Raw genomic sequence first — 64,079 nt, forward strand, 5'->3', positions numbered from 1 at the left:
GTTAGCATCACTTCTGACCGATGTCTTCATGATAACATTTTATGATTAAGTGCAAAATTAATTCTTCAAAAGTATGTAAAACAACCTTATGTAACGTGTGTATATTTTACACATAAACTGTAAAATATATAACAGCGATAAAATCATACCGTTTGTTCAGTCATTCACCAGAGAGTCCGCGGCCAGAACTTTCAAAATAAAATGAGTGTTTTTTTCTACACCCGTTAAAAATGAATAAAATATCTATGGCCACACGACCAGAATTATTTATTAACTATTCTTTATCCATGCGTTGCACAAGCGGTTATTGGTTATTAAGAGTAATAATATTCTGTTGTTTTACATAGAAGTAGTTGTAGCAGCCAGTACTAACCTGAGCTGCTTCTGTTGCCGACGGACATGTTAGCTGACGCGCTAGCTCACTGAATTCTTGGTCTCAATCAGTCTCGGAGGCTTGATTGTCGTTAAAAGCATTCCTTTATTACCATAATAGTCTAAAATCAGTTCATGCAGTGCAATTCGATTCATGTTCAAAAATAAAACATCTTTACCTCATATTTCAGTACCGCAAAGCGGTCAACAAACGTGTGACCCGTCCGCCTAGCAACTCTATACAGGTAGCAAAGGTCACCGCCTATATCCTGTGTGCCCTTGTCCTGCAGTGACCCCTAGCGGACGTTTACTAGGAGACTACTGGCTCCTACACGCCCTCCCCATAATTGTTCATACACTTTGTGGAACAATTTTCTTCGCTATCTTAGGGGAGCCATGCACTAATCAGTCCAATTAGCAGGCAAATCTTTGTTATTGGTCTCTCAACTATGCTCGTCTTGGTCTGTAGTTGGACAGATCGAACCAATCCTTTCCTATCGGGGAAGACTTCCAACACTCGTCATCATCACTTCCCTTCTCAGCCGTGTCTTCGCCTTCAGCTCCTTCTTTCTCCTCATCACCGTCCGTTTCTTCAGCCTCTTCCTCTCCCTCCATTTCCTCATAGCATATTCTTCATCACCATCTTCAGCTTCCTCTGTTTCCATCTTGGTTGCCTCCTGGTCAGTCTCCATCTCTGCTGCTACACTTTCCGTTTTTTCTTCACCCTCACCAAGATGTTCAGCACTAGGCCTGCCTTCACCTGTAGTTTCTTTGCTTGGGGCTTCCTTTTCTGAAACCGCATTCTGAGCTTCAGTTTCTTCTTTGGTCTGCTCTTCTTCGCTTGGTTTAACATCTTCAGAAATCTCCTCTCCTGGTTTCTCGCCTTGCTTTTCTGTAGCGCCATCCTTGTTCATTACTGAAGCGCCGTCGGTCTTTACTTTGGCATCCATTTTTTCTGTGGTAGACTCATCCTTTTTCACATCTGCAACATCCTCTTCTGCAGAGTCTTCGTAGACTTGAACACGCAACTCATCTCTGGTCCTTTCATGAAGATTATCTGCACCTTCCATTTCCACGTTGGAGTCTTTGGGTTTTTCTTCCTCCTCCTGCACTGCTATCTGTTCTGCGTAGCCTTCGTTGATCATTTCTTCCATCTTAGCTGTGTACTCCTTAAAGAACCGTTTGCTTCGAAGGAACTTTCTCTTGAGATTGAATACTCTTTGTTTTGCCACAGACAGATTATTTGGTAAAGATAAGCATTCATTTCTTAGAGGCAACTTCAAGCTGTAATGGCCGTCCTCCACTGCTGCAGACTCCTCCATGATCTCCATAAACCTTAGATCTTCTCTTGATAGCCCTTTCTCTTCTGTGGCGCTTTCGTCGAAATCATGCTCGAATTGTTTATGCAGCAGTTCTTCAAGTTTACAGACTGAAATCTGATTAACCACAGTTGCTGAGATCTCTTCGTCTGGACAAGTATTGCTGTGGAGGGGGCCATTAATTACCCAGCCCAATGCAGTTCTTATAGCATAAGGTCCATTATCTCGACTATTGATCACCTCCCAAGGTTCCAATACCCTTGGAGCATTGCTTCCAATCAACAGGTCCACATTAGCCTGTATGTTAGGGATATTGACATTTGCCAGGTACGGCCATCTTGCCAGCTCCTTTTCTGACGCAATACAATCCTTATTCGCAGGCATTTTCTTCTGTGTTAGAACCTCTGGCAGTTGGTGAAAGCAGCTCTTGTCTAATGCAGACACTTCCAAACCCTTTAAAGCGTAAGCTGGTACCACTTTCTCTTGTCCCATGGTCTGAAGGAGGAACTGTGTTTTCTTTCCTGTAATCTTGAGTCTCTGCATAAGCTCTTCGGAACAGAAACTTGCAGTGCTTCCGGGGTCCAGCAGGGCATATGTGTTTATTATTTCAGAGCCCTTTTCAGCTTTAATTTGAACGGGCAAAATGGACAGATAACATCGCTCCTTCCCTGCTCCTGTATGTCCGCAGGTTTGTATATTATCTACCTCTTCCTGTAGCTCTGAACTTCTGTTTTTTCTGTCGATGTGCAACAAAGTATGATGCAGCAACCCGCATAATTTGCAGCTGGAGCGATTTTCACAATTGCGCCTTATATGCCCAGCCTCTAAGCAACCAAAGCAGAGACCCCTTTCTTGCAGCATTTGAACCTTTTCTGCATAACTTTTTCCATGAACGTTTGGGCATTCCTCCACCAAATGACACTGAGAACATAGCGTGCATGCAGCACTTATGGTAACATCGAGAGTAGAACAATTGTCGTTTTGCAGTGGAGCAACAGCGGTGACAAAGGTATTGTTTCTTACAGTATTTCCAATCTGCTGCCTAGGCCTAAGGTTGCTCCTGGTTCCTGATGTTATTGCTTGTGTCTCTTGAATATCTCCGAATAGTGGGTCCGATAAGATTTTAACATGCCGCTCCAAAAATTGTACCAAATCTGTAAAGGACGCTCTTTGGTTGGTGTTTTCCAATATATCAAACGCAGTTGATCTCCAACTTTCCCGAAGCTTATAAGGTATTTTTGACAGTATCGTTCTCATATTGCTTGACATATTCATCTCTATCATGTAGTGCAGCTCGACCATTACGTTGCAACAACCGCGAAGAAAAAGGGTGTATGACTGCAGAGCCTTTACATCTTCTGATCTGATTGAGGGCCAAGCCAATGCCTTTTCCATGTATGCAGTAGCAATTTTGTATTCATTCCCAAAATGTTCTTGCAACAGTTGCATTGCCTTGTAATAGCCACGTTCAGGCTCCATATGTTGACAGCTGCGTACCAACTCTCTGGGCTGACCCACTGTAAACTGTTCCAAATAATATAGACAGTCGCTCTTGCAGGCCTTAGCCTCTACTCCTCGTTCAAAGGCTCTTATGAATGATATAAATTGCAAGGGATCCCCATTAAATGCTGTTATCTCTCTGTGGGGCAGGGACATTAGACGTTGTTGCTGCACAAGAGCTGCTGTTATTTCGTTTTGTTTTTCCAAAATAGAGCAAATATCTCCTTGATTTTGATCCACTTGTTGTATATATCTTACACCATGATCGGGTTGAGTTGTGTTTCGTTGTATTATGCTTTCCGTTGACTTCATGTAGGTTCTCGCGGCGGCTGCTTCCAGTTGCAGTGGCCATTTTGAAGTTGGACGCCCTGTATCCTTTAATGGTCTGTATTCCTTTGCTTTAGGATCAAGTGTTATTTTGTTCTTGTCTTGCACCAAGGATTTTTTCATTGCACCTGAGACGGTTGAGCCTTTCTCTGAGGCTTGAAAAACAGCTAATTTGGCTTCTGATGCTGCAAGCTTTCCTTCCAGTTCCAGTTGTTCCTTCCTTTGTTTTATTTTTTGTTCTTGTTCTTCAAGTGCATGTTTTTCCTTTAACACTCGTGCTTCTGCCAACAAAGCAGCTCTGTTGGCTTCAGTTATTATTCTTTCAGATGTAGAGCTACATGAGCTCCCTTTGCTTTGCCTGCTAGATACATTTGATATACTGTCCCCTGGACGAATGGGGTCTTCTGGACCAATGGGGTTCTGTGTACCAATACCCCATTTGGCCTCATTAACGTCAATTGTGGGTAATCTTTCAGTTTCACTTAGCCACCCTCTTATTTCCGATATTGATTCATTGTTAAACATCATTTTTGCTTTGAACCACACCTCATGTTTTTCTCGTTCCTCATCAGGCAACATTTCAATCAATATATTGTGGCAACCCTTTGCTTCATCACAAACGTAAATAAATTCATCGAACATCTTGTGAACAACAGAAACATTCTCTTTTTTATTTACAAGCTCTTGAATATTTTTTCTCAACTTAGCTGCTTTATTTAGCTGATACTTCCTCTCACTTTGCAGCCTTTCGAGCTTATCTGCAAATGCTTTATGAGTCATTTTTACGACGCGCTTTGCTTTGACGACCTGTTCATTAGCCGTATTCTCATCAGTCCCAAAATTTGACTCAGCCCCCCTCTGCATGTCCTCCTCGCGCGATCCCATTGTAAACTCCGATATGACTTGTACTTAATCACCCGGTCGCTTCAGCAAGTCACCACCAATGCATTGGAATTTTAACGTGTGCACACAAACAAATGGCCATATAAACATGTAGCGCTACAGTAGGCCTACTTCGTTGGGCGCCGTGAATACCTGGGGAGCATGAAGATCCGCGTATATCCAGGATGCGCGAAGAGGGATCCGCAGGTGTAGGATAGGTCCGCTGCTCCAGCGAGAGGGCCGAAGACGTCCGCGTCCTCCGTCTCACGCTAAACTGGTGAAGAGTAGGTCCGCTGATCCAGAGAGGGCCGAAGGGGTCCGTGTCCTCCCTCTCGCGATGAACTGCATTAAGCCAGCACTGTTGCTCGTAGCTCCAAGCCACTGTACCCGCACCGTCTTCTCCTTTCCAATGCAGTGCTTCTGAGCGAGCCACAGTTCAAACGAATTAATAGCGTAAAATCCAAAGTCATAGGTTTGTTGACTTATGTAGCAGCCAGTACTAACCTGAGCTGCTTCTGTTGCCGACGGACATGTTAGCTGACGCGCTAGCTCACTGAATTCTTGGTCTCAATCAGTCTCGGAGGCTTGATTGTCGTTAAAAGCATTCCTTTATTACCATAATAGTCTAAAATCAGTTCATGCAGTGCAATTCGATTCATGTTCAAAAATAAAACATCTTTACCTCATATTTCAGTACCGCAAAGCGGTCAACAAACGTGTGACCCGTCCGCCTAGCAACTCTATACAGGTAGCAAAGGTCACCGCCTATATCCTGTGTGCCCTTGTCCTGCAGTGACCCCTAGCGGACGTTTACTAGGAGACTACTGGCTCCTACAGTAGTAATGATTTTTTGCCAGTGTTTTGAGCTCAGTCGACTTTGGATCTTAGGGTGATCTCTTGAAAGCCCTGTTACCTTTCCCTTTACTGTTGTGTGTGAAAGAACCACACAGGCAAAACCACATGACTTTCATAATTTCTATATCAGTCAACTTACCATGTTATGTATATGCAAGTCTCAAAAATATGTGAGACATTCAGTTTAAATAAAGATTATTGTTTTGTGTATAAGTTCGGGAAAGTCCACAGTTACCATGGAGATCCGCCATCTTTGCAGCTGTTAGCATACATTTCCATAGACTAACATTAGCTAAAAACTGTATAAAAAGAGGAGAAAAAAGCCGTGGAACAACTCCGTTAGCTGCAGAGTTACTGCTGGTAAATACATCTAACACACTGTGGTGTCCAAGTGTTTTAATGTGAACAATAACTCCAGTATTTTAACTTTTAAAATCTCCATTAATTAACAATTGCTGCTAATCCCATAATGCTTAGCGATATGACGTCACATTCCCGAACTCTGTAGGCCTACTTCTATTCAAATACCACAAACACTCAATAGTAAGATCGGGACAAGGACACAAAACACTGCAAACCAGATAGAAACAATTCTCTTTATTGTCCTCCCGCAGTCTCAGCCCATATAATTAAATCTCTTATAACTTAGTATTTACATCATTCAAGGCCCTTTGCAAAGCACATCATGATTATTTTTTTTTATATATAAAGAAACCTATTTACATTTGTAGAAAACATCACATACATTATTCATCATGGCATCATCCATTCACCAGCAAACCCACTGAACAAAAATATCTTCATCTCCCCCCCCCCCCCAAGAAAAACAATTATTTCTGAAAAACTCTCTCATATCTTGCCTTCTCTTGTTCACGTTCTCCAAGTCAGGCAGTTTGAAGTCACAGTTTGATTGGTCAGCCACTGAACTACGGCAGATAGTTGGAGTTGTCCGTAATTTTAGGCAATGGAAAAATAAAACAATTTAAATCATTAGAATAGAGTTACTAGGAAATGTGCCTGTACAAAGCCATGGGATTAGATAGTATTTGTTAAAGCTGGAATTTACAGATTTAAAGTTTATTCAGTTGACGGGTGTTACAATAGGCTATTTTGTGGAATGTCCTGGACGTCATGTGGTCTGTTATAATTTGTAATTTAAGACATGCATAAAACTACTAGGGCTGGATGATATGACAATAAAAAGAAGATCTCCCAATTTAGTGAGATTGTCATCATCTTGTGATTCTTTTCTTTTAATTACTGGAGGTTGATGCTTAGACTCACATTCTCCCCCACACTCTACTTCTAATGGTCAGTCTCGGCATGCACTGATGGAATAATGGGACGTTAACAGATTAAAAGAAAGAAAGAACCCTTAAGTAAATGGATTTGGTTCTTTCTTTCAGGTAATACACATTGACAAAAAGTGAGAGGAATTCATGATGAAACTGAAATAGTGATCTAGACTAGTTTTTTTTGCATATTGTCCGTTCAGATGTTTTCCCTGTGCCTGAGAGGAGTTTCTTTGGGCACAAAATCAAACATGGGAAAATTATAGGTCAATAGTCAATACTCCAGCTTGGTGTCCTGACCGCGAACCTGTAGCTCAAGATCTGGAGAAGAGTCCCAGGACGCTGCACTGCAGACGCCCACGGCTCCTGACAGGTTGCTCCAGCAGCCATGAAGGATAACACAGTATTAAATGATTTCTGGGTACATTTTCTCACTGAACAAATTTGTCCAGCCAGACTTTTACATCTATTGTACCTCATTGCAAATCTATTAAACCAAATTTCAATGTTTTCTCTTCTGGTTAAATACAAATTCTAATAACAAGGACAGTGACAGATATAACAAGTCGCCCATTCCAAAAACTTGCTGAACCATGGCTTTGTAGGGCACTTTGTTGTTTGACATGGCACCTTTTACAAGAGTAGGGTTTAAGTTAATTTATCATATCATATTGTGAGGTTAACATGCTTGATAATCCAGATTATTTGGTCCTCAAGCCTTATGGTTTATAGAAAGACCATGATGAAGTTAGTTGGTGTGAAAGGATGCAGAGGAGAGGGTCAGATGGAGCTCACACCTTTGAGGGGCCCAAATGTATAAATTACAAACTAAATTGTAATAGCAAATTATTAGCAAATAATTAGCAATAGCAAACATTTCTCGATCAAAGTGGCATTTTTTTTGTCATTATGTGCCAGAAACTTTGTTAAAGGAGGACAATGAGTTATGGAGTGAGAAAAAAATAAATAATCAACTATAGTTGATAAGAGGCAGTGTCCACATTTGAAGAAAGGGGCTGAAATTAGCACATTAATCATTATAACAACAATGTCTTAATCTTAAACTGAAGGAAGTGTGGCTGCCAATAAGTGCCAACAACTCTTCCAATTGCTACTGACAACACACATTTTGAGAGGGTGATTGAACTGTGTCTGGCAAGAAAGATATTAAAAGCCACGTTAGTTAGTTAGTAACTAAGTGACGCACTGTCACCGCAATACAGCCAATTCCAGAGTGAAAAGTTGAGACACTTTCAGTGTTTTAATCTGGAGTGGACATAGCCTACAATAATAATCCAATTACTAATATTGTTTGACATAAGATATTGCAGCGCCAACTTGTTCCCCAAGGAATGGCAATGATAGACATTTAAAGTTGCCTAAAAAAGGTCAGAATCAATAATAGTCAAAGAAAGCAAAAAAAAATCAAATATTGAGCGTATAAATAATATTTTAACGTGGACCCGGCTTATTAAAGTATTTTTGGGAAGCAATTTATAATTTCAGTGCCATCTTTTTCATCCAGACAGAAGTGCTGCCTTGCATTCTGTTGATCGTTGATGAAAAGGCCTTTTCATACGAGCAATAACCAGGTTAATTTAAGATATAAACTGTTTTCAAAGCTAGTATGGACCTAGCCTATTAAAATCATGTAGTACTTTGTTGTTCTGATTCATTATAATCATTTCAGTGCCATCTTGTTCATGCAGATGCCGTTGCCATGAAGCTGTCCACTTGAACTTCATCCGGCGGCGTTTCAAAATGTCTTCCCTCCAGAGGACAGTGTGAGCCTTTGTAAACATGATGTGGTGCTGTATCCGCATAGAAATCCACTGCGTCGCTCCATAACGAGCAATCAGTGGTTTGTCGATTTTTAGTGCAAGTTCTTTACTTTGCCTTTGCGTCCTCATACGGCCTCGATGGGGTTCATCTCCCACTTCTGAGTGGTTTTGCTGTTGTCACAATCGGAAATGAAGACTTTGTGGAGGATGTCCGAGCGATCCAAGCATTTCCCTGTGGAGAGGAGAGTAAATAACGATTCATAATGTTTTTGCAATGCATTAAACGGGGGGCAACAGGAGGAAACGGCCATTAAATATAAGAATTCATAATGAAGTTGTACTGAAATGTTTATTTACCTGTTGGCATATGAGTGAAGCGGTGCAGATCCTGAGAAAACAGCCAAGAAAAGCAAATTAGTGACTTTTAATCATGGTGTGTTATGATGGATTTCTTCTTCCCTGATGGCACAGGCTTATTCCAAGATGACAATGCGAGGATTCATCGGGCTCACATTGTGAAAGAGTGGTTCAGGGAGCATGAGACATCCTTTTCACACATGGATACACAACAGTCCAGATCTTAATCCCATTGTATCTTTGGGATGTGCAGTGGACACACTCTCAAAACTCATACTCACAAAATGACTGATATGATGAAATCCTGACCAAATGTATTAATTTAGTTTGTTGGGACAAGAAAATGTGCATCCTTCCAAGCACAGAACCGGGATGTTTAGAATTTCATCTCAACATTTAACAAGCCCAAACCTACTTCCAATACTTGAGTTTGCATTTATGTTTTATCTCTTGATCAGAAAGGTAGAAACCGATTTAAAATATTCCCCGTAAACTGCAGTACATAATCCCTTTAACCCCATCATTCCTATTCCAAACCTCTACATTAACCAGTACAATAATCAAACTCATATTTACAATTGTAACCAGAATTTCAATATTAAACAAATCCACAAGGCTCACCAACAAATCCAAGCCAACCCCCTTCAACAATACAAGTCTAACATACAGTACATGGAGTTGCTTTGACTCACCTTGAAGTACTTCCACTCTGTGTACTGCTTCTGGTCACAGTGGGTGATGACGACGGCCGAGTTATCACTCCCTCGGGTCAGACACTGGTCGTACTGCATCAGCTGGTTCGCCTCATTGATGCGGAACAGCTGAAAACAAATACGGATGAGGAAATGAATATACTATTAACTGTACTTGGTGTACTCTGACTAAGAAGCTACTCAGGTAACCTCAAACCTAAATGGCATTCCCCGCCGTTATAGTTTTGAACTTCACCTGGTTTCCTCCCATTCTGTGACACGGCCCGATCTCCACATTCCCTCCGTTGGTGTGTCCCATACTGTCAATGCAGTAACTCGTCTCAAAGCCGCGAATCTGGAACAAGAAGCGCAACAATGAAGCGAAGACAGTTCATAAAGGGGCTGCATGTATTTTGCTGTGTCCGTACCTCTCCCCACTCCACGTTCTTTGGAGGCAGAGGGTAGTGCAGAGGGATGTCGTAGGCAATTTCCTCCATGAACCACTTGAAGCTCTTGCATCTGTGCTCCTCCCTGAAAGAAACTCCAAATTACCAATAAACAATACAAAAAAAATACACTTGGGGGCGCACCGCCAGTAGTCTATTGGTCAACACAGTTCTTTCCTCAGCGTTGTTGCTTTGCTGGTTCAAGTCCTGACTCTTCATACTCTGTGTTGTCCTACAAAATCACGCCTATGGGCCAAAACACGTTAAATATCTAGTTATGCTTGGTGGTAAAGTAAGGGGTTTATTAAAGCCACCCATGAGAAAATTCCAATCAAAGCTAAAACCTAACGTGGCCAAATGTGCTCTTAATGTTCATCTAGATACCCAGAAGGCCTTATCTATAATGGATTATCAAAAATATATAGCTCCAAACGGGGTGGAGTTAGAAGCGACCAAGCTCTTCCACGGGCACAAAGACAGATACGTATCAACTCGTCTAAGCTCAGGTAAGAACATATCTCAGTATGGAAAAACGGTGGCCTGTTCCTTAAAGACTTGCCTTAAAGTGGACATATCATGCACATGGGGCTTCAAAAATAGACTTGAAAACACTGATAGTTTATGTTATATAATTTCAAATTATGTCTGAAATAATTCAATAGTAACAATGAAATACAGATGAAGACTTTGACACTGGCTCCTCCTGCTGGCAGCTGTGAAGAAGAGCTTTATTTGACTAATTTTCTTTCTTTCTCAGAACCTAAATAATGTTGGATGATGGGCGGATAGGGCTGGGCTATATGACCTCAAATCTATATCACGATATAAAAAAGAAATATCACGATAATGATATATTTGACGATATAATTGACAATGGACAAACTACTTAAAAATCCAACAAATAACAACAGCTCCATGCTTTAAAGCTCATATGCTATATCCACTTTAATAATGTGTCTAAAGGCTAAACTAAGACAGCACAGCCGATTGCATGAGAAAAACCCTTTCATAAGTGCAGTTGTTTTTCTTATTGTCATATTCAATTTAAGACTTTTTTTACCGGAATCGTCTGAGGTCGCTGATGTCTCCATAGGCCAGAGTGAGAGTCTCAGGGCGACTGGCGTAAAAGTAGTCCTTATAGTCGTCCCACCAAACCTCCACCACACGCACGTAGTTCTGAAACACACACAGGATGACACCTCTCCCTTTGTTATTATGCTGCAGAGGGCCTATAGGAGGCAACACTGTATTGAAGTTCACAACAGCATTCGTTATTTTTACTAATACTTGAGGAAGAAGATACATTTTTAAAAAAGAAAAATGAATAGAGAGAAGAACGCAACAGAGGAATCTTTCATGATAGTCATAACAAAACCTGACATTGTGTTATCTGTAGTTCAGTGTCTGGTGTCTAACCTTGAGCGTTGGCGAGGATCCCACGTGAGCGGGAGGGGGGTTGCCCTGCCAGCCCTGCAGTCTGTAGATATGCCCCACTCGAGAACAGGGCACGAACAGCAGCTGACCTCCGCACTGCCAGATCTAATCCAACACAGAGGAGGAGAAGACATCAAACTTTACCAACAGGGATACACAGACATTTTTATGAACGCCTTTATCAGCCTCAAGTCAGTCCTGGTACGGGTCGAGTGGATAGTGCTCTTTAGTCTTTATTTGGATCCCCATTAACTCTCACAAAGTAATGATGATTTGTTATAATTTCTCTTTACAATCAGTCCTGGTTACGTTCTAGTTTAATCCTCATTTACATTGTCTAAGTACCCCTGGAGGTGTGCCCTGGATTAGCCTTAGCACTGCTTTAGCCTTTGCTTTGAACAATCAGGCCCGAACCAATTTTGTTTTGCTAAATTTGTATCAATTTAACTATGGTCAGTTATCCTATGTTTATACTTGTTCACGTTTTTCCAGCACAGGCAGACATTGACAATGCCTTTTCTGATAATTTCTTTCCCTATTTTTCAGATTTCATGTTTTGCTATACAAGTCCTTTGAAACACTCTTCTGACTTATCATTCATATATATATTTTTTTTAATCGATATATGTCCATTCATAAATCGAGCGCACCAGTTTAATTAGAGGAGCCTCCACTTTTCATATAAATTTACAACTTTTCACCGCCATGATTTCACTTATAAAGAAACAAAGAAGCACATCTCTCAGTGGGTTGTGATTACAGAGCATTTGGATGCGATCCTAATGTATTTAAACCTCACGTTTTGACTATAAAGCTACATCATCTCAATGGAGACAAGCTCATAGTGTCTCGCTCCAGCAAAGTCAGAAAATATATACTTCGGCCTTTCTCATGAATAAAGACACCCATAATATGATAAATGGGGTGAAATGCTACACAGTCTGGTTTTAGTCCTGATTTATAAACACAAGGCAATACAGATTCTCACCTTGTAGGATATCTCAAAGTTCTCTCCTCCCCAGATCTGTAGTCCAGGGTCATACAGGCCCAGCTCAAAGAAGAACTCTCTCTCGATGGCAAACAGACCGCCTGCCATCGCTGGAGACCTGCGGGGAAACATAAACAGCTTTTGCACCTCGTAGTTAATCTGCATTTTCTTTCTGCACACAGGGTTGGGCGTTAATATCAATTCAAAACCAGGTTGCTATGATGCAATTGTAAGCTTTTAATAGCACTAAAGGCCAGATTCTGGTTAGTCATCGGGCATTAGCTAAGTGAAACAAACTGCATGGTATAATTTTGCACTTTTGCACACTGCCTGGCCCCAAGAAAAGTCAGATAGGTTCTTATCTACTCTAAGAATATACTAAATGATTAAGTTACTCCATCAATGGACTTCTTTTTCCCTGATGGCACGGGCATATTACAAGATAACAATAGCAGGATACACCAGGCTCAGGTTGTGAAACAGTTCAGGGACATTATTTTCACACATGAATTGGCCACGAGATCTTTGGGATGTGCTGGAGAAGGTTGATGCAGTGATTATACTCTATCATTTTGTGTGATGATTGGATCTTTGTTTTTCCATATTGAGATATGTTTTTACCTGACCTTAGACGAGTTGATGCCTGTCTGGTCTTTGTTCAAAAAGACCGGCACAGTAAAGTGAAGATATTACTGCGTGGACGTCAAAGTACTCCTAAGGTGTTATTATAACTTACAATATAGTACCCGCTTTTAATCCACTTAGAAAATCGACATGTTAAATTTTGCGTAACTATACTTGGATCCTACTACTATTTAAATAGGGAAAACATGGAAGAGCTTGGTCGCTTCTAACTTCACCCCGCTTGGCCCCATAGGGGAGAGGAGGAGGGGCTAAATGAACAACATCTTTGGTCTTTTTGTGTGACTCAGGTAAGAACATATCTCAGTATAAAAAAACGGTGGCCTATTCCTTTAATAAATGCACTGGATGTAAATGAATCTTGTTGAATCTTGACATTGCAGACGCTTATCAAAACAGTGCCACAGTGAATGCATGCGGTTCTAAAGCTGATATAATGCCAACTTTTCTTCTGGGTCAGACAGTGTAATTCTGTAGTTTGATGTAGATGGACCTAAAAAGGACCAAAACTTCCAAAACATGCAAAGAGCATACGCCTTCTTCAAAACATGCAAATGCCAAAGCCTGCTCATGCAATAAGCATCTCTTAGACCCAGCCCTACGCATGCAGACACATCTTTAATTATCATAACAATGAAGTAAATGCAAGAGACATTTCAGAGGGGCAGAAGAATTGAGGTGAAAGTGAAAGAGTGAAAAATGACGCATGAATGAAAACCCTGCCAGGAGTATATGGTCCCTTAGACCATGCGCATTTCAGGTGAAACGAAAACTACATGTTGTGGCCTCAATGTGGACAAAATTTATGTAACTAAAGCTGTACAAAATGGTTTAAGGCAGAACTACCATAAGATATAAAGTAGCTTGACAATATATAAAGTACAGGACAGTGAAAACCCGATGTCACCACCCACAGCAACATTTAGTGCGACCCAGTCACAATTTACAGCCTTGAGGAAGTCACCTGCTTGGTGACGAAACATTGACTTCAATCTAATATAAAATCTGTTGTTTTTGTGCCTGATCTTGCATGGTTCTTAAAAGTAATTGTTTTATACTGAACATGAGTTTTTTCTTTCATGTTTTTAAATGACCTGGTGGCTTTACACTTGTTAGTACCTATATGGCTCAGTCCTATGCTTTCTGTTTTTTTTTTCTCTGGCGGTGAGCGGGACCCTCTTCCAGAGCATATTCCAGTCCCAGGCTCCGCGGGCGAACCCGTCCTCGTCCCCTCCTCCCTGGGGCTCCAACGTGAACTGCTGCCCGTGGATGGAGTCGACCAGTGGCACCGTGCAAACCGTTCTAACGCCCGTTTGGACGAGGCAGGACGATTTGATTTCAGCAGGGGTGAAGCAAAACCGTGCAAGGGAATTTAGGTGTTGATGATGGTGGTGGCGGTGGTGATGGGAGGGAGGGAGCAGGCAAAAGCACGGCAATCCAGTGGAGCAGTGACAGAGAGGTGGTGTGGTGGGGGTGAGAGGGCGGGAGAGACAAACAGAATGTGGTTAGTGAATGAGAACATGTTTTAGGGCAGTACCGGTAAGGCTCGGTGGTGTGCTTTCGCTTGGATTTCTCCCTCTGGCTGAGCGGGACCCTCTTCCACAGCAGGCTCCAGTCCCACGCCCCTCTGGCCAAACCGTCCTCATCGCCCCCCTGCTGCGGCTCCATGGTGTAGTCGTTACCGTCTATATAATCTATGAGAGGCACTGTGCACACTGTCCTACACAGACAAGCACAACATGGGGTCTGCATGCGGCTTTTGACAGAGTCTACAGCAGTCCTGTCTGCCAAACTGAGAGTATACGTATATATATATTTATTCAAACTAAAATGTGGTAAAAAGTAAATAAGTAAAACTATCTGCCAAATGGATTGTGTATTTTAGATCAAATAGCGTAATCTAAAAACTAAGACAATTAATCTCAATTTACCTGCAAAAGAAAAATATGTTTTTCTTACCAATTACTCAAATTAAAGGTGCACTAAGCAACTTTTTATGTGAAAAAAAAAAAGGTGATATTTGTGTGTATTTGACCTTGTTGTGACCAAGTGGCAGTATGACTGTTTAGTATGGTGTCGTTACTTTCCATCACAGTGGTCTTTAGGACACTCCAGGATGAATTGTTTGTTTGGCCTATTCCTTTAAAAACACATATAATTTTTTTGCAGTGTTGCAGCAGCATAATTAACCATAAATAAGTCACTGTTGTTCCGTTAAGTGTCAGAAACCACTTTTAAAAGTGAAAAGCATTACCTTTAGGCTCTTCCTGTAAAGTACGTACACATATTTACTTTAAAATTGACCTCTGATTACAAATGCAGTGTTTAGTCTCAATGCTTTTTATCAGAACACAAAATAAAACCATACAAAGCTCAGATCTAAGTCGAGTTGCAGGGATTGGTTACCTGTCCTTTGAAATGGGAGCCACCAGCGGAGCGTACCAGTTCACGCTCACCTCGCAGTGGGCGTCCAGGTAAATCAGCACCTGCAAAAACAATATTGTTATGAAGATCAATGGGCCTCACTCATTTGACCCTTTTAGATATTTCGCAGTCTAGACCAAGAAGACTAGATTGGGACTAAAACCTGGACCAAAGGATGATATAACTGGTCATACAGCAGGTTTACATTGGGATATGCCACAAACATACATTTCATTCCCACCGAATCCATATTATAAAACATTAATACTAAGTTTATGTCAGTAATATATAAATTCCATCATGATACAAGCAGGTTCAGTCTTGGTAAGAGCGCACATTGTAATAACATAGGAATAACTTGAGGTGTATTTATTATGGTACCTGTCCTTTCGTGGCCTTCCTGGCTCCTATGCTCCTGGCCTGGATCAGACCTTCTCGCTTCTCATTTCTGAAAATTTTCACTAATCCGTTCCACTGCTTTACGTACGTCTCCAAACGCTCTTGCAGATGTTCTGAAAATATGTGCACAGGTTGAAGAGATGTCTCACTTTAACTGAACAATAGGCTTGAAAAGGGTAAGTTGTATTTTATGCATTGCACACAAATGCCTGGCTAGACTAAGCATTGTAAAAATCTTCTTCTGCAAATAGTTTTTTGAGCAATCCTGTTTATTTTAAGTTTCTTCTTCTACTGCAGAAGTGCGCTTTTGTTGCGTAATAATAAGTAATCCCATTGTAAAACATTATGAGCCTGCACTCAGAGTATTGTTTTTATCAAGGTAATTTCTCCCAACACCAGCAGAGGGCACTCTAAGCAACAAACTAAGAGAGTTTTTTATCCAAGTCGATTCATTTAACCTCTTAACCCCTGCCTTTACCGAGCACATTTACTCCAGATCAGCTTTACCTGAATCTAGAAGCTTCTGAACTGGAGCTCACAGCCTCTAGGCCAGTGTGACGCCTCATTTGAAAGCTAAGTCCTAAAAAACTGATAGTAACTTTTTTGTCGCCTCATTTATGTCACATTTTTGTAGTGTTTTGGTCTTTTTTTGGTTACTTTTTGTCATGCTTTTGTAAGTTATTTTTCTTGCTTTGTGTCACTTTCTTATTGTGTTTTTGTATTTTTTTTTTGTCGTGTTTTAGTTTTTTTTTTTTACCCTTTTTGATCAAGTTTTCATCACATTTTTTGTGGCTCCTTTGTCGCTTTTTTGTTGCGTTTTCATCCTCATTTTCATCACTATTTTGAGGCTTTTTTCGAGAAGCTTTTAGATTTGGGTAAAGCCAAATTGGATTGGTTAAGAGGTTAAAAACAAAAATGTGTTATATGATGAGGCAATAATAAACCAGAACTTGAACTGCAAATAAAACGGTACAGAAGCCTCTCATGCTAATACAGTACAAAATGATACAGTGGCAGAAAAATGAAAGAAAAACCCAAACCCTAAACTATGAAAAAAACAAGTCTATCCCAGAACTAAACCCAAACTCTTTAATGACTTGCACCTTTGTTGCTGAAGTCGTCGATCAGGACGATCTCGGCGAGGTATCTGCGCGGCGTCCTCTTGATCACACTGTGCACCGTCCGCATCAGAGTGGACCATCCCTCGTTATGAAACACGATGATCACACTGGAGGTCAGCAGCCGGTCATCGTAGTGCCAGTACTTACATCTGCAAAAGAAATCAAGCACAAAAATAGTCAAAAGTCATATCATGTGTTCGGCTTTTGAATTCTACTTTAGGGACAGGAGTTACTTTCTTGCCATGTACCTTATTCCAATTCTTAAAGTAAAGTTTTGTAAATATGATTCGGTTAAAGGGACTAGATGCAAGTTGGCCATTTTATACTCACTACTGCCACCCCAGGTCAAACATGTAACTGCGATCTCTATATTGACGGCACTTCGGACCCGAATTAACACCTTTTTGAATGACAGTGCAGGATTTTAGAGGCAGTCGTGGTGAACTGGTCTGGGCTCATTCTACACATTAGGACATGACTGGAACATGTAGGGGGAGGAAAATACATAATTTTGACATTTTTAAACTGTGTATAGTCCCTTTAAGTTTAGCAGTTCAAACTTCACTCTCACAATGAGCTAATATTGCTTCTGAAAGAGAATCATCAAGTTACAAGATTCAAATTCACTCCCATATACTGTATTTCCACACTTGAGACTTCTTGTTAAACCTGTCTTTGAATAAAGTCTGTCTGAAAAGGGACACGATATTGTCTTGTTGTTAAAGGAAACATGAGAAGAAATAAAATGCTTTAATCCAAGTAGAGCTTCAATCTGCAACAAGAGGAAACGGTGGTGAGAGATTTTTTTTTGAGTAATCCTTTATTGAAAACAACAATTAAATTGAAATATCCATTTTTTTCCTGTCAGATATTCACACTGTCATAATGTCCTGATGGCAAAGGCAAAAAGACGCTCTTGTTTAGAAGGGCAGGGCCTCAGTCAAAACCCAACAAAATGTCAGAGCCAGGGGACGGCCCTCGACCCAAATGAAGGACGTTACTGGAGGTGACTTAGGGCTGGGCAATTTTGGAAAAAAAATAATCCTGATTATTTTTCCCATATTGATCTCGATTTTCGATTCAATTTTATCTTTTCATAATAAATCAAATACATCTTGCTGGTTCATAGAATTAGATACATATTTTATCCAAAACACTGCTCAAACAAAAACAAAAGCTTTCATCAAGTCTCATTTAACACACAAAAGTCTTCCATTGTCTCGTCCAAACTCTCAAACTAGGAACTGTTTGTGCCAAAGAAATGGCTGTAAACCTGTTTGATCATAAAGTCCCATGACAATTATTAACATTGACCAAATTTCATTTAATTGCCCAGCCCTAAGGTGACTGCAGCCATAATTTTACATAGGGACCAGCTTCTCTTTTGTATGGGGAGCTGTTGGCTTCAAAAGTTCGCATTTGCAGGAACAGGCTCAGGTAGCTAAATGCATTTCTCTGATTTCTCTGATTATACTGTATTTAATAAACAACTCCAGCCTGTGATTCGGTGGCAATTTTTCAATTTGCTTGTGATCGATTATGCAGTCCAATAGATACAGACGGCATCTCGTCATAGTGAAAATAGAATCTTTTGGGAAACACAATTTTTCCCTCTTTTTAACCAATATATCTATTACATACAAGTAAAGTAAAGTCTAAATCAGGTCCACATGGATGTTTATTCACAGCAGATTGTTCAGTTGAAGTGAAAAAAGGGCAGTCCTGGCAAGCGCTAGCTAGCGTTAGCATTAGCACACCATGTTAGCATTCTCCGTTATTAATGTATTTATGGGCTGTTGAACCACTTTGCTCCTCTCCATGTCTTTGTATCGTCATTTAGTAGAAAACTATATTCATAATTCAGCATTTGTTAAAGTAGTTTTTTGAATAATTAGAGAAAGTTTAAATTTTTCTCTAAATTGCTTTCCCCGTAATTCGATTCCAGAGATGCCGTTTAAAATTGAGGTGGAGCAACAAAAAACTCTATGGCGGTAACTATGGTGAGACTATGGCAGATTTTTGGTCTTACTTTTTGGCTAATATCTCATTCATTCCCGTGAGAATCCACATGAAACAAAAACTGCATTAAAGTTCATTTCCCCCTCTATCAGCACATATTCACATTTTCTCTGAAAGGTGTTCCAAAGTTGTGACAAAATTCGAAAACATGAGCGTGGTGTTGGCCAGTGGAAAGGACATTCAGACATAAAAATAATAGTATGTGAGGTTTGTGAATCCAGTCACTGTCAAATACTGATGAGGAAAAACATTTAATTTCAATAATATATATCTGCATGTGACCTGTGGCTTGAACAAACCGGTTTTAAACACCCTCTGTACAAATGCAAACACAGCCGTTCCCATCAATTTCATAAGACACTGTTTAGTCTACAGACACACAGACCTCGCTCATATCTGTCTAATGGTTAGAGTGACACGATAAAGGAGTGGACAGTCAAGAGTTAAAGCCTGTGTGTTTAGGGGGTGAGACTGGTGCACGCCTCAAAGCATTCTGGGTAAACAAAAGGAATGAGCCTGCACTGATGCAAGATATAAACCTGTCAGACGATCAACTGTGTCCTCATGAATGGAGGATTAATGCTGTGTAAAATGAGTAAATACAGTCAGACAGATGAAGGTATATAGTCAACATATAGTATGATAAATAAAGTTAATGCATTTTGTAATTTAAAGTGAGCAAATGACATAAAATAACAATGAGGGGTGGGCCAAGGCACAAATTCCACGAGACGCGATGAGATTTTTAAAATAATTTGGAATAAAGATTAAATAAATTGTTTTGCAGAACAGAACAAATTATCTTTCATTTAAGTGAAAACCAATATTAAAGCAAACAACATATTGGGGAGAAACTATCAACTGATTATTCTTTTAAGCAGTTTACAGTAAGAATATTGGAAGCAGCTCAGTAAAATATATCCACATTATAGATTTACTCAGGGACGAAAAATCTTGTGGTTTTTGATCTAGCGCGATCTGAAAAATGTGGGAACCCCTGGTAGCAAGTTTCATACATGATAGATCTCACTCTAGAAAGACCACTGGTTGTTTCCCGAGAATATTATTATATATATTATCATTTAAAGGGGGACAATGTGCAAAATCGACTTTCTAAAGCTTTTTACTATGTTATAATGTTGTTTCTCATCAAAAACATACCTATCTTTGAGTAATCTCTGAATCTTCATCAGTGGCTGTTCTTAGCAGCGAGGCGGCAGCTCCCAAAAAATTGCCCCCGAGATCCTACGTGTCCAGGAAATGCTTTCCTCAACTCTAAATCCTTTCATTGTAAATTAAAAACACTCGGCATTACTTCATTACAGCCACACGAGCTGCACAGGCTTTAGTCTCTTTATTGAAATGGGGAGGGGCTTACAGGAGATCAGGAAGTGAAATTACTGGCATTTAGTTTCAGCTGTAGATACAGTACAACCAACAAAGGTAAAGATAGTGAAAGATGTGCTTTGAGATTAAAGGTCGGTATGGGGTTTTCTCAGGCCGATGGCGATATGCACCACCAATATATAACGTCAAGTGTGTCATACTCAAAATATCCAGTTTAGATAAGGGTTGGATTTGGTTTGGACTTGTTTGTGGTGGTTTGGACTGGTTTAGATCAAGGTTGGACTGGTCTAGATCAAGTTTGGACTGGTTTAGATCAAGTTTGGACTGGTTTAGATCAAGGTTGGACTGGTCTAGATCAAGTTTGCACTGGTTTAGATCAAGTTTGCACTGGTTTAGATCAAGTTTGCACTGGTTTAGATCAAGTTTGCACTGGTTTAGATCAAGTTTGGACTGGTTTAGATCAAGTTTGCACTGGTTTAGATCAAGTTTGGACTGGTTTAGATCAAGTTTGGACTGGTTTAGATCAAGTTTGCACTGGTTTAGATCAAGTTTGGACTGGTTTAGATCAAGTTTGGACTGGTTTAGATCAAGTTTGGACTCGTTTAGATCAAGTTTAGATCAAGTAGTTTTTGATCAAGTAATTTAGACTGGTTTATGCTTCTTTTGACAACTTTTAGACTGGTGGGTTTATAATGGTTTAGACCAGTTTTAGACTGATTTATATCAGGTTTGGACCGGTTTAAAAACAATAATGCTGTCTCCCAAATGGCTAGAAAATCCTTTTTTTCCTTTTTTTTTTATGGTTGTGGGGGTAACATTAAAGGGTTAATCCTGTGTTTGATGCTGTAAATGTGTCAGTGTTGAACTGTGCCAGCAGGGGGCACTTTATTCGGGGGCAGAGGGCTTATTTATTCAGGACACTAATGTTTATTAGATACTTCAGAGGAAGCTCATTTTGAAAAATCAGCAAATTCCAAAAACGGTAAATCTCTTCCTCCCAGGGTTCCAAAATTATAATCAGAAGTGTTAAACAAGTCATAAAATATATAAAACAGTTGTTTCTGAGCTCAGGAAGTTGTGGAAGGGCTCCATTCAAGGCTCTGACTGAGCTCTTTCCAATAAAAAACAAAACAAAACAAAAACAGGACATGCTTGTATTGTTACTGAACATCCAGGTCATGTCCTTATTTGACCGTATTTTGTGTGAAAGTAAAGGGGAAACAGTGGCTCAGGTGCAGGATGTCATTGTGTCCTAGAGCAAGACACTTCACCCACCTTGTCTGCGTGAATGTAGCAGATGGTGGCTATAATAAAGTGCTTGTAAAGCTAGTAAAGATAAGCCATTATTATCACATGTTATAAATGCACCTTCACTAAGATAAGACAGAAGATTATTAACCTCACAATGAAGAAAATAATTTGTTAGGGCAGCTCTTCAAACAGAAAAGTGTGTATTAAAGAGGATTATTTAATGAAAAAGTGAATTATGAGTAAGTAAACTGGACTCACTCTTCGTGGCGTATGTCGCTGATACTTCTGTCCAGGGAGATCATGTCGCTGGCCACCATGTTGAACCCAAACTCCTTTATCGAGGCCTGCACTGCGTCTTTGTACTCCGGTCCCAGGACGAAAGGCTTAGCCCCCTCCCCCGGGCCGCCAGGGACACCCGGAGGCTCAAATTCAATCTCAAAGTTCCCCAGAACGCCCTTCTTCAGGACGGGGGCATTGTAGGGCAGGGTGTTGGGTTTGAAGGTGACGTACTGCTGCTGTATCACCTGCTTCTGGTCCGGTTTGAGGTTTGTGTCCGGAGGGTTGTTCCCAACTTCTGGAGAAGTGATGGTGAGAAAATACAAAGACTTAAGCACTTAAATTAACGCTTAAAGAATCATTTCACATCTTAAAACACATCCAGGAGTATTTGCAGTTGAGAGAAGACGAAACCAATTAAAGAATCCCAGGCATTTCATAAACATGTTTGTAGAGGTTTGAACTACAAGACCCAACCATTAAAGAAGCTACAGGTTTTGTGGCGAAACGTCTGCATTTAAGTCAAAATAATCAAGAGGTTTTGGATTTATTGGACTTGTGACATAAAATAAAACACAACTTAAACAAAGCATAGAGGCTTAGTTTACACTATAGCAGAGGCGTAGAGTAGTAAAACTAAGTAAAACTAAAAAAAAAGTACTTTGTGAAAATGATACAGAGTGAGCAACAATGTGTGTAAAAATCTCAAATTTGTGTTGTTGAAATAAAGAACGATAAAACAAAAAGTATTTCTGTGCTGATTTGGTCTTGCCTCGGAACTTCTGTTCAGTTGCTCTTATCTCCACCTCTTAAAGTCTTCAATGGACATTTTGTAACGGTTTTAGTTTGTAGCCTCAGACGCAGAAACACAGGCGTGGTCCAAGCCCCAAAGATTTAGGCCACACTTTAATATGTGGGTTAGATTAGACTGTTGCATGTTTTAACTTGCTCACATGAGGGCAATTGGTCTTAGCTTCTACGTATATGCAGATCTTTGCAGATCGTAGTAACCGGCCCATCGTGTATTGCAGATAGTTGTGTCTGAAGTCTTACTCTGTTTAAGTTTAACTGCGTTGAGATCGACCTCCAGTCCCTCCACATGGGGCCAGGGCACCACCGGCTTGAACATGTTGACCGCCGGACCTCCTTTGGGCAGGAAGTCACCATCCTTTAGGGACAAGAAAAAACAAACATTTACCTTTTTATCAAAAAAAGCAGGAATGACTGGGGCTGCATTGGGTTGATGTTGTAAATGCAGCTGTACATGATTTTGCTGATAGGTACTGTTTATATTATAGATTTGCAATCAAAATTCAGTGTACTGTGCACATTTTAAATATGCTCAAGGAGAGAAAAGGGCTTTGCACATCAAATACTTAAGGCAGGTGCGTAGGAGACGAGGGAGCAATGTGCATCGATCAGGAAAAATCCCGGACGCTGCCAAACTTGCCCGAGGAGCATTAACATTTAAGAAAAGACTGAAATAGGAACCACTAAACCCTTTAGGCGCCAATGTTGCCAAAATACGACCAGTCATCTGACTGAAAACAACAGGTTCTCTCACAAATATAGAAGCGAATGAGAAGGGGCTGAGAAACTCTGAATTTGCAAAGAGTTATTTATTGTACAGTGTGACCCGGCGTGTTTCAACTATGGAGTCTTCATCAGGGTAAGTAGACATCACATCACAGGTGTGAGCCATTTAAAACAGGGGAGTCTCACATGACCGCAATCACGTGACAGTAATTACGCTACGTAATTACTGTTAAATAAATAACTCTTTGCAAATTCAGAGTGCCTCAGCCGCTTCTCTTTCGATGCTAAGTATGCCTGGCCCCATGAGCCTGAACAGCCTGATATTTAAGTTTGTTTGCTTTTGTTTAGCATTTACTCAGCTACTACGGTGATCCAGCTCTCCTCTTCTCTTACAAATATGTTTCCTGAACTCCATCAAGGGTTTATCAGGAACTCTACTTTTAGGGTCAAGGTAATGCTCAGGACTGGTTGTAGTACTGATTTGTTTTTGTTTTTTTACTTTATTAGACGTCACAACAACAACAACAAAATGGCACCTAAAAAGTTAATACAATCATTCTCTTAATTTAAGAATTAGCAGGTTTTGAACATTATTTGCCCAAAGGCATTTTCTTTTCTTTGTTTGCAAAGGATAGTGTAATAACTGATTAAGACCAATCACACCGCAGTTAGCAACCCCTAAAATACCTGTGGAAAAACCCCAATGTAAAAAAATATCTGCAGTTCTATACATGTCAAAAAAGTTCTCTCAAAAGGGGCTGGATGCTCCTTTAGAAAGTGAGGAGCTCAGAGTAGAGCTGCTGCGCCTCCACAGAGAGCACAGGTCTGGACACGTGTTTAAGACGCCCCTGCATGTCTATGGACTGAGGGAGTAACACAAGACTCTACTCCAGCAACACTTTTTGCTCTCTTCCTCCACCGCGAGACTCAATGAAGAGGGGAAGTATTTTTAACGGCATTTTTCTCATTACTCCATGACATCCCGTCTTCACAGCGCTGTACGGGGACGCGTTTTCGGGCCCACAAATATGCAGAAGAATGCTGACAAGCCGAAACAGGATGGGTGGGGGACGTTTTGTGGTTCCCTCTATGGCACAAATTATCTGACTGACTGATTACATTGAGAAACATTATAGTGCATTGGATCAGTGTTTTGTCCCGGTTTAGACCTCACCTTGATCCTGCTTTGTACCTGGTTTAGGGCCAGTTTGGTGCTGGGTTTAGTCTTGGTTCAGATTCAGTCTCTTTTGTGCTGTGCCCAAGCGACAAACCCGGCCATAGAGATCAAGACTGTGCTATTGTTAATGTCAAGCCAATGGAGATTCACGTTAACATTAATAATCTGACTTTGCAGTATGTTCAATGCATTTACCTGTTAATGGGATTCTATTTTTTCTACTTTTTAATAATGTTTTGGCTAAAGTTAATCTGTGGATGGTGAATTTGGCTCATAAAGTTTGATTTTTGCAGTTTTCGTGGTCCTGGCGAGATCCCAGTTTAGTCCTATCCAAATAGTACAACTTTTAAGAACCCCATGATCGGAAATTGTTCAAGGCTATCAATTATTAATATGGTTGACCGAAACTTTGAGAGACTTTAATTATACATAGCAAGCCATATTTCCTCTGTGCATACTATCTGTTACTGCACGGCTGCAATATGATACGAGGCGGTCAAGTCCTGTCATGTATCCGGCATATTAAAGGGATATTCAGGATTTTTGACATATGGCCTCATTTCCTAGTCATCCAGAGTGTTTTATTTTCTTTCTAATTCATGCAGTCCTTATATTTGAAGAGTTTAGTGGTGCTAGGCTAGTGCTAGGCTAACGCATGTCTATGGTAACTAGTAGCCTGCATTAAAAACCTCTTCAAAAGCATCGGGTAGTCCTCCAAACGTTGCCATATCTGATTTGTAGAAAGCTTTGTGAATTCCACGAGTAGTAATGCAGGTAAACAAACTACTGTAGATCCGGTAACCTCGCAGATCACTCCACCGCTGCGTGGCTTACAACCAGGAAGCTGATGCTGCTCAAATATAAGTTCTTCTAAATGCAAAATAGTTATATTTCAAAAATGATTCAGTCAATAGACATTTATATGGTTAGTCTGGTGTTATAAGTGATTTGCCTCAGGTGCTCTGTGCTTGGGTCAGACTGTTTTTAATGCAGGCTACTAGTTACTATAGTCATACACTAGCCTAACACTAGCCTATAGCACTCTTCAAATAAAAGGACTGCATGAATTTAAAAAAAAAAAAAAAAGGAAATGAGGCCCTATGCCAAAAATCCTGAAACATCGCTTTAATGGATAATGGCTTTTTTGGGGTTGAAAAAATACTATAAAGGTTAGATTGTACAGTTTTGTTATTTGTCTCTGTCGGGGAAATTTGTGTATGTTTTAGGTTAATGTGAGAAACTGCGGCAGCTGGAGTTAACACAGACAGTACAGAGACTGAGCCTGAAACCTTATGATGTAAGAGAGCGCTAACCACACACCACTGTTACTAATAAAAACTAGAATAAGTAACTTGTTTGCCTTAATAAATCCTTTTCATAGTCCCTCTGGGGGTAATACATGTGTTAATGGGATGATTGGGGGGTCTGTCATCTCCCCCTGGTGTCTCTGGCTAGAAAACCACACTTGTAGCTTTCCCTGCACCGGATAGAAAGTGCAATAGAATCACGAAGACGAAGCTAACAGGCTAACGGGCAAAGCTAACTGTGGGCTAGCGCCACTTTAGCAGTATTTACAGCCAAGTTTGAGTGACAAAAATTATCTCCATTGTGTAATTGGATGTACAATATCCCTCTCTCCCTTTGCCTTTTTTGTCAGCGTAGTATTTACTCTCACGGACAATTAATGAGTAAAAAAACGCAATAGGCTATGACACCTACAGTGGCGCTTACGGCCTCTCGAGGTATGAGTTACTTAGTTCTTCTGCTTTAAGATTACATTTTAATGCTGAGGGGCTTAAGTTTCACTGAGTAGATTACCATACTTTTTGAAAGGTTCTTCGATTTAAATGTTTTTCTTGCTGCTGTGCTAGACGATTTACAGGCAAAATTGAACTAACCATATTAGAAAACTTGTACCCTCAGTTCAATAAATGTGCGGTTCAGTAAGTTAGCAAAGAGTTTTTTCGACAGTTGTTTATGTTACAGTAAAAGGTCACGGCAGAGCAGGGACTGACTTTTTGTTTTGTCTATTATTGCTCGTGGGCCCAGAGAGAACCTTAAGAACGTTCTGGATACTGCAACTTGCACTTTAATGACGCCTTATTGCTCTCGATCCTCATTAACAATAGACAACTCCCAACAATGGCTCCAACTTGAAATTAACTATGTGCCATTGCACCAAAGTGACCCTTAAAAGGAACTAGATGCAAGTTGTCATTTTTCTACTCACTACTGCCACCTCAGGTCTTATGCGCAACTGCAGGTTCTATATTAAGCTCGTGCATGACGGCGCTTCGGGTCGAATTAACAACTTTTTGAGTGACAGTGCAGGATTTAAGAGGCAGTTGTGGTGAATAGGTGCCGGCTCATTCTACACATAAGTACATTGCTGGAGCATGTAGGGCAGGGGTAGGCAACATCAGGCATGCGGGCCAAATTCGGCCCTCCAACATGAAACCTTTGGCCCCAAGAGAATTTTGAGAGAACATTTATTCATAAATTAGAGACAAAATATGTGATAAAGTACTCTAAAATGTGTAAAATACTGTCAAAATGTTCACATTTCCCAGTATATGATTTTCAATATATTATATTTTTAGAAAAAATTTGATTTACTTTTGGCTACAATTGTTAGTTTCGGCCCTTGGCATTTTGGCAATTAAGAAAATCGGCCCTCCGCCAAACAAACTTGCCTACCCCTGATTTAGGGGGGGAAAATACATATTTTTTTTACACTTTTAAACTCTGTGTAGTTCCTTTAAAATGAGCATGACCGCCACACCAAACGTTAAGAACACTCATGTAAAGTAGTTTTTTACTGCCAGGTTTTTTTAGCCCCTGGCATTTGCTCCTGCCGCCTTCGTCTCCAAAAAGAAGTAACTTATCTGAACCATCCCTTTAATTACTGCTGCCGGGGCCACTTCAAAAGCTGGTAACTTCTAACAGTCACAGTCAGCCTCTATAAAGACCCCATATACTGTATTCTCTTAAATGAAAAGAAACAGCCTTTCGAGCCATGTATAAACCATGTTATGTTGTTCCCTCAAGGTAGATGTGCCCAGAGTTGTGTTATGTTTCATTCATGTAGGAATCCTGCATTTTCTGTCGGTTTCCTTCAAAAGATCTCAAAAACGCTTGCCTCCACCTGTTGATGTCACAAGGGGGTGCTCCTGTGTGGATTATTAACTCCACATACCTCTTCACTAGACTCGTTCTGATCATTTGGGACCATTTTGCCTCCACTGCATATCATTTACAACAAAATACCTGTCAGTTTTGGTTACGAGCTTGATTTTAAAGTGGCCTTTGTGCCACGAGAATGAAATAGTCCAGTCTATTTTTTTTGTTTGCTTCAAAATTAGGGCCAATACATTTTGACCTGTTGCAATATTTTACAACAGAAACATGACCACAATGCTTCCAAATGTATTATAAGTTTGAGCCTTAAAGGAACAAGTGTACAACGAAGTAGTTACTCTTCAACTAAGTTTACAAGGTTTGCTTTTCCCATTACCGCATGTCATCTGTAGAGTGACACGGATATTCACATCCTGGACAGCTCTTTTAGGAACACTTCATGGCCTCACAATGAGAGACAAAAGGCAATGATATGCTATTTGTGCTATTTAGTTGTAATGACAAGCGGTAGGTGTATTTTTTGTAAGATGTGTAGTCCTAAAATGTTCTTTATGGCAGGGGTTGAACAGTAAGATTACACAGAAACTAAAGGAAATAGGAATAAATAACACAAACTGTGCACAAATAAAACAGAAATATGGTCATTCACCAATGCAAAGAGTCAGCTAGCAGTGACTATTCATCAAAGAAGCATTGATCAGAAGTAAACAGTCTTATAAGTGATATTATGGAACAACAATCTTGATGAGAAATGTAGAAATCCATATGAATAGACAGGTTTGGTTATTAATATCTTAAAGTATATGTTGCTTTGTACAGTGGGAGGTAGATTGGCTGCTGGTTTAGCATGATCTGTCACGCATGCCAAGACAGCTCAGAAATGGCAATAAATACAGCAAATGTACGTGCCAATAAAGCAGATACATCAAGCTGACGTGTTAATGCGGTCTATTAAAGCCGTGTAAGATGATTTGAAGGTTAATTGGAGCGCCCCTGTGTCTGTCTGAATGAAATCTCTTCACTATACTAGCCGAAGTGTCCAACTTACTCGTTTGGCGAAAGGGTTGTCGTCGTTTGGTTTGGGCGACAGCGAAGACCACAGCACCACAAGCCCCAAAAATGTCCCAATTACGAGCAAACTCCGTAATATAAACCCCAATTTTATCCTCATCGTGGTAGCCCTTCTTCCTGGGTGAGTAGCAAGCAAGTCCGCCTCTGCCTGCCCGTGTTGCCAGATCTCACGAGAGAAACAAGCAACTGGGCTTACTATTTAAAAAAAAAGAAAAAAAAAATCTAATCAAACCAAACCAAAAATTGAATTCATAAATATTTTTGCTACTTTTGTCATATGTATTATTAGCAATTTGAACAAAATCAGACAGCCCTCGATTTTTTTTTTTTTTTTTTTAAAGGTAAAAAAAATATTTAAAAGAATATAACTGATTACATGGGCTTGTTAACGCAAAAATATACAGAAATTTAAAAAAAAAGAAAAATAAAGCATTTTCTGTCGCGCCTACATCAGAAAACCTAGCACCTCGTATGCCAAAAACTAAAATAAATATTAAATAGCTACGTACTAGGTATGCCAAAAAAAACCCCAACCCAAAATAAATAATGAAATAAATAAATAAATAGATAAATAAATAAATAATTAGCTAAAATAACGCGGCGAAAACAGCCCGAAGCCGCTGTAAGTCTACGCGGACTTGGCAACAAAGCCCCCTGTCAAAGCTAGCTAGGGTTAGCCGCTAGCTGCCCCCGGCTCATGCGCTAACGTCTGCTAAAGTAAACAAGTCTACCAGCTGGATGCGGGTTCGAATCCCGTTGAAGCTTCGGGGGAACAAAAACAAAAATATGTTATTTCAAAAAGTCCCACGTAATGTTAAAATCCTCCTAAAATATCTATCTATATCAGGCTGTAATATTTGTGCTCAAGCTTAGCTGCTGTCTTCTGCCATACACCCAAGCTCTTGTCTGGACATAAGCCTACTGTCCTACTTCATACTATTACGTTGAGAAATCTATTCTCCAGCTCTTGCTAATACCTTCATTGTATGATATAAAGTGAATGTGTTGTGTGTGTATAGGGTGTGGAGACAATAGAAAGGTTTGCCAAGTGTTATAATTGGACTATTGGGTGAGGTCAGAACATATTTCATTCAAAGCTGACTGTGTTATAGCCACGTCATACACTGGCACTTAAGTCAATGCCATGCCGACAGTGATCCATAGTATCCAAGTATAACAAGCAAAACCTGATCCTGAAAAATGCAGAAGTATATTCTTAGCAAAGACATGCTTAAATATAAACAAATAAAGTACTACATTACATCAGAAGAGGATTTTAGGTTATTTTTAGATGGTAGGGTGTAAGTATTTAGGCTATATGGTGTTCAGTCTTATTTAATTTCAGTCTTATGTGCCCATAGTGTGTGTTTGTTCCTGAACTTCACGTTTCCGACAGCCAACCTGTCATTCAAGTTCTCCTGCCCACATATGAGCCCCATAATGGCACGTGTCGTGAGGACAATGAGTACTCCAGTGACGTGTCAAAAGCTTTATAGTACACGAGAGGAATGTTCAAACTGGATCTGAAAGCAAGACCTTTTCCGGGTACTTTCAACATGTATCAGTTTGTCCTCACACTACCCTCAAAATTAAACTGAACTTTTTGCCTTAATAGTATTATAATTTTTTTAATAGCATTGTATTTTTTGTTGTTATCCATCCATCTTCTTCTGCTTATCAAGTGCTGGGTCATAAAGGCAGCACACTCTGAGACTACCCTAACCCCAGCACCAGCTCAAGAAAAATTGACTGGGTGTGTCAGAGTTTCAAAAGGGTGAAGATAGAGATCCACCTCATTAAAATACTTTGTGAAAAGAAATTTTAAAACAAAAACCGAGGGTGCAAACATCTTAAAATTAGCTTGCAATGCACCCTTTTGCACGTTTGTAGATCCTGGTCTGCTTTCTCCTGGGCTCCAGCTCCAGCAGGAGAGACCCCATAGTTCCTTGAACGTGTCCTCAGTCGTTCCAGGGGTCTCCTTCTGATACCTCCCCCCCATACGTAATCAAACTATACATAAATAATAAAGGAACATATTTAACTGAATATACAGCTGTATAAAAACACCTCAGATTTTCTTTTAAGTAAAAACCATTCAGACAGAGTTCGCGTCTCATAATTTATTAGTATTTACATTAGACACAATCCACATGGACATGATGAGAGAATAGAAACATGAGGCATGAAAATATGACTCAAAGTTTTGAGACAGAAGCCAATCTGTCACAGTGGCTCAGTGGCGCTTGATTGCAGCTTCAATCAGAGCATACTGTTGTTGTGTCCTTGGGCAAGACACTTCGGCCGCCATGCATCTAGTGTCTATGTGCACGGACATATGAAGAAGTGGGTGTTTGTGAGAGTGAATGCGAAACGAAGCAAATTAGCCATGTGTGTGTGTCTGTGTGTGTATTTATGATCCACATGACTACACTGAGGAGCATAGCCTACTAACTAATCCCTGGGGTTACATAACCACAAAGCAGAATCTAACTCCAAGTAAAGCTAAAGCTAAAAGTAGCATACGTACTTAACACAAAGATAAGGATATGTATTTGCATAGCGCTTTTCACAGACACAAGTCACAGAGCGTTTCTGAAGCTTCCCTGGGGTAGATGGATGAAAACACCGCTCACACTTCACATTTACACTGTACATACAGTGGAGAGTCAAATGCTCTGATCATGAGCCACAGTCGCCTCACAAAGCTCGACTCCTGTCTGCTTCAAGCTGTGGATGTGATATCTCAGAGAGTTTTACTATTTACAAGACCATCGCCTTTAAACTGGTCAACATGAGCTGTACACAGAGCACGTGGTTAAGACTGTATTTTACATTCCAAAAATTATGGCAATGAATGAACAAATAGAACACTTTGGCACAATGAAAGTTCCATTCTTGTAAATAAATATGGAGTTGAGGTTTTGATACAATTTGCCTGTCGCTTACGTGTGCTCGAGGTACTGCTTGAGTAAAGGAGGAAGGGGAAGTTGTTGGAGAAACTTGAGTCTGGATCGACCAATCAGATTCCTGATGTGGATGCGGGACAGTTCACACAGAGTCCGAGGGGAAACTGAAAAAACAACATGGCGTTATTACTGTTTTGTTATGATAAACTATGATAACAAAACAAATAGATTTTTAATTCACATTTATTTAAGGATACATTCTGAAGTCGGCAATCCCAGTCATGAAAACAAGTCTCGCAATTTGACCTTTTCTGGGAAACAAAATTCTCACAAAGACTAGAAAAGTAAATACAATACAATAAAGTAAATCAAATACAATTAAATCAAAATGTGACAAAATATCAAAAAATCAGGTTGTGACCAAAGTAAACAAGTGTGTTTTAAGAAGAGAGTTAAAAACCTTGGTGCAGCCACCGCAAAATCCCTATTCCCTCTGAGCTTTCGATTGGAGATAAATGGACTAAAATTACAAATGAAATATATCCATAACAGCCAGAGTGATGTATTTTGAAGCCACTGCATTTTGCTACTTTGTTCTCATTTTATTTAAACTATAAGGGCACCGTCTGCAAATAATATCCAAAGCATGTTTGTACAACCTTGCAAGAGCCACTGAGTGGTGCCGTAAGGAGTCACAAGGTAGCAATTACTGAAACAACCTTGGGTAAGTTCATAAATTTAGACATAGGGGTGACTATTCACAACATCAGTACTCAGACTACATCAGGCACGGTTGACATTAGTTCCTGGTTTAGCGTTTGTTCAAGACCTAGTTTAGTCACGGGTTAGCTTTGACCAGTTTGAGTGCCTTTTGTCCCTTGTTTTTAAGTTTTATTGTCCTTAATTTAGCTGGTGGGCTGACAAGCTTGTATATTAACAAGTTGTCATGTCTAGCCTATATTTGATCAAATATAGTGTCTTAAAGGGCTTATGTCTGACTTTTTCTTGAATTACAAACAATGTAAAAGGAGACCACTAAATTAACATGTTAGTTGTGGTCCAAACTCATTCCTAACTTTTCTAACATATTTGTAATATCCCAATTCTTCACAGGGACGAGTTTATAGACACATTTCACAATTTGCAGAGTCACTTTTCAGGGTCAATTTCACAGAAATGCTAGAAAACACGCCTGAGGGTTCATTAAATTGATACAAATGCTCCACAATGTTTTCCCACAAATGTCTGAGTTTACAATATACAAAAGGAGGAAAAACTACATTTGTTCCTCAACAAGAATCAGGTGTAGTGTCTTTAAGTGATGCCCTACCATTGTGTGCCTTTAACAGTTGCAGGGCTTTTCCACCTGGGGGCGCCAGCTCCACAGGCCGCAGGTTGTTGCTGTTTCTGAGGTTCACATCTGCACCAAAGTCCAGCAGCAAAGACACCTGCTCCTCACAGTCACTGGCCACAGCCGCGTGGAGGGGCGTGTCCTCTCCTCTGCCTCTATTCACATTGGCACCTAAAGGGTAAACAAGTCATTTAGTCATACAAAACCATAGAATGTCCACACACTATTTCCCATATAAGTGAACTAACTAGTGGTTTGACTCTCACTTCATCATAAACTTATCACAAACAATGCCATAGCGATAGCGGGGCGTAGTAATCCTATACATAGTCTGTATGTTTTGACGTTGATGACCTCTATGTTTTTGAACCCACCTTTGTGCAGCAGGGTCTTGGTGCAGCTTGAGTGTTTGTGTAAACAGCTGATGTAGAGCGCGGAGCCTAAATGAGGCACGTCATAATCAGGGTCCACTCCACGGGACAGAAGGGACTCCAAACACTCTCTGCTGCCTACAAAATAAGGAGCAATTTAAAGGACAAGAGTACTCTAGTATCCAAAACAAAACCAGCAACGTGAATCACAGCTTGGCATTCGAAGAGCGGACGTGATTATTTCAGAGGGAGAGCCCACGCCCATCTCACAGCTTCTTCAATCCTGCCATCCGGAAGAAAACTGCCCCATCTCACAGTATCTACCAGTCCTACCATCAGGGAGGAGACTACGGAGTCTTGATCCAACCCAGTTCCAACTAACTGAAGGACAACTTTCTCTACCAGGCTGTAAAGAGGCTGAACTCTCTAACAGACTATAAATAACAAATACAACACACTTAAAGTAGAGTCAAAATCAGATCCTTATGAAGGTTTTTTGCATTAGAAAATTTGCCGGCTCTTCACTTCTGCTGGACACAGAAGTGGAAAAATTGCACTTGAAGCTTATTACCAGCGATTAGCTGGTATCTTGAAGCTAATGTTAGCACTTGTTCAGGTAGTTGTCGTTAATGAGTTGTTTCCCCCTCTAACAGGACTATCTGTGGGGGTTCCCAAAGATGCCATCTGTATCTATAGTTTCTGTGTTGTTTTGAGAATTTGAGAGTGATTTAATTTGATTATCTGTATGTGTTTTCCACGTGGTAGAATAAGCAATAAAGCCAACTGTACTGACCTGATCTGAATACATTATGCTCAACTTCTGCGTGACTTGGTGGTACCTCTCTTGCAGGCCTCGTGCAGAGCGGACGGGTGGTGGGCGAGTGCGGTTCGGGGGTTGGCTCCGTTTTGCAGCAGCAGCTCGACACAGACTGAGCTGCCCGACGCACAGCTGTTAAAGAGAGGGGTCACACCATCGATGGTCGTCGCATTCACCTGCAGCAACAAAAAACTGAACAAGTTACAGACAGAAACTTACAAAAATAATACACAAAACAATAAACAAAAACGCATGGAAACTATTGTTGTGTCCTTGGGCAAAGCCACTATTGATTAGGGCTGTCAAAGTTATAGCTTTCACTCACGATTAATCGAAAAAAGAAGAAAGAAATTAGTGCATTAATCATGAATGAATCGCAAATTTATCGCATTGTTTTGACCAAATACACTCTTGTATCTGAGCACACACATTACGATGTGTCTGACCTTTTTACATAATGATTTAACCGCGTTCATGTGGAGAAAGTGGCTGTGGGCCAGCCAGAATCCTGCCTTTGAACAGATACAAAAGCAGGCGTGGAGCTGATCAGGCGAGGGAAACATAAGGAGCCCCATCTATAGCAAATAGTGCTAGAATTAGCTCTGACTGAATGAAGTAACAAGATTGCGCTTTGATGTCTTGAGGCCCCGCCCACTGGAGCTCCATGAAGCACAGACCCACGACACAAAGAAAATGACTCTTATTTATCGGCCTATGATTGATTTGATCATTCAAACCTCAATATCAGGCTGTAAATAATAAAACGGCCACGCGTCTGTTTGAAACACATGATTGTGTTGGTGCTTCAGTTGTTTATAAGAAGTCACAATAATAAAGTTTGTCCACAAGAGGTCAGTGTTCAAAGAGAATGAAACAGCTCAGAGACTTCGAAGCTACACACATATTTGCTAGCAAAGCCTCAAAGACAAGGCTTCACTTGCCCATCACTAATCACGACTGTGATTAATTCAATAAAAAATACCTGATTGACAGCACTAGAATTAATATTACCAGCACTTAACAACTCCACCTCTCCGTTTTTAGGCATTTGATTAGACTAGTGTCAACTGTATGAAGTCGGTGCGTTTCTTACATTTGCTCCAGCGTTGATCAGAGCCCTGACACAGGCCACGTGTCCGGACAGACAGGCTTCATGTAGAGGGGTCACATGGTCTATGGTCACGATGTTCACTGGATATCCCTGAAGATGAAGACCGATTAAATCATGCATTTTAGAGTTTAAGAACAAGAGCCAAGTGACGTGATGGCATTCATCGTTCATACTAAAGTAGTCCAGGGAAATGTGAATGGAGAGGCTGGATGTCTTAAGTGGAAGAAGTTTATTACTGCTAATACAGGCCTGGAGACATTTGAACAGTCAATACAGTATTTAGAGCATTGATCATTCATAGTCTGGGGATACTTCCACATGAAGAGAGTTAGATAACCTCGGCCACAAGTCGTATAGAAGGTCGGCGCCAAATGTTCCAGTTTGACAGTAAAATATGATAACGGTCAGTAAATATTTGTGAGGCATATGTGAAGGCCGACTAACTCTATAATTCGTACGGACCTGGTTGAGTAGAGTGCGTAGCGCGAGGAGTCGTCCTTGAGATGCGGCTTCGTGAAGAGGAGAGCGGTCGGCCCACGAACCTGAACAAAATATGTGAAGGAATTAAACTAGGGATAGTCTCGTTTACAAAAGCAGCATGCGACTTTATTTGTGAGATGAGGTTGTGCAAATTGATTTTCACATTTTTCTAGAATATTATTTTCAATCCCTTGTCTTATAAATTGGGACATTAATAAACGGGTATAGACATGGGAAACTCTGCCATCAAACATGTCACAACTATAACATATACCATGAGAAATTATAGTTCTAAATACTAAATCCTGCTGACATTTCCAGTAAGTGAGGGCAAGTTGCATCCGTGCGTCCCACTGACCCAAAAACAGACACGGCATTCCTCCGATAGATATATTTAGTGCTACAGCTTCCTTCACAGCTGAGGTAGCCTTTAGCTCGAGCTTAAAAACATTCACGCTCTTATCATACCCATGTCTCCATCGCCCCATGGTACGTCCAGCCAGTTGTAGACATAAGTCATTTCAGTTCAATAAAAATCTCTCCTGCAGCTTGTGGTTCAATTGACAAAAGAAGAAGAACAAAAGCAACACACTGTCTCGAAAAAAGTAGCATACTAATTAGTAAGAAAGCAGACTTAGCCAGTGGTGTGAACTAACTCATGGGGAAAAGGCTCTGGTAAAACATTAACAAGCCTCTAGATCCAAACCAGAACATGAGCAGTAAACAGCGGCCATTTTGAAAAGGTCATATGCCACAGTGAACACATGATCCCCCTCTCTCCCTTTAAAATCTCGAGTTGCGTGGCCTCTAAATGTAAATATCAATTAGAAAATTCAAATCACATGAGGATATTATCTCTACGGTCTCAGATAGAGGTTTGAATGTTATTAGTATCGAAAGAATTACATAATGTCACAATGCAGGCTTCCACATCTGAGCCTACTCAAATAGAAAATGAAAATAACAACTCTCCTTTCTTTATATTATACACTTTTAAGGTTAATTCTTGTCTATTTTTGTGTGTGTAATTTGTTCATTTGTGATTTATTTGGATATTGTTTGCATTACTTTTTGAAAATGTCAAAGGAGTGGAACAAAACATGTTCAACCAAGCGCTATTCCCAGCTGTAATATACAAATTGAAAGGACTTTGCTCTCAAATTTCTTTTGCTAGGACCTGTAACATGCCACAGCAACTTTTTATGACATACACACTGTTCTCTTTAACTACTTCTATAAAGATCATTGTGATTTGTCTCCATGGGGCCAACATTACAGTACATATGGCATTAAAGCAATTCAAGTATTGATATCTTGTCCTGACTAAATTCTTTACTGAGGCTTTATAATTGAGTTTGCCGTAATGACTTTGCACTATCTATCTGCGCCAACAACTCAATCCGAACAGATTTAGCATTAAACACAACACTGCTTGTGCACTTAGATCCATCTACAGTCAGACTATTCCCTGTTTATGTGGTACTTGCTGCGTTATTACCAATAGTTATTACACATGTATTCACAAGTTACCGCCCACACGAGGCTTACCTTTAGTCTCTTTGCACAAGTACAGCAGTTTATCAGTTATATAAGCCAATGAAGCATAAGATCAAGTGAACTGTTGTTGGTTTCTTTATCTCGATCATGCATTTGTAGGCTATTTTAGAGTATAATATGAGTTCAGTTTTACGTTTCCAAGTAATTCCCCTCTCTTTGATTCATAGGTCTGTCTATATTGAGAATTATGTAATTTTGTTTTTCTTGTTTTCCTTTTGTTGCAACTTACCAATTTAATCATCATTAAGTATTTGCTTCAAGGTTTTCTCAGGTCACAGTCCGCCCCCCTGCAGCAGTAACTCTTTTCACAGCATAAAATCACACTTTCCCAGAGCGCAGTACCGACCTTGGCTGGTCAGGATGCCCCAGCAGGCTTTCTTCGCCTCCCGCTCGTGTCCCGGAGGCGGCTCCCCGGGCTCCGCGCCTCTTTTCCGGGACACCCCGGCAGCTGCAGTCGGTACCTCGGGCATGACGGCTGGCTCTCCCCCCGCAGAGGTGCAGTGTTTTCTGACTCACACGCGCCCAAATTACCGTGATACGAGAAGCGCAGTGGGCACAAAGTGCAGGGGGAGGCGGGGCGTGGGGAGAACGGAGTCCTCCGATTGGCTGCAAGGTGAGACGTGGACAGAATCGAGGGCTCTGATTGGAAAAGAGGGTTTGTTGTTGTTCCAGAACATGCACGTGACTCGCCTCACATGAACGCCCACGTGTTGACCGAGCCAGGTTATTTCTGATGCGCGGACCCCTGCAGTCAGGACGGAAATAGAAACGCACGGACACTGTGGAAGGATTGAGTTTTACACGAAGACAGAGAAAATGTGTAAAGATTAGAGGGATAATTCGACCAATGTCCTAAATATGTTGAATTTACAGCTTAATTGATCATAAAGCTGAATCAGAATCGTTTTTATTGCCATTGTTAGAGAACAGGTAAACAAACCGAAACATGAAACATGAAACATAACATGTACTTTGATAAATAATAAAAATTATTGTTGTTAAATATTAATTGTTAAATTAATATACAACTATGTACATGTAATTATTAGTTAGGTTTGGTTTGGTTTATTATGTTGTTTATATGACACATCTAATGATGTGGTTAGAACAGAGGTAGGTTGAACTGTATTGTAAACTATCAACAGTGTTGGGCAAGTTGCTTTAAAACGGTGATATATTCTGTATTAGTAGTTAAAGCTATAACAATTTTATGTGTTTGTATTACATATTACTGTTTAAGAAATGTAACTGAGTTGCACTATTTTGAGTTAATTCTGAGTTACTTTTGGAAAAATATAAACTTAAAGTAGTTTATCCAAGAAAAACTGCAGTCAAAGAGACCTTTTCCTCTTTCCTCCACTCTTTCGGTTTTGTTTTGATGACGTTAGCTACAAACAACTGCACATCTTATACATCAGTGTCCATTATTTGGGAGGAGTTTGGCTTTTTTTCGTTCTCTACATTTAAATGCACTTGTAACTCGAGTTACTTGAACTGCAATGACTATTATATTCTGGTATTTTCTGAAAGTAATATGTTATATTCATTAGTTTCTGAAAAAAGAAATATATTTTTATATGCTGCCCACAAAACTGACCAAGAATATGGATTAAAATAAGCAAAACAAACACCTATAACATCTATATTCAACTCTAAATTTTGCCAAATTTACACAACCCTTAAAGTTATTACATTCTCCAACTATCTGAACCTCACTGTGGGTTTTATGCAGCACCGGCTCAATCAGTGTTTCAAAGAGGTGCAAATAGACATTATTTTAATACAATGTATATTACATGAATTTCTCCACTGTAAGATCTATGAAGTTTTATCATCTATCTCATCCTATCTTATAATGACATACCTCCATTGTTGTCTGAATCATGTCAGCCAAATATTTGAAGCATCATCCAATCACTGCGCTCAAAAGGCGTTCATTAATAAAGAGATTGTTATCACACAGTGTTGGAGACAAGCCAGAATTTAAGGTAGTCGAGCTTGATTAGGAAAGGCTGTGATTGTGAATATAAAGACTAGAGTTACCAGGAAATAACAAGTCTAGAAGAGATTTATGAATGTAGTGACAGAAGACGTGTCGGTGGTGCCTCTCAGCTGGTTCCTCTCGATGTGGAAGTGTTAGTAGCAGCTCTACTCTGAGCTCCACCCAGGTTACTGTGCTCACAACGCACTTATGGGAGGTCACAAATGTGTCTTCCTGCCAGTGGACACCTATCTGAGGACCTGTAAAGCGAGGCACATCTCATCAGGAGAATGCACCATCAAAAGGAGGTTTATGTATGTGCCTCTTCGGCCTGGGAAACACCTTGGGAGGAGGAGGGGGAGGAACGTATCCTGACTCTGAGGGGAAGTGTGGGTATCTCTGCTTGGACTGCCGCCCGATAAACTTGTCCCCAGATAAGAAGTTGAAGATGGATGCACACATTTGAGTTGTTTTGCGATATTACATCAACAATTGTGTGTGCATTACTATGGAAAAAGTCTGCCAAAAAATGCTTTAGACAAATAGCGTGGAGTTTGATCTTTAAAGGAACAGGCCACCGTTTTTCCATACCGAGATATGTTCTTACCTGAGCTTAGACGAGTTGATACGTACCCGTGCCTGCCTGTGAACTTCACCCCGTTTGAAGCTATAGGAATACATTGGGAGGGGCCAAATGCTAACAACATCTTTAGTCGTTTTGTGTGACTGATGGCACGCACAAAGACCAGACAGGAACCTATCAACCTATTAATTAACCTCTTAACCCCCACTTTAACCGAGCACATTTTCTCCCATTCGGCTTTACCCAAATCTAAAAGCTTCTCGACTGAAGCTTACAGCCTATATGGGCAAGAGTAACGCCTCATGTGAAAGCTAGGACCTACAAACCTCAAGATTTTTCCTTGCGTTGTTGCCATGTTGTTGTCATTTTGTTTGTCTTTTTCGTCACTTTTTGGTAATTTTTTTTGCTTTTGTTGTAACTTTTTTGTTGGTTTTAGTTGGTTTTTAGTTGATTTGTCGCGTTTTGTTGCATTTTTTTTAGCCGCTTTTTTTAAATGTTGTTTTTTGTTGCGTTTTCATCATTGTTTACCTCTTGTTTTCGCCGCTATTTTGACTCTTGTGCTCGGTTAAACTTGGGGTTAAATCGGGTTAAATGTATTCAAATACCAACCTATCCGATGCAGGTGATGACTGTGGACACTAGGGGGCAGCGCAGACGAGCACGCAAACGACGTTACCGCCGATCAGTCTTATAAAAAACTAATTCAGACCCATTTAAAAAATCTAAACGGTTTAACTTTTCATAAAAATGTAGAAATTAGTCAAATTTGTAGCTTTGATATTTGTTTTTCAAATAAATGCACGGAAAACCGCAATTCGCTTCCGCTTACTCACGCTTTGTTGTTTCCGCCTTTTCTCTTTGTCAAGTTAGAATTGTTTACACACAAAACCGGAAATACAATTAAGTAAAGCTTCTTCTATTGTACTTTGCAGACTGATATATTAATGGATCTTATTTATTATCAATTAACGTATGTACAACTTATGCTTATAATCGGTTTATACTGTATTTATAGCGTCCATAAGCCAAAGGTATAAATTCTTAATCCCTTTTATTTTGAAAACCAACCGGATGTATTTCTCTCATGTTACGCTTTGCATGTGATTTACAATCGGCCTCATTCACTTTAGATTTCCGTTCTTCTCATTTTCTGGGATTTTAGGTTTTATTTAAAGATGAACACGGTTTTATCGAGGGCGAACTCGTTGTTTGCCTTCTCCCTGAGTGTTATGGCGGCCCTGACTTTCGGCTGCTTCATCACGACGGCGTTTAAAGACAGAAGAGTTCCTGTGGACATACACGTCTCCAGAGTCATGCTGTAAGAACCGCCGCTCTCGACAGCTGTCTGCGAATAAACCCCTGTGCATGCGCGATACATGTAGATTTTTCATGATATTTGGCGTTATTATTTGATTTTGAGCCCATGTTGTGACCCTGCTTTATGTTAGATGTGCACAGGACGCGTAGCAGATAAGAAGTTAGCCCAAAAATGTAGCATAGCTTTTCATAGGGCCAAAGGAATAGGGCATATTCATGGATAAGTCACCGATTAGGCTGTATATTTAACGAAACAAATGCATGTGGCATAGTAAGGTACTCACAGAGGCCAGTAGTACTTTGTTACATTGAGTAATTATACCTCTTAGAGTAGTTTAACCATATTGTACTGTTTACTTCTACTTGAGTAGTAATAATGATGAAATATCTCTTACTTGAGTAATAGTTTTTCGTTCCTCAGTGAGTAAATCTGTCAAAAGCTTTTGTTTCTCATAAATTATGTATTTGCTGAATCGTTTTACGCTCAAACTGTCTTTTCTCCCCCGACGTAAGTGATTATTTTGGTCACTACTTTTGACTTCTTCTTCTTCTCGAGCAAAATGATTTAAAAGTAAAGCTACTCTTACTTAGTACTACTAAGCTTATCCCGTCAGTGACTTCAAGTACTGTGTGTCCCTCAATTAAACTGTTTGCCGAAACTAGATTTCACATTGATTTTAAACTATATTTGAGCCGAGTCACATAATTATGGTTGTAAAACACTGTATGAATTAATGGAGAAAATGTGCAATATTAATCTTAATTGAATTTTCTCTCATTTTTGTGACTCACAGGAAAAATGTCGACGACTTCACCGGCCCCAGAGAACGCAGCGACTTGGGTTTCATCACATTTGACCTCTCGGCTGATATCCTTTTGATCGATATTTGTTTTCATTGATTGATTTTTGTCTGTTGGGACAATAGACATAATGTTAATAGACCGTCATTACTCACTCCTCCCCGTTTGACAAAATAACTACGTTCAAGGGGGAAATCATGGCGGATTTACAGACTCCTCCTCCCCAGCTTTGACGTAGCATGTTCCTAAAAAGGGCATAAGGGCGGGATCATCATTGTAGACTCGGTCCTTGTGTGACGTCATAGCCGCGCAGCGCCAATGCTAACAGTCCGGGCCTCATTAGTACGAGATTTCTAAATATGTTCTTACGAAAACCAGCCTGGTCCCTTTAACAGTGCCTAACCCAGTGTTATCACAGGAGCAATATCTAGCTGTAGAAAGTAAAAAAAAAAAATTAGGCCCCCAACCTCTGGAACTCACTCCCCATCCACATCAGAAACTCAGACTCACTGGCCACCTACAAAAAACAGCTCCAAACTCGCTTGTTTCAGCTCACCTACAATAGCTCTCCCATCTTTGTTAGTTTGTCTCATTTTCGTCTTTGAGTTCCTTGAAAAGCGCTATATAAGACTTATGTATTATTATTATTATTATTATTATTATTATTACAATTGTTAAGAACGTGTCTAAAGTCCAATGCTATGCAATGTAAAACTAGCTTGTTCTGCCGCCACTATATGGAGGTGCTACAGCAATGGCCTATGTCGGCCCCTAGCGGCGGCGGCGTGAATCTCTGCTACAAGTGGCCATTGGTTGGGACTTGGGAGATCCTGGAGCCGATGTTGCCCCTCTGGGCCTTCGACTGTTAACAAAACATGGTTACTACGCATGATTATGAGGATATGAGGTTACTTTTTAAATTAACTATTGCTTGGGCAACCGAGAGCTTATACAGACTTTTTTTTTTTCTTCACTTCTAGTTTTTCTCTTTAACTTTGATCACATTTGCAGCCAATTTTTGACTGGAACGTAAAACAGCTGTTCCTCTATCTCTCTGCGGAATATGCAACAAGGAACAATGTAAGTCACGCCTGTTTGTTGACAATAACTACTCATTTTAATTATTAAACTCCTTTTTTTTTCCCTGACAAGTGAAATGAGTCATTTATGTGGTATGAAAAGGTGATTGTTTTGCTCTCCCTGTCAGGCGTTGAACCAGGTGGTGCTGTGGGACAAGATTGTTCTTCGAGGAGAAAGCACCAAACTCATCCTCAGAGACATGAAATCCAAATACTTCTTTTTCGATGATGGAAACGGACTGAGGTAAAATGCAGAATTCTTGTCACTGTGTAAAGTACTACAGTGACCAAAATAGAGGTGGGCAATATATCGTCTACAAGATTATGTTTAAATCGCTGTTTGGAACAAGTTGCAAAAACAGCAGCTAAAAAATAAGAAATATATACTATACACATTTTCTCCAGTTTGGCTTAACGCAAATCTAGAAAAAAATAAGCACCAAAGCAGCGACGTAAACGAGGGTGAAAAAGCAACAAAAAAGTTACAAAAGAGCGACAAAATGGAAAAAAAAAATCAGAAAAAAGCTACAAAAAATGTACAAAAACAACCACAAAACAACAACAAAAGAGCGACATAAAAGTGCCATAAAAAGAGACAAAAACACGGCACAAACGTGACAAGAAAGTTGTAATCAGTTTCTTTCAAATGAGGCGTTCAGTCAAGAAGCTTTTTAGAAACTAAACAAAACTTTGACGTTTGCCTGCACATTTTTGCCTTTTCCTGATGAAAAATGTTCGCTTCATCATTATCGCCCCAAAAAAATGTTTTCAATATCGCCTTCCCTAGATCAAAACCATCATTGTGTTATTGAGACGCTGCCCCGTGTCCCTCGTCTGGTCTCTTTGCAGAATTTACAAATATAACTTTTACAATTGTCACAGTTAGTTTTCAAAGGTTGCCAGGTGACATTATATTGGGCAGAATGTTGTAATTTTTGAATGATAAACGCTCCAATCTTAGACCTTTAGTGCGGCTCTTTCTGTGTGAGTGGGAGAAGAGGCAGGGGCGGACTGGCCCTATGTCCATTCTGGACGAGCACAGAAGGGCCACCGGTCCCGCCTCAACCGAGCTTTACCCAAATCTAAAAGCTATAAAGAAAAGCATCAAAATAGCGACAAAAAGAGGATGGAAAGTCAACAAAAACATGAGAAAAACACGGTCAAAAAATGATAGAAAAAATTATTTAAAAAAACAACAAAAATATGACAAATGTGGCGACGTGATGAAAATTTTCCATCACTTTTGTAGGTCTTAGCTTTCAAATGAGGCGTTACATTGTTGCTCTCCAGTCGAGAAGCTTTTAGATTTGGGTAAAGCCCAGTATAAAAAAACATGAATCTAAAAGGAATTCCGTGGAGTATGTTGCACCACAAGGTTCAATTTTGGGACCATTATTATTTATTATTTATATTAATGATTTTGCTTCTGTTTCTACGACCACCTTTCATGCTCTTTTTGCTGATGATATCAATCAAAAAAATAATAATAAAAAGCCGAATTGGGGAAAATGCACTCGTTAGTATTAAGGCGGGGGGTAAGAGGTTAAAATATGTATTTGTGGAAGTGTCACAATTACGCTAATTTGGGCCAGGCTGGTCAGAGTCCAGGGCTGTTTTTCAGTCCCAGTCCGCCCATAGGGGTGGGTCATCAGAGGAGCATAGAGGCTCAGTAAACTAATTAAAGTACTAGAATGAATTGGAAATGACTGCTGCGCTGTGTGTCTCTTGATTCAGCCGGTCCCAAACCTGTTGAAACCACTGCTCCATAAGGAAAATAAAGCACATTCAGGAATATGCTTGTCTTGTCTCCACAGGGCGAATAAAAACATCACACTGACTCTCTCCTGGAACGTGGTGCCGAACGCTGGAATCCTGCCCCTAGTGGCCGGACACGGACACGTCAGCCTGCCTTTCCCAGAATCCTACGAAACCACCAGGAGCTACTAAACTACTACTGTTATCCAAACGATTTCAACTCATGACTGTAAAAGTATCTGAAACAACAAAGGAAGACGCTTTGTACGATGTTTTTTCTGTCAAAAGATGTGAATAATTTTGGTTTGTTAAAAGCTCAAACTATGTGTTACAATAGTACGTTTGTTTCATTTTCTGATGTTTTGAAAACTTTTGTATTCTGCATATTATACAGTATGTTTACTGTTTGTCAATACTCGTTCCACAGATGGACAAATGGTACCACCGAAGTGAAATAAATCATGAGCGAAGATAAATGATTGTATGTTTTCAAATTACTATCAAACTAATGTATAGTATATTCTACAAATTATGGATATGTTTGTACCTTCACAAAATGTTGAAGTTCATCCTGACAATGAAGGATGGGGCTGCAAACACCAACTGCGGGAACTACTCAGAAAATGGTAATGGAGGGGGTGCTGCATGACTGGGTAAAAAGAAACCACATTAACTTAAAGGGGCTAGATGCAAGTTGGCCATGTTATACTCACTACTGCCACCCCAGGTCATACGACTTTTTGAGTGACAGTGCAGGATTGTAGAGGCAGTTGTGGTGAACAGGTCTGGGCTGATTCTGCACATTAGGACATTGTTGGAACATGTAGGGGGAGGAAAATACATCATTTTAACATTTTTAAACTCTGTATAGTCCCTTTACGAAAGCTGTCCACCTTTCTATATTTAGTCCTGTTTTTGCAGTCACCTGTAGCTCTCGAGTCCAAACTTCAACCTTGATCAGCATTCTTATAGTTGGTTTTGTTGTTCCTGCTAGTATACTAGTGTGAAACCACACATGAAAAAACCCCTGAACCACATGAAACTGTGGGCTGGCGATTTGACTCAATTCACTCTTTTTTACTTTACTTTTATATCTTATATTGACTAAGACACTGGAAACTGGTTCTATGACTGCATTTATTTCTGTTAAGTTGCAATTCCTGTTATATTTGCGGTTTGTCTTAAAATCAAGATTCGGGTCTCAGAGCAAATGTTCAACAAAGTCAGTAAATAAAATCAAATGAGTGAAAAAACACATGAATTGCTTAACTAGAACAAGAGTCACATGGAGTTGGAAAATCTAAGAATTTTATTTAGTTTCAGACAAGGGAATGGCAAGGCAAGTTTATTTGTAGAGCACAATTCATACACACATACAGCCAGATTAGTAAAACCAAACACGTTTATACTTGAATGTATTGTTGCCTCTCGGGTGTGTATGTTGTATTTGTTCAGTGTTTTTCTCACTTTTTCAAACATATCTTCAGGGAGAAAACAGAAGCCCCAGAATCAGACCCAGAGAGATGTAGACTCCCACTCGACCCCTCTCTATCTGCTGGGCACTGATGGACCCAGAAGTTGCCCCAGGAGACGGGTCTTCTGTAGTAAACAAAACAAAACACATTTTCACTTCACTTCACTTTATTTCATGTCCCCGATAGGGCAATTAGTTTTGCAGCACAAGATACATAAAAATAGATACATAAAAACAGACAAGAACAATAAAAATGCATTCATTCACCAGTTCAGACAAGATGCCGAAGTGCAAAACCTTACAACAGAACAAGAGAATACAACAACTTTTTTTCCCTCACACTGAATTTGGTGCCTGTAAACTCCTTTTATACTCAGCGTTTAGAGTGGAGATGGCTACAGGTATGAAGGAATATTTGTATCTGTTTTTCCCCACCAATGGAGCCCTAAGCCTCGAACCAGAAGGCAAGTAACAGAATTCACCATGAAGAGGATGAGCATCATTAGCCAGAATACTCAGAGCCTTCCGCGTCACCTGTCCAAAATACAGGTCCGAAAGTGGAGTCTGAGGAGCTCCCAGAATCTTAGCACTCAAATTTACAATTTTGCTGAGTGAGTTTTTTGCTTTGATGTTAAGGTTACCAAACCAACACATCATAGAAAACGTTAGCACTGACTTGACACAAGATTTATAAAACAGTCTCATTATGGTCCTGTCCACATGAAAGTAAGCCAGTTTCCGGAGGCAAAACAGGTGCTGCTGCCCTTTCTTACACAGCTTCTCTGTGTTTTCATTAAAGTTGAGCCTGTTGTCAATCAGCGTCCCCAAATATTTGTATATTTTCCCACAAGCTCCACATTTTGACCCTTGATCGCAGTGGCTTGAGGTGATGTGACCTTCCTCCGAAAATCAATAGACATGTCTTTAGTCTTAGCAACATTTAGTTGCAAGAATGAGTCATCACACCACCGTATCATGTCCTCAACAACAGGACCATGCTCCTTTTCATCACCGTGCAGAAGACTAATTATGACAGAGTCATCTGCAAATTTAAGTATGTGGCGATTCTCATGGCGGCTGCGACAGTCATTTGTGTACAAAATATACAGAAGTGGGGACAGAACACAGCCCTGGGGTGATCCAGTGGAGGAATACAAGACATCAGATAAACTTTAAATGAACGCGATATCTGAACGAGACGCTGCGTGATCTGAGTCTACTCTCGTTGTTCTCTGCATGTGGAAGGTCGGATTGACTTCAGACTTTTTTCCTCCGCCCCCGTTGCGCCGGCTACTCTCACCGATCATCCAGGCGAGCCGCAACGGCATCTTAAACACACCTATTTTTACACCAGCGCTCATTGACGTAGAGGCACAACCCCCGCCCTGGGATTTCCCAGTGACAGCTGCGTCACGGTCGAGGCGGAGGGGTTCCCCGAAGTTGTCCAATGTCAAATTTGGTTGCAAGTCACCATCCGTAAGCCAGGACTCCGTAATAGCCAACAGGCACACATCCCTGAATTCCTGTTGAAACCGTACATGAGCCTGTAGCTCGTCCACTTTATTCCTGAGTGATTGTGCATTCATTCAGGATTCAGGATCATAGACGGCAGGGGAATTCTATTCAAGCGCTGTCTCCGCAGCCGCTGGCGCGCGCCGCCCCTTTTGCCCCGCTTCCTCAATTTGCGAGGAACCGCGTTTTGAGAGTTAAAGTGTTCAAATAGGTCAATACTCCGCAAAAGATCCGAAATATGGTTGGCAGGGGATGAGTTTTCCCATTTAAGAAGGGGTTCTCTGCTGTACTGGATACGCGTTGATTCCTCAGTAAGAGGCCTGAGACTCTGCGCGGCATGGTACACAGTCCACAGCAGCAAAAACAGTACCATAAACTCCATTTCCCCGACACTCCTCCAAACAACCAACGCAAGTTTCTCTGCCACGACTCAGTCAAGTTAGAAGCACTGCCATCGACACCCTGGCATCCAAAACGGGATCATTTATTCCAAAAGAGAAGAAAAACGAGACAGACATTCCTTTGCTGCAGGTCGCTGCACGAGCACGCCCTCAGTATTTTACATAAATAGGTACATTTGTACACTGGCGTTTAAACATGAGCTGAGTTTATTCATTTATTTATATTATCAAGCATTATTTGACTGGCTTTTGGGAAACAATTTGGTGCCATCTTTAAAGTGTTAACAACAGCAGTGCCTTCAAAGATATTTGGTGTAGGAAGTCTAATATGTATCTTTCAAATATAGAGGGCGAATGGTAAAAAACCCTCCACACAAATGCTACTCAAGTAAAGTGCAGATGCCCAACTTTTACTGACCACCTCTGGTAAATTCCTACTGTCATTCCTGGGCACTTTTACTCCATTATCGTGAATAAACATCCTCAAGTAACCTACGAATAGATCTGGGTAAAAAAAGAAATAAATGAGGGCACTATTTTCCAAGTCTTTCCAAGACTTGTCTATTTAAGAACAGGGATAATAATTAATAATAATTAATTATATGTATAATGCAGTTCTGCTTGGAAATAACAGTAGCCTCAGTCATCCAGGTGCTCCAGTTGTTTTATTTTTTACAACATTATCTAAAGAACATACGAGCCTTTCCAGATCATTTAGTCTTAATGCTGTGTTAGGGTAAGGGTTAAAACTATCATGGAATGAAATACATTTGGTGTGATAATGTTTCCATGTAATTACACCACGTCTTTACACTTGTACTGCTGTACTTCAATCTATAACTGAGCAGTAAAGTAACTGTTACATAGTTTCTCAGTGTTTCTAAAGTGGGAACTATTAAGTATATGGTTTTATTATTATTATTGTGGCGACGCTGGTACAGTTGTAACTTGTTTGGCATACTTGTTAACTCTCCCGATTTGCGTGGGAGACTCCCGATTTTTACCCCTATCTCCCGCGGTGCTCCCGTGCAGTCATTTCTCCCGCGAATCTCCCGATTTTACAGTGAAGGAAACAAGTAAGATTGGGGGGATACGTTTGCATGATCTGGCCACCCTGTCCTTTAGAGGAATCACTCCTTTGCCGCTCTGTCAGCGCTCTACTCAGTGCTGATTGAGTAGTTATTCATTTAGACTCGCCACAGCCGCTGTTGGAGACAACGGCTGTTTCCCAACAGGGGTTATGCGCAAACCACTTCCGCATTCCGATAAGTGAGTAAATCACTTCCGGTTACCATGTTATTTAATAGGAGCAAGAACTTTTTAGCAGCTGAAAACACTGTCACTTGTTTTACACTTTGGAAAACGGGTCAAAATAGCTCCACTACGTAGAGCTACACATTCTTAGCTGCTCAAACGAGAGATTCCAGGAGTAAAAGTTGCGTATTTATTGAATGCTAACGCTTGTGGACCCGTAGCTATCATTAAGCTAGCTTTAGCCGCCTCACCCGACGCACTTTATTTAAATTCATGTACTGCCCACGGACGTGTATTTGCATCGTCTGTGATCACAAACAATACACAAGAGCCAGTTTTAATAAAGTATATTCAACAGGAGACTTCAAACTGACGTGTTATTGATGTAACCGGACTGTTACGATGCTGTGGCTGTTCTTCTGTAGATACATTAAGCCACATCTGCTTCGCACGTTGTGCCTTTACCGTGCGCGGTCCGACAGGACAAGGCCTGCAGCTCACACACAGCCGCGCGCGCACCAATGGCCGCTGGCTGCCCTGCTTTTTGACCACAAACGTGGGGGCCGCCATTGCTCCGCCGTTGCTGCAGTACCTCCATATCACCGCTAGGCCCCCATTGAAAAGCATTGGACTTTAGACACGTTAAAAACTACTTTAAAGCCTGGTTTCAATTGTTTCAACGCTAGACTAGGCTAGATCTTCCTCCTGAGATAACGCTGGGTTAATAACAGTATATGAAACCAGGCTGGTTTTCGTAATATGATTTTTTGAAATCTCGTATTTAACGAGGCTCGGACTGTTAGCATTGGAGCAGCGCGAGCTACACGTCACGCAAGGGCCGAGTCTACGGTGAAAATCCCGCCCGTATGTCCTTTTTAGGAACATGCTTCGTCAGAGCTGGGGAGGAGGAGTCTGTAAATCCGCCATGAATTGCCCCACGGCCGTGGTCATTCTGGTAAACGGGGAGGAGTGAGCATAAGACGTCCATTATTTTCTACAGTCTATGGCGCGCACCCACGCTTTTAATTGATTGACTGCGGAATTCTTCCGCAGTCAATTATTGGTTTTCATGTTCTTTATTATTATTCCTCTTCCATCTTTTTCCCGATTTTCTCCAGCTTTCAGCACCTTCATGCTTTGTGCAATTTATGCAAGTTATGCATCAAAACGTTCCGCATGTTGAGGAGAAGGGTGCTATTACTTTTGGGACTTCTGCAATTTACGTTTTTTCCGCAATCGGCCAAAATGTCGGAGATTTTTCCCATTGACTTATAATGGGGCTGCCGCAAATCCATGCTTTTCTGCACTTTTTTCTGCATTTTATGCAATTTCTGCACTTTGTGCATGTTCAGCTTATGCAACTTGTGGGTTTTGAGAAAAAATTGGCCTTCTGCAGTTTTCCAGTTTTTTTATACGAGAGTTTGAAATTTTTGCATTGGTGTGTATGGGGAGAATCCAGCCAATGGGGAGACTCCAGGACTTTCAGCCATTTGTGCAGCTTCTGCCAATCAAGCACTGAGGCCATTTCAACAGTTTGACCAGTTTATGGAATTTAAAAAGTTTATGCAATATTAATAATTTATGCAAATTGACCATTTTATGCATTTTAAAGTGTTTATGCAACTTAAGAGTTTATGCCATTTAGGATTTATGAATTTTAAAGAGTTTATGCAATTTCTGCATTCGCTTCCCGCAATTCCGCAGTCAATCGCAATGGCGCAGCCATTGCATTTCTAGTTTAATTCGAAATTATTACCAAGAAAATAACAGTATGTACATTCTCAGTCATCCAGGTGCTCCAGTAATTTTATTTTTACAAAACTGTCTAAAGAACATACGAGCCTTTCCAGATCATTTACAGTCTTAATGCTGTGTTAGGTAAGGGTTAAAACTATCATGGAATGGAATACATTTGGTGTGATAATGTTTCCATGTAGTTATTAGACACTTGGACTGCTGTACTTCAATCCTATAACAGAGCAGTAAAGTAAATGTTACATAGTTTTTCAGTGTTTCCAAAGTGGGCACTATTAATTATATGGTTTTATTATTATTGTGACGACACTGATACAGTTGTTTGCTCTAAACTGTTGTGTGTTGTCGTTTTGTTTGCTGTGTGTTAACTGGACCTCGTGTCTGAAATAAAGGTTTGATATTTACCAGGAACTTTTTGCAGCCGCTCAGTTACGTTCAGTTTAATGGTGACAATGTTTTCCTTGTTGTTAGGGAAGGTCTGGAGATGATAGGTTTTGCTGTCCTTCATCTGAGCACTTGTTAAGATGATAGATCTGGTCCCAGAGTCCCAGTAGATGCGGTTGTTTTGCACACTGACCAGTCCATCCTCCAAGTTCAGTAGAACTGCTTTATTATCATCGGTGAGGATATGTAGGCCTATGCCGATGTCCACTCCACTGGCTAAGGTAACGTTGTCTCCTTCTGTCGCGGTTATCTCTTCAGACTGAACGGGTGCAGCCTTCACTAAAAGAGAAAAGACAAGAAGAAAATGCTTTAGTTTAAATCAATTCTCATCAGAACACGCGTTTTTGCCTCATGACAGTTAAGATAAGATAATCCTTTATTGATCTCACAACGGAGAAATTCACTTGTTACATTCGGCATTCAATATGTAAATGCAAAAATCTCAAGGGCCGGAATTATAACAATAAGGAAATAATACTAGAAATGCAATGGCTGCGCCATTGCGATTGACTGCGGAAATGCGGGAAGCGAATGCAGAAATTGCATAATCAAATTTGCATAAAGTGGTAAAATGCATGAATGGGTTACTTTGCATAAATTATGCAAATTGCATAAACTCTTTAAAATGCATAAATCCTAAATGGCATAAACTCTTAAGTTGCATAAACGCTTTAAAATGCATTAACTGGTTAAATCCCATAAAGTGGTTAATTTGCATAAATTATGAATATTGCATAAACTTTTTATATTCCATAAACTGGTCAAACTGTTGAAAGTGCTTGATTGGCAGAAGCTGCACAAATGGCTGAAAGGCCTGGAGTCTCCCCATTGGCTGGATTCCCCCATACACACCAATGCAAAAATTTCAAACTCCCGTATAAAAAAACTGGAAAACTGCAGAAGGACATTTTTTCTCAAAACCCACAAGTTGCATAAGCTGAACATGCACAAAGTGCAGAAATTGCATAAAATGCAGAAAAAAGTGCAGAAAAGCATGGATTTGCGGCAGCCCCATTATAAGTCAATGGGAAAAATCTCCGACATTTTGGCCGATTGCGGAAAAACCGTAAGTTGCAGAAGTCCTAAAAGTAATAGCACCCTTCTCCTCAACATGCGGAACGTTTTGATGCATAACTTGCATAAATTGCACAAAGCATGAAGGTGCTGAAAGCTCTAGAAAATTGGGAAAAAGATGGAAGAGGAATAATAATAAAGAACATGAAAACCAATAATTGACTGCGGAAGAATTCCGCAGTCAATCAAATAAACAAAAATAGGATAAAAATGAGAACAGTTGCAACAAAGACCCAACTTTAATTTCAAGATAGGGCATGTCGGCTATATCCATCCACCACTAGAGGCCGCGCATCTTTTGTCAAACGGCGTTGATGGTGACAAATGACCATGCCCCTGACTGAGTAGGCTACCTATAGATTTCAAATTGGCGAACCACAATTTTCCTCACACCGTATGATTCCCTACACGTAATTACGCTTTCCAACTGCAAGCTTTCAGACAAAAACGTAAAGTAGGCAAACAGACAGCCATGTTTTCTATCACAAACACTGTTGTTAAAAATAATAATCAGCATCATCAGCATCAGCATCATAAGAAAATAAAAACGTTCTCAATCTTCTCTCTCTACAATCTCCATGTGCTCCAGGGTTCGCTATAATAGCAACAACTCACCCCCGCAAAAGGCTATCACCAAACTCCAAATCAACGCGAAATTCATCTTTAGTGGAGACATTGACGACTTGTCTTTTCTGGTGGACAGTCTACAGTGAGTAGCTTCAGTTCCTTCCTTTCTTAAACGTGAAATCTGCCCCGCCTCATCTTGGCTGCTGATTGGGAAACACCACAGGTCACAAACATCGAGTGAGGCTGACTGCAGTGATGTATACTGTGGGAGCCTGAGTACTGATACTGTAGGTAAAAGCCCTTTTGTGTGAATGGGGGTGGAGGGAGGGAGGGTTTTTTGGGTTGGTGCACTACCTGTAAGTGTATCTTGTGCTTTTATGTTGAATGAATAATAAAAATAATAATAAAAATAAAAATAAATAAATAAATACAGCCACTCCTGTGGCAGTAGCAGCTCGTTTTGTGGTGCAGAATTTAAAAAAAAAAAAAAAAAAAAAACACACCGAGTGAGGCATCTATTATAAAACGGAGGTTAGTATGCATTATGAACGTGAGCAATGGGCTTAGACAACCACGAGTGTAAAATGTGGATTACCTGCTCCCTCTTTTATTGTTAAATAATAAATTGTTGGTAAAACATTTGATTACTCTTGCCTCTGTACTACTGTACACGAAATAAATTAATGTTTCACAACACAGTTCAAGCAGTATTTTCACCTATAGCCTAGAGGCTACTTTTTAAAACTTTCATTTGAGAAACTATTTCGGTCATTGCTTTTTACTTTGCTCCATTAAACGTCTTCCTATAGCCTACCACTGATGAGTTCATTCATTCAATTCACTCATAAAATTCCCAGTATGTTATTCAAACTTGTACAGGGTATTCATTGGTTATCACGGGATTAAGCCACTAAACGGGTGCGCATGGGCGGTGACCCATGAACTGCCATTATAAATGTCCCTCTGTCTCTCTCTGCCTCCACTTCAATAAACGGGGACACGGTCCAGACCAGTCCTCCAAAAAAACACGAAATGCTTTGCCTTATTCTACACCTCACATCTGTCAGCCACATGAACAATCGCAGTTTGTTGCCACTTGCCGATATTATAAAGATTTATTTGAAACTTACAAACCTGTTATATTTCAAGTCATGTTAATTTCCGAAAAATAACTCCGTCATTTACAGAATATTTTAAGCTTTGACTGAAAATTTCAAAGGCATTCCGTCATTTTTGAAGGATTGAAAATCAAGCCGTAATTAAAATAAAGACGCAGCTCTGCAGTTTTCCAGAGCGCGCGGGGCTCTCTCACTGTTAACTCACATCACTGCCTCGCTACTACCAGCTAACTTTCTGGGCGCAAACACAACACAAGGCAGAAACCACGATGCAAAGTCTCTCTTTCTCTCCCTCTCTCTCTTTCCCTCGCGTGTGTGTTTCTGTGTGTGGCGCGCGGCGCTAGTGCTGTGATGCGAACTGGCAAATATTGTCCCGTTCACCCGATGTTTCTTAAACATTAACGTTAAAATCGAGAAAATGCAAATAATAAGCTCCACTTTACCTTGGTATTAGTGTAATATGAGCCCTGATATTGAGGAATTGATATTGGGAACTTATAGTCTCCCAATCTATGCAATGCATTAAATGTCTATGTAAAAATCCATTAAAACAAATGATTTGTTTTTATTCTGTGTTGTAAATTAAACTCGTTTGAGCTCTGTAGCTACTCCTCAGACAAGTTCAGCAGGTGGGGAATTCCGGTGAACCATTGCTGATCTGCCACACTTCCAAACACAATAATGTCACTATTTTCTATCAACCGTTGGTTAAACAGAGCTCTTGTTGCCTAAGTAGATGAACTCTCTACTCTACTCTGACTCTGAAAGGTCAAACTTTAAAAACTAATCAATAGAAAAAGCCCACTTACAAGATATATGGAAAAACATAGCCAAAATGTTCAAAATTGATGCTTTCCTAAACTCAGAAGAAAGCATATGGCAAAACCCAGCTCTCCGTATTAATAAAGCTCAATTTATATGGAAAATCTGGTTAAATAGTGGTATTAAAACTTTTGGTGACCTATTTGAAAACGACATATTTAAGTCTTTTGAAGACTTAAAGCAGGAGTTTCACCTGCCTCAAAACTGCTTTTGGCAATACCTACAACTGAGACACTCATTGAATTCTGTGTTAAGCCACTCATCTGGTATACTAGACAAAACTACCCTGCTCAATGATATACTTAAAATGGCACAATCAAATCATTCAGTCTCCAAGTACTACTACAAAATTATTCAACAAAATTGTAATCTCCCATTCATCTTAAAGAGTATTTGGGAGAAGGACCTAAAGATTACATTCTCAGAGTTGAACTGGAAAAAAATCTGTCAAAATTTTAAAAAAACTATCTAGAGACATGAGGGTTAGGTTGATACAATTTAAAATTATGAATCGATATTACTGGACACCAATGCGGTTGCATAAGCTTGGCCTTAAAAATACTCCAAACTGTTGGAAATGCCAAAGCTTAGATGGCACACTGCTCCATGCATTGTGGCAATGCTCCAAAATTCAGGATTATTGGAATAAAATTCACGGTTGTATTGAGGAAATTACAGGAGATATCTTTGAGTTTTCTCTACGTGCTTGGAGATCCGGCCGTTGTAGAGTCCTGCCAAAACGCACAATTCATCCAGACGGCATTAATGATAGGTAGACAGGTTTTGTTAAGGGATTGGAAAAATCCCAGAAATGTTCCCTTTAAAGATTGCTTTTGCAAATTAGGACGTGTGGCTACATATGAACAACTTTTCTACAGGATAAATGATAAATGGAATGAATATGAGGACAAATGGAGAAAATATTATATGTACATTGGACATCAGCAGTAGCGGAGTGCTGTTTAATATCCGAATGTGGCACTTGACTAGGGCTAGTCAGATATTCGATGCTGGCAGTAGACTTAGTGATACTACTGAACCATGACAGATAAATAAATGAAAAGAACTGATAGATAAATACTAGATTACGGCTGCACTCTACGTTCAGTAATGAACAAAACTACTATAGGAATTAACAGTTTGTCTCTTGAATAAACTATTTTGGCATCCTCTCCGGTCCAGCTTTGCCCAGGTCTGGAAGCTCAGGCCAGTGTAAGATCTCGTTTAAAGCTGCAAAATTGATCTTAACCTAACATATTTAATTTTTTTTCTTTTTTTAATTTTCTTAATCCCCTTGCGTTCTGATCACTCTTTTTTGTAGCATCTTTTGCCCTTTTTTTTGCACTGTGCCTGTTCCTGTTCCGCTGTTTTTCAAAATTCAATTACATGTGTATATATACACACATATATATATATATATATATATATATATATATATATATATATATATATATGTGTGTGTGTATATGTATGTATATATATATATATATATATATACATACATATATATATATATATATATGTATGTATATATATATATTTTTTTTTTTAGTCTATTCTTGTTTGTCACGTTGGCAACGTTGTGGATAAACAATGCCTATTTGTATCTGGACTCCTCCCCTGGGAATAATTGAGAATAACCATTTTTTTTTCTTTCGTTTTTTTTTTTTTTTACAAATATTTGTAATTGTTATATTGTTTTTTGTTTGTTTTTTTAATTCTTTTTTGGTTATTATTACTTTATTTATTTATATGATCTCTTTTTTTGTCAACCTTTATCTATATTATCTATTATGTATATTAATGGATTTATTCCTTGACTACTTTTTTTTGTCTTGATGGATTTATTATTATCATTATTTTATTTTTTATTTTTCTGTCATTGTTAGTTCTGATTGTTTACTACTTTTGGAATTATTTTATGTTGGTATGGCTATGGATGTGCGCCTGTGAATGTGTGTGTGTGTGTGTGTGTGTGTGTGTGTGTGTGTGTGTGTGTGTGTGTGTGTGTGTGTGTGTGTGTGTGTGTGTGTGTGTGTGTGTGTGTGTGTGTATGTGTGTGTGTGGATGTGTGCATGGTATTTGTGTTACTCTTTTCTCCCATGCCCCCCCCCCCTTTTGTTTTTTGGAAACCCATTCTGAAAAGAAATAGAAAGAAAGTTAAATAAAATTTAAGTCGCAAAAGAAAAAGGCCAGTTTTTGGGGCTGTTACCATGAAAACTAACCACGACTTCCTACTGTATAGTAGTCACATAACTATTGGCAGATAAGTTTAAAGCTATCTTTTCTATAGAAAAGATACAACATAGAATAAACCACACTTTTTTTTGGAACTGTAATCGATGCGAGGTACAGTATGTCAGCTCACATGTCGTAGTCAGAATATGTAAAAACATAAAAACCTGGACTTTTGTTTCACCTGAGTAATCAGTGCTTCAGACTCTGCATCCACCACAGGTCTGTAACTCTACATAAGCATTTCAACCATTACTGTTTCAAATGTGGCAGCCATGATTGTCTTGTTAGTCAAGAGGGGCAAACATTTCCTCACAATAAGACTGAATGAACGACGTTACAAATGCATTGGCAAAAAAATACAGAGAAATTTACTGTATAACAAGTAGCAGAAAGCCGGATCTGGAGAAGGTTCCGAGGGCACTCTATTAACAGCTGCCCAAATCTACTACAGTAACTGTGGAGATTTGAGTGTGTAAAAAAGAAAAGGTGAAATACAATAGACTATGTAAACAATCTGGAGTCAAATGACAGAGGTGAAGAGGCAAAGCAGGCATTGAAACTGAAGATAATGCACTTCAAAATTGTGGCCTGACACCCACACGGGGCGGACTGGCCAAATGTCCATTCTGGAAGAGCACAGAAGGGCCAGCAGTCCCGCCTCAACCGAGCTTTACCCAAATCTAAAAGCTAAAAAGAAAAGCATCAAAATATCGAGAAAAACAGGATGAAAAGTCAACAAAAACGTGAGAAAAACACAGGCAAAAAATGATAGAAAAAATAATTTAAAAAACAACAAAAATATGACAAAAATGTGGCGACGTGACGAAAAGTTTCCGTCACTTTTGTAGATCTTAGCTTTCAAATGAGGCGTTACATTGTTGATCTCCAGTCGAAAAGCTTTTAGATTTGGGTAAAGCCCAGTATGAAAAAACATGAATCTGAAAGGAATTCCGTGGAGTATGGCGTGCCACAAGGTTCAATTTTGGGACCATTATTATTTATTATTTATATGAATGATTTTGCTTCTGTTTCTACGACCACCTTTCCCGCTCTTTTTGCTGATGACACCAATCAAAAAAATAATAATAAAAAGCCGAACTGGGGAAAATGCACTCGTTATTGTTAAGGCGGGTTAGCCTGGCTAACACCAGACTAAAATCACAAGTGATATTTAGTCTGGGGACCACCAATTCATTTTCTCGTAGGAGAGGTGTGGTTTACGATCGTCCATACTCGTTTATTGGGCGATACGAAAAAAAAAAAAAAAAAGTCTCTTGCGTCTGCACGAGGCCACAGCCAATCGTATCATCGTATGAGATGACGTATGACGTACCCGCTGTAAACTTTTGAATATAAACTATTTAGAACAAGGTCTAAAGCTTGATCAAAAAATACCATCGTGTCTGCTGCTGTCACGTTGGATCCGTAAATAAACTTTTTTTTTTATTATCCGTAAATAAACTACAAGCTTCCATATATCGAATAGCGCGTCATCGTCTTGCCGTCCCTCCTCGCTCTGTGATTGGTTCCCAAATCCACCGGAGATGTCGGCCATGGTCCCCAGGCTGTTGTGCAGTTCGAAATAATTCGAGCGCACACAGCAGCATGGCGTTAGCCAGGTTAAAGGCGGGTGGTAAGAGGTTAAAATATGTATTTGTGGAAGTCACAATTACGCTAATTTGGGCCAGGCTGGTCAGAGTCCAGGGCTGTTTTTCAGTCCCAGTCCGCCCCTGCACCCACACATTCAAATACAAATCAGTCCTATGGATATTAAGTCATATATTGGTAAGATACTGTTCTAGTTATTATAAATACATTACAAATGTGACTGTGCGTGTAGTTAAACTTATGATAGGCAGCTGCTGCCATGTGAGACTATCACAGGAGAGGCCTGCAGAAGGCATGAGCAGCTTCAGTGCAAACGCAGATGTTTTCATAAAGAAACAAAGCTATAACTTACTAACACATAACCCTTTCTTGTCTAGGGCCCTTTTCCCCAAAATGCTATACATGTGTTTATTTGTGTTTAACTCAGCCTCTACAAGGGGTACATGGCTAATCTTGGTACCAAAATAAACTTTATCCTTGGGACATTTTGTTTCAGTGAAAAATAATTTAAAGAAATTACAGTTTGTAAGTAAAAATTAGATTGAAACAGAAAAATCAAAATTCCACCTGAATAAAAAAACACATATTTGCAGCTAAAAATGCTCTTTCTGTCTGTGCTGTAGCAAATAAGAACAGAAATGGAAATAATCAATATAATGTGTGCTCCCTGTAGTCAACAAAATACCAGTAGGTCAAAACACTGAAGTTATACATGCTTTATAAAAAAAAAAGTCCAGGCGGAATCTAACTGTGCCAAATTGTGCCAAATTAAAAATAATAATAATAATTTTTTACTTTTTATTTTTTTTATTTTTTACAGAAATTAAGTATTTTAGTCGTAGGGACATATCGGGTCACAAAATTGTATTCCTGTCTAAAAATGAACACCATTTTTTCCAAAAACATTACACAAAAGCATTTATTTGTCACTGACCAAAATATGTACAACGAATTATGACAAATTGACATATTGTGGCTTGCTGTTTGAGCTAGGATCTGTTGATTTGAAGTTGGAGTGGATGAATGTGTTGCTGAGAGTCCACTGAACACGGAGAGGTGAAAAATATGAATGAGAGTATTAGTATGCGAAAGTTATGACCCCGGAGATGCAGACACAAGGGGTGCGGAGCCAAATATGGCTCTTTAGAGCTTAAGGGGTTCATTTTCAGAGATGGCAAAGCTGCGGTCTGAGCCAGGACCAGTGTTGGGCAAGTTACTTAAAAACTGTAATATATTTTATATTAGTGATTACAGCTTTAAAATGTAATAGTTTTGTATTACATATTACTGTTTAAAAATGTAGCTGAGTTACACTACTTTGAGTTACTTTTGACAAAATGTAAACTGAAAATAGTAAAAATGCAACCGACCAAAAGTGCAGTAGGAGATTTCTTTTTCCTTCGCTTTCCCCCATTCTCTTGTGTTTTGTAAATGCAGATGTAACCCATATACTAGGACATGGTTACTAATGTTTTATCGCCTAAAACCATTACATCCAACGCCCCTTGAATGCATCATACTTTCGTACCGGTACGTTCATTTGCACATCTGTTTTAATCCTTTGGCTGCTCCGCCCTTTCTCAGAGCGCCCTTCACAATGCACGCGTCCTACTTCGTCCCACCGTAAGCAGAGACTACATTACCCAGACACCCTTGAGTCGTATGAGTGAAGAGCGCGGTGCGTAGACGCTGTAGCCGCTGTAAACAACTGAATGTGACGCTCGTCCACACAAACAAGCGGATCCCGGGGAGGGTGTGTGACACGCAAACATCGCTGCTCGGTTAAAATACAATGAACACTTCTGCTCTCCTGCTTCAGAGTAAAAGAACAAGGCTGGCCGCGCTGGCTGAGCCCAGCTGTGCCGCGGTCATTGAGGTTCTCACAAGTGGCGACGAGCACGAGAGCCATGTGCCCCGTTTGGCCTCGTAGATGCGATAAAAACAAAACAAAGCGGTAAATGTGGATTGAATTGTTGGATTTGGGTCTTGGCAAAAAATAGAGTACCGGCACTTCTTTTTGTCCACTTGAGGCACTGAGTGAAATGATATAAAATACGCTCTAACTCAAGATTATGTACTTTTTCTTAGAGCCTTTTATGTGTTTTACTCTCAATCAAACCGGGTGGAGTGTGTTTATTTTCTTGGAAACTCCGGTGAGTTACTACAAACTAGCAGGAAAATCTTAGCGTAGTGACATGTGGTAAAACCACTACAACAGTATGTGATCTAAAACCAGCCGGAGTACAACCAAAATGTTACTGTGTACACATTGGTTTGACAGATTTTATTTAGTGATGTTTGAGGTATTTTTTTTTTACAAATGCACTAAAATGATCAATTTGATGCACTTTTATTTTAAATTACCTTTTATTCAGTGCCTTTTAAGCACTTTGTCATTTCATTTATGGGTTAATTCATTTAAATACGTTGTTTAAAATCAATTATTTCAAATACTGAATAAGTTAATTTCATATGCCTTCAAAAGGTAAAACATAAATAATTTGATTACGTAATGCAGTATAGCAATACATTTTGAATTCATAAAAACAGAAACAGTGTTGAAACAACAGTGTAAAGGATTTTGATTTTGAACACTTGACTATGAGATCTCATTTTATTTTGAAACTACAGTCCAGAATCATTATTCATTGTTCTGTACTGTATGTGCAGACTGGTTTTTAGTGATCCTGGATCTGATCTTTATTTTTATTTTATTTTCATTTTCAATGAGCGCCCTGTCATCTGCAATCGGTTAATTGTGCCATTGTAAGATTGTAATAAATCTGCCGGCTGTTCAACGTTCAATTCTCTTGATTTAATTTGACTCCTCTTGAACCTAGTCGATGAGCCTCTACACTAAGCAGGCGTTACACAGATCTAATACACCAGTGTCCAACTTGATTTGGCATGTTTTTAGAGGGAGTTTGGCATTTTTTCATTCTTACAGTAAAATGCACTTGTATCTTGAGCTACTTGAATTGTAATGACTAATATATTCCCCTATTTTGTTTCAGTAATATGTTATATTCTTTAGTTACTGAACATTTTTAGACAATAGGCCCCAAATGGCGCATCTTCTCAACATCACAAAGATCTCCTTCTGCCTCCAAACCCTGATGCATTAATATGCAAAGCGCCTTTTGAGGGTGGCAGGTGCCAGTTGTTAACGAAGACGGTTTGCGGTCACACTTTGCGGTCACACTGCGAAAGATGATCTAAAATGACAAAGAAATGTGTGAAAACAGTTTTTTGTCACCATTTGCTCATTTTGATCATTCCCGTAATATCACGTCCCAAGTCATTTTGATCGCACATTGATGTGCTAAATATTTATGGAAAGGAGGACGAGTGGTGGTCTAGTTTCCGGACCGGTCCAATATAGGTACATCTCCTCTACATATACAATAGCTGCAGTTATTGGGAGGCAAACAATAATTGTTATTGCAATCCCGATGCTTGTTATTAAAGTCACAGTAATTTAGCAACTGTCCATGAGATCAATCTCTACAACTGCACAATGCTGCCCTCAGGCGGACTGATGTAGTTTGTCCTGGTGACACTGACAACTGTTGATCAGCAACAGGAACATTTTGCATTTGATTTGTTTGGGCTGCTCCTTTGTTCAAAGCAAGTACAGACTGGTCTGTCTGAACCTGATTTTTCCCTCTTTGGTTTTCGTTGACTATTTTGATGTTGTGAACTCAATGTAAAAAAAAAAAAGTTTGTTTTTTGTTTTACTGAAGAACACAATATAAAATTTGATGAAACAAATAATTCTAAATCTAATATTCGGGGAAAATAATGCAGGTTTTTGTGTTTTACAGAACTATTCAGGGTAAAAAGTAAAAACTAAATACTTTCAAGGTAACAGTTGCTTGAAAGGTTTCTCTTGCACTTAAAAAATACCACTATAGAGCACGCCTGTCTCTCCTGTATTTAGATGTAAATCGTGAGTTTCCCCTCAATACACAGAGCCACTGTGACACTAAACTGATGAGGCTAAAAAACGATCACAAATATGAAACCACTGCACATTTGGCTTTGACATAAACAACGACAAAACAACTGCGCGCGTGCACATTGTGTGCAGTATATTTAACGTTTAAACGTTTAACTTTGGTTATTTTCTTCTCACCTGTTGCTGCAAAGTCAGACGTGTCGTTGTTGTTGAATCCGGACATTAGACAAAAGTGCGGGAACAGGTTAGGTTTGAAGTTAATTAGTGCGCATTACTTTCACTTTCCACAGGGTGTTGCAGATTTACTGTGGCTTAGGCTCAATGACATTTTCGGAAACTTTTTAACACATGTAGACCAGAAGTGGGTGCTCAGTTCCATTCACACGTTTCACTTCTACTTGAGTCATATTAATAATATCTGTAGGCCTACTTGTACTTTTGACACGTAAAAATGATGCATTTTGAGTTTTGTTCATTTAACCTTTCATAATGATCTCTTTTTATGTGTTTGTTTTCATTTTCATTCATTTTTTTATTTTTTTACGTTTTGTTTCTCATAATTTATGTCAAACTGAATCATGAATCAAACTTTTACACTCTCGATTACTCACAGTCTCAAGTAAACATTTCTCCAAGCACTTTTTTACTCTTCCTTGAGTCAGTGTTTTAGCTTCTTTACCCACCTCTGTGCGTGGCAGAACTTCATCATTTGTAAATCTAATCACGTGAAAGCAAACTCAGAGCAAAACATTTATTTTATCAACCTGGTATTGTCATATTCCAGGTTCATCAAGTTTCTTTTGTTTTGTTTGCTTTGAAATAACCAGAATTTGTCCTATAGTAGTTTTATAGAAAATCCACATTGCAGAAATGATCAGGCTACACTGTTACAGCCGCTAAACTCTGAAACGAGAAACATAAACAGACATGCCTGCTGTAGAAGCCACATTTTTGAAACCCTTCGTCAGTAGCAGGGGCGGACTGGGACTGAAAAACAGGACTCTGACCAGACCAGCCTGGCCCAAATTAGCGTAAATGTGACACTTACCACCCGCCTTAACCCCTTAACTCCCACCTGAACCGAGCACATTTTCTCCAG

The 64,079-nt window shown here is 39.8% G+C and overlaps 3 protein-coding genes across 4 annotated transcripts; 1 reads left to right on the plus strand and 2 right to left on the minus strand.

Moving 5' to 3' along the window:
- Positions 1 to 7,952: 7,952 nt before the first annotated feature.
- On the minus strand, positions 7,953 to 28,816 carry galnt7 (UDP-N-acetyl-alpha-D-galactosamine: polypeptide N-acetylgalactosaminyltransferase 7). 2 transcript variants are annotated; one of them, XM_079553751.1, is made up of 16 exons: positions 28,624 to 28,816; positions 22,778 to 22,892; positions 21,707 to 22,022; positions 16,814 to 16,980; positions 15,693 to 15,823; positions 15,294 to 15,373; positions 14,425 to 14,607; positions 14,007 to 14,189; positions 12,246 to 12,363; positions 11,240 to 11,362; positions 10,884 to 10,999; positions 9,806 to 9,908; positions 9,634 to 9,732; positions 9,378 to 9,506; positions 8,686 to 8,716; positions 7,953 to 8,560 (listed from the first exon to the last, which is right to left on the minus strand). In XM_079553751.1, the coding sequence occupies exons 1-16, from the start codon at positions 28,744 to 28,746 to the stop codon at positions 8,454 to 8,456; spliced, it is 2,124 nt and encodes a 707-aa protein (XP_079409877.1). In that variant the 5' UTR covers positions 28,747 to 28,816; the 3' UTR covers positions 7,953 to 8,453. The 2 variants fall into 2 exon arrangements, with proteins under 2 accessions (XP_079409877.1, XP_079409876.1); XM_079553750.1 differs by lacking the exon at positions 14,007 to 14,189.
- Positions 28,817 to 30,763: 1,947 nt separating this feature from the next.
- On the minus strand, positions 30,764 to 38,004 carry LOC306961168 (ankyrin repeat and SOCS box protein 5-like). The gene is made up of 7 exons (XM_079553791.1): positions 37,586 to 38,004; positions 35,665 to 35,744; positions 35,185 to 35,292; positions 34,114 to 34,267; positions 33,278 to 33,412; positions 32,883 to 33,074; positions 30,764 to 31,716 (listed from the first exon to the last, which is right to left on the minus strand). Exons 1-7 carry the CDS (start codon positions 37,707 to 37,709, stop codon positions 31,589 to 31,591), a joined length of 921 nt encoding a protein of 306 aa, XP_079409917.1. The 5' UTR covers positions 37,710 to 38,004; the 3' UTR covers positions 30,764 to 31,588.
- Positions 38,005 to 40,899: 2,895 nt separating this feature from the next.
- spcs3 (signal peptidase complex subunit 3) lies at positions 40,900 to 45,228 on the plus strand. Its single transcript, XM_079553993.1, has 5 exons — positions 40,900 to 41,121; positions 41,915 to 42,005; positions 42,933 to 43,001; positions 43,129 to 43,244; positions 44,815 to 45,228. The coding sequence occupies exons 1-5, from the start codon at positions 40,979 to 40,981 to the stop codon at positions 44,945 to 44,947; spliced, it is 552 nt and encodes a 183-aa protein (XP_079410119.1). The 5' UTR covers positions 40,900 to 40,978; the 3' UTR covers positions 44,948 to 45,228.
- The last annotated feature ends 18,851 nt before the right edge of the window (positions 45,229 to 64,079 follow it).

Source organism: Gobius niger, assembly GCF_951799975.1.
Source record: "Gobius niger genome assembly, chromosome: 3".
NCBI classification, from domain to species: Eukaryota; Metazoa; Chordata; class Actinopteri; order Gobiiformes; family Gobiidae; genus Gobius; species Gobius niger.

Coding starts and splice junctions, on each gene's coding strand:
- galnt7 (XM_079553751.1), bottom strand. CDS start 28,746: ATGAGGATAAAATTGGGGTTTATATTACGGAGTTTGCTCGTAATTGGG. Junction 22,893..28,623: donor ACAACCCTTTCGCCAAACGA/GTAAGTTGGACA, acceptor TTGTCCCTAAAG/GATGGTGACTTCCTGCCCAA. Junction 8,717..9,377: donor CAGAGTGGAAGTACTTCAAG/GTGAGTCAAAGC, acceptor CTGTTTTCTCAG/GATCTGCACCGCTTCACTCA.
- LOC306961168 (XM_079553791.1), bottom strand. CDS start 37,709: ATGCCCGAGGTACCGACTGCAGCTGCCGGGGTGTCCCGGAAAAGAGGC. Junction 34,268..35,184: donor TGATCAACGCTGGAGCAAAT/GTAAGAAACGCA, acceptor TTGTTGCTGCAG/GTGAATGCGACGACCATCGA. Junction 33,413..34,113: donor GCACGAGGCCTGCAAGAGAG/GTACCACCAAGT, acceptor CTTATTTTGTAG/GCAGCAGAGAGTGTTTGGAG.
- spcs3 (XM_079553993.1), top strand. CDS start 40,979: ATGAACACGGTTTTATCGAGGGCGAACTCGTTGTTTGCCTTCTCCCTG. Junction 41,122..41,914: donor CACGTCTCCAGAGTCATGCT/GTAAGAACCGCC, acceptor TGTGACTCACAG/GAAAAATGTCGACGACTTCA. Junction 43,002..43,128: donor AATATGCAACAAGGAACAAT/GTAAGTCACGCC, acceptor TCTCCCTGTCAG/GCGTTGAACCAGGTGGTGCT.